The 72,089-nt window shown below is 39.2% G+C and overlaps 1 protein-coding gene across 3 annotated transcripts; it reads right to left on the minus strand.

The window, feature by feature from the left end:
- Positions 1-839: 839 nt before the first annotated feature.
- Positions 840-27,323, minus strand: SNX16 (sorting nexin 16). 3 transcript variants are annotated; one of them, XM_058042242.1, is made up of 8 exons: positions 27,282-27,323; positions 22,304-22,768; positions 18,292-18,378; positions 14,823-14,971; positions 10,180-10,249; positions 5,555-5,691; positions 2,630-2,733; positions 840-2,355 (listed from the first exon to the last, which is right to left on the minus strand). In XM_058042242.1, the coding sequence occupies exons 2-8, from the start codon at positions 22,673-22,675 to the stop codon at positions 2,273-2,275; spliced, it is 1,002 nt and encodes a 333-aa protein (XP_057898225.1). In that variant the 5' UTR covers positions 22,676-22,768; positions 27,282-27,323; the 3' UTR covers positions 840-2,272. The 3 variants fall into 3 exon arrangements, with proteins under 3 accessions (XP_057898225.1, XP_057898217.1, XP_057898230.1); XM_058042234.1 differs by having other exon boundaries at positions 2,617-2,733; XM_058042247.1 differs by lacking the exon at positions 2,630-2,733.
- Positions 27,324-72,089: the final 44,766 nt, after the last annotated feature.

The raw sequence follows: 72,089 nt of genomic DNA on the forward strand, positions 1-72,089 counted from the left end.
ATAGTGCCAGAATGGATGTAAGTAGTGCAGCAGAAATAAATTCACTATGGGATTGACTTGGAATAAACCTTGATCAAGATGTTCAAGGCCACAATGGGCTGTCCACCTCAAATTCTGCATGTCTTTTAGGGATGATAACCTTTCAGTAACCAGTAACAGAGTTGAAGTGATACCACACTGCTGCTGAACAAATTCACTTTTTCCAGCTCAGTTTAGTTACAAGCTCCCCCTAAACCAAAATGTCTGTTCATAGGATACTAAATACTTTGGGTTAGCAAAGTATCTTTTAAATCTTGAGGTTTTCATTCCTTTGCCCTCTCATGACTATACTGTAAATTATATCAATTCTTTCTTTAATGTCTAGATTTTCAGATTTACCTCCTGTATTTAAGAAATCCCAGGCATGTATGATCCAAGTACCTTTTCAATATTTTTAAAACTCTTTATAGTTGCAAACCTAACAATAGTTTAATAGACAAAGTTCAATCTTTTCAAATATATAAGTGACATCGGACACAAGATTTCATATATTTTCAATAATGTGCCAAAAGTTTATTGAGTTCACTCAACATCTGTGAGGATTTATGTAGGATATTAAAAAAAAAAAATCAGTTCCTTTTTTACTTTTACCTTCAACAGAAGTACAGTAAGGTTTCTGGTGTCACAGCATTCTCATTCATTTTCATGCAGACAACTTTTGGTAAAAATAGGATTCAGACCAAGCCTGAGTAAGTGCAGGAAATCTCTGAGGTAAGAAATGTCTCATTCAGTATTTGATCCTTCTACTTGACAAGGGATTAAATGTTTGTTTTTTTCTACAATGCAAAAAAGAAGACAGGTGTTTTGTCCATAGTTTTATTTTACCAGGAAGGTTTATACAGTTCTGCATAAAGGTCATTGTATGCATAGCCTGAAGTACAAAGCTCCCTTTGAAAACTCCAGCACAAAGACACTGCATATTGACAACATTAAACAACAATGTGGGTGGTATAGGGCAAAAAAAAAAAAAATTAAAACAAAACAGCATTATTTCTATTGGAAAAGCATAATAAAACAAGGCACTTTCAGTAAATAAGGGAAGAACAGAAAAATGCTGTATCAAAGATTCCACAGAACTGACCCAGAGCACTGTAACAAAATTCTGCAGTAATGAACAAGTAAAATACAAAAAGGCACTACATAATCCTCTCCCTGCAACTCCCATTTCTCAACCAATTAGCCAACTGAACTTGGCACAATGGAGTCTTAATTATAAAGTGCATCTCCTGTCTTAATACATTTTGAAAAATAGGCTATACAACACAGGTACCAACATCCCCATGTGTACAATATATTGAAACAAAAATACACTGCGACTAGATTCAATCTAGTTATGAACTGTGCAGGAAAAAAATATGGCTTCTTTACAAGTCTTTCAATAGCCTCCATATAATCTGGAATATTTTTAAACAAACATGAATGCATTAGCAAGGTGGTAAGAGGTAGTGTTCTGAGTAAAAGGCAAATTTACAGATTTTGTTGTTACGTGTTACATGTATATAACAAAGGTATCCCAGATTTTCAAAGCAGCATTACTGAACAAAAAATATTACAGCATGCTATCTTGGGATGAAAATACACAGTGTTTTGGGGGTCTCAGATCAGTTCTTTCAGCAAAAATGACCATTTTACAATGTCCAACTATGATTCCAAGGTGTAACTACTTTGCTCTTGGTACTGGAAGTTTTCCTATTGCATTGCATAAAACTTCCAGAGAAACTTTCTTCAACTTTAGAATGTAAAACCAACACATTCTCCATTCCTATACACAAATGAGTCCATCTTTACTTCAGCAAGCATTATTTTATGGCTATAAGAAAACACAAATACCAAACAGATGAACACATCAAATGTGTCACAACAGTGTCAATATATGACATATGAGTTAGATGTGTTCCATGATTTACTGTGAAACTTTTGTCATTCTGCTAGGAAAGTCAGCCAAATTGTGTATATACACTATCTAAACTTTAGCTGATTTTAGCCCTTATTAGACTTCAATATATTAAATATATAAAGGCTAGATAAAAACTGAAATCAAAGCAGCACTGGATATATTTCTTACATTAATAATTTGTAAGGATTTATGTAAACATTCAATATGTGCATTCTTGCTCTTTGCTGTGAATTCTTCACAGCTCCTCTATGATCCTGCCCACAGAGACACCCTTAACATGAACCTTTCCCAGGTAACAGCTGCTGCTGCTCAGCTACTCTTCATCCGTGGTATAGGCTACTTCAGCAACTTCAATTTCTGGCACAGAATTTCCAGCCAAGGAGCCACTCCAGCATGGCTCATGGTTCTCCTTGTCTGAGCTGCAAAGACACATCAATAAATGGAAACTGGTATGATTTTCTAGAGCCATTTTAGGCAGACAATCCACAAAACATTGACAAAGCTTTTTTAACTTCTCTCTTATTCCAGATCTAAAATTATCTATCCTGAGGGCCTTTATGCATCAGAGAGGTGCAGTAAAATGCTGAAATTCTCAGCTGTGCAGATTTAATTCAAGACTAAACATTTGAAAACACAAACTTCAAGAATAACTAAAATACAAGTAAAATAATAGTATTTACCAGCTGTCCTCACCCAGGGTACCCTGGTCTGCTTCTACTGCAGAAGACTCCACCTCACCACTGCACTCACTTTCTTCTCCTGACATTTGACGAGCCATTTTTCCTAAAGATAAATCCCTACAACAGATAAGAACAGAGTACCACCAATCCATACAGCAAACATTTGTCACTGAAGAACTGTTTGTTTCATTTTAGCCCTGGCAGTTTCTGCAAAAAGATTGAAAGTAACCTTTCAATCTCACTCCTGCACGCCCCATTTCTTTAACTAGTAGTATTTAAACAGTTTATTTGCCCCAGCTGCTTATTCCTGAACTAAATTCAGTCCTCTAAATCCCTGAGCCTCCAAGATGATTAGAGGGATGGAGCACCTTTCCTATGAGGAGAGGCTCAGAGAATTGGGATTGTTCAGCCTGGAAAAGAAAAGGCTTTGGGGTGACCTAATTGCAGCCTTCCAGTACCTGAAGGGAACCTAAAAGAAAGATGCAGAGAGACTTTTTACAAGAGCCTGTAGTGACAGGACTGTTCCCCAAGGGAGAATGGCTCCAAACTGAAAGAGGGGAGGTTAAGATTGGATATTAGAGAAAAGAATCTTTATTGTGATGGTGCTGAGGCACTGGAATGGGTTGCCCAGAGAAGCTGTGGATGCTGGATGGAGCTCTGAGCAACCTGGTCTAGTGGAAGGTGTCCTTGTTCATGGCAGGGGGTGGATATTAGATGATCTTTCAGGTCCCTTCCAACCCAGGCCAATTCATCATTCTCTGGTTGCATGACAATTTAGTAACTTCACAAAATTCAAATCCCAGAGAAGTGTGTATGACTTAAAGTGAAAAATTACATTCAGACTAAGCCACACACATTTTGCCTAAATGGCAGAAGGATTATAACCAAAATATAGTCAAAAGGAAGACAGAAGAATGACTAGAAGATTTCTTCAACAGTTCCTCAAGTTTCTCACTGTAACTTTACAAAACCACACACAAAGCAATACATTTTTCCATTAGTGATAAAGACAGTTTTTTTCTTAATGGCAAAACAAGAAAATGGTCTAGCTAGCTTAGCTAAAATGGGAACATGGTCACGTAGATTGACCAAACAAATCCTTTTTTCTAAACCATTTCTCTATGTGGAAAACATACATCAATTTAGCATTGAATTGGAAACAAAAGCTTGTGATCCACTTTGTGTTTAAAATTATACTACTATATTTCTTTCCCTTTTAAAATTGCTCTAACTACTGTTGTTATTTTATTTTAATGCATACATTTTACACAAAGTCTTAAAAGCATTCTGTAACATGACTACCAGCCTATGTCTGAGCCAAATCCAGCAAAACAATAATAATAACAATAATAATAGTCTTGCAAGTCTCAGGACTTGTCCAGCTGTCCCCTTCTGTCTCACATCCATTGTAGTTACCTGGCCTTTAAAGCATGCAGGCATAAGATGCTTAATTCTTGTTAGGCCATCAAATAAAAATTCTACTTCAACAAGGCCAATGACAGACACATTTCTTTTGGGTTCATTTACTATCAGACAAGCTGAAATTCTTGACTGAAAATACTTGTGATCTTGGTTTTTTTACAGCCAGAAGTCACAGAAGTTATTTTTCATCAGGACTTCAGACACTATGTGGCTGACTTTCACTAATTTTATATGTCTGGGAAACTAGCAGTGTGTTTGAGTATTTAAAAAACATAATCTATCTTCAGGGAAAACACTAAAATATCAAGTCCCTTTTTGCTATTCACACCTTTTTATTTTCTGTCACACAGAATTCCCTATCATGATGTTTTAACCAAATGCAAGTTACTTAACTTTTCCTGACTATTTCACTATTTAAGGCAGCAGCTGTTCTTATCAAACAGGGGAAGGATCTTTGAGATGCAATTACTTGCCTTCAGGAGTGAGCAACAACCTGAATTTGGTATTCTGATCAGAATTTTCAGTCAGCCACCATAATTGCATTTAAAGCCTTTTCCAAAGGTAGTTCACTAGAACATTTAAAGGTGTGATTTGTTAGTCAACCTGGATATGCTGGACTCAGCAACCTATTCAGTATTAAAATAAAAGTTATTTTAATTTTTTTAAAAATAAATTTCTTCACTGCCTCTGGTCTGACACACATGCAGAGGGAATGTTTTTCTCATCTGATCTCATGTTAGGAAGAGATTCTTTACTGTGAGAGTGGGAGGCACTGGAACAAGTTGCCCAGACAAGTGACTGCTCTATCCCTGAAAGTGTTCAAGGCCAGACTGGATGGGGCCTTGAACTACCTGGTCTAGCAGAAACTGGATGATCTATAATTCTATGAAGTTCAAATGGGACCACAGGAATTCACTCTTTTGCTAAGGAAACCCTGCAATACTGACTCAGCAGCTCTAATGGGACACTGGATAGCACAACATCAATTCCTCAGCTCCTGTTTCAGAATTTAGCAGACAGGTACTGTTTTCCCTTGGGTTTAAGTGGACTCCCATGCTATTTAAATGGTACCTGCAGCATCTCATTCCAACCAATTCAGAACAAAATTAAACTATTATAGATGTACAACTGCTTGATCACTATGCTCTGTGAAAGCTTTGAGTATACAGAGAATTTTATAACTCAAAGCAATTTTCCCACTCATCTCTAGCAGGGCATTTCACATTTTCAACATTTCAAAAGCAGAACAAAATCTTGCTCTATCTTTACAGGACTTAAAGGATTAGGAAACAATCACAGTTACTTTAGAGGGAAAAGATAGGACAAGCTTCTCAGTCATTTGTACTAAATAGCTTTTAGCCAGCATATGAGAAAGAGCTTACTGAAAATATTGCTTTGTATGTGGTTATGTAGGGAAAATGGTTTCCAAGATACAGCTAAAGCTGGTACTTGTAACTAGACAGAGAAAATGCTTTCATGGAGATAACTTCCTAAAACCCTTAAAATTTCTACATACCTAATTCTTCTTTCAACAGCATCAATATGAAGTTGCTTTTCCGTTAATAATTTCTTCAGTGATTCAACCTCCCTTTGTTTTTCAAGCAGTTCTTTTTGTAGGCGATAATTTGTTTCCTCCAGAGTTTCACAGAAAGCCTAAAAGACAAATTTAAGTGCATCTTCATTTTAACTTCAGTGGACTGCCTTTATTGACTTTTCTCTTAGAAATATCAACCTGTAACAGTATTATAGCTGCTTGTCTTAAGACTGATTACCTTAAAAAGCTACATAAATAAAAAAAATTCCTATCTTAATAATGCTGCTTTTAATGATGAACTTATTATGCTAAACTGCAATGCAAATACTTTAATCATATCATGTGGGAGAATGGATTATAAGAGAATGGAGATGGTGCTGTGGGCAGCCTCTCCCTGATGAATTGCAGCTGTACTAATTACCAAAGGGTAGAAGCAACCTTGCCCTTAACAGGTCACAGCTGTGTCCAATAGGGATGTGTGTTCTAAAAGACTGGTTGGCAGGTCATGGAGAGAGGAAGGAGTTGGTGTTGCTGTCTGTGGGAATTCACAGAGGAAAGGTATGAATTTTACTGTAGGGTAATGAAGTGCTGATGCTTGCCTCCCTTTTTGGTGTCAGTCGTGTGACCACCATCAATATCGTTTGTTTGTCTCACAATGACAGAGACACCAGAAGAGCAGTTCCTGATTTGGAACCTTTTTGCCTATATGGAACATAAACTGAACTCCCTGCTTCCTCTTCTCATCATTAAGTTTTGTTTCCACATGACTTGGAAGTCAGTTTCAATGTATCTATATATTTCCAGGATGCTGCGAAGAATATTTGGATTAAGTACATATTCCTTCCTTACCCAGGACAAAGACAAAGCTGTACAGTTCTGTACCAAACACCTGTGACAAATATGAAATCATGACAATCAGAAGACCAGTAAAAAAAATATTTTGAAAATGTTTAATAGGATGCTGTGAACACTAACTACTCAGCCATGACAAATATGCTGGGCTCCCCTGCTGAGCATGGCATGTCTGTATCACACCCTGATGGATCTGTCACTGAGCAATCACAAAACCCAACGTGAAGAGCCCGTGTCTAATGCAACATCCTCCGAATGCAGGAAGTGACAGAAGAGCTGGCACAGAGCCTTCTCATCTATTACTGGAAAGCACAAGTCTTCCAACAGCAATGTGCAATTCTCATTTAATAATTTACATGTGCTCTATAAATAAGAGCCCCACATGGGAGGCTTTCTTGGCTTGATATTACCAGCAACTAACCACTAACTCAGAGTCTGCTGAATATAAACATTTAATATGAGCTCGGTTAAGAATAATCCTGTTAGGATACTGTTTGTCCTAGAGTTTTAAAACAGGCTACAATCATCAAGAATACACTATCCTTTGCTTTAACTGAAGCAGACTCATGATCTTTAAAATATTAAGTTTTCCTGTAATTATACAATACAAAGAAATGAGGAGTTTTCAATTCAAAAACCCAGGAATTTTGCATGGAATTTTAGTTTATTTTATTGACTCAGATAGCAAATTTATCTTTGCTGACAGGCACTTGAAGACCAGTCATGAGTTAAGCAATAGCTTTATTCATATATACTAAAGCCAAGAGCATGTGTCATGCAACTCACTCTTGACACAGCATTTATAGTGATTGCTTTAGCTATCACTGTGGTTAAGCAGTCATCCCATTTCAGCCAAGCCAATTAAGTAAATTTTTCTGCTCTTGGTAAAAATATTCAAGGTTGCTGATACCCTAACTGAAAATTAGACATTATTTCCTTAAGAATATAATTTAATTTATTATTTCAACCTTTAGATGTATGCACATGGAAATTTTTCTATACACAAAATAGATAAAAATATTGCACAAGTGTTGAAAACTGTTTCATTGTTCTGAGAACTGAGTAAAGCCTTTGGAAAAAACTCATCTCTATCTGCAATCTGGGTATGAGCTGTCCAAGCAAACACAGGCACTGTTTGAAACTGGGTAAGAAAACATCAATATATTCTGACGGATGCTGTAATAGCAGAAAAGTGAACCAAAGCTGAGAAAGGGAACAGTGTGTAATGAGCTGTCTTGTTCTTTAGACAGCTGGACACCTGGAGTCTGGAACAGTTTTAATACCCAGGTTGGACTAATTATTCCTGAATTTCTGAAAGGACAACCAGCTTTGCTTCCTTCTTCAGATCATGAAACAGAGATGGCTGAGAAAAGATCTGTGGAAACAACTACCAAGGATATGACAAAAAAAAAAAAAAAAAGATTTAGTGAATATTTTGCCTACTTTTCTGTGATTGAATTTCTTGGCCTAATCAGCTTCTAATGGAGCAGGTACCTGTCTCTCTCCCCTGGAAAAGATAAATGTGTTTTGGCAAGTCCTTGGGATAACAGATATAAACCAAATAGAAGATATCCATATTTTCCATTATCAGGAAAACAAGAAGATTTTTTTCTGTGATGCTTTGGATGGCAATAGAAAGGCAAAACAGAAGTAAGTTTTGAGATATCTTTAAAAATGAACTGCAGGAATAAGTACATGAACCTCAGTGCTTTTCCTGTATAAGGCAGTTCAGGGAAAGAAAAAAAAAAAACCAACATTAAGGATGGATATAGATGCTTTTAGTATGCAGGAATTTAGGATTTCTCCTAACAATCAGAAGCAAGACAAAAAGCATGGCCACAACCATGGATTTCAGGCTGAGCCAACTTCAAATCTCTTCAGAAAGCTGCTTGGAAGAAAGAATCCATGGGAAAACATCCTGGAGCAAAGAGCAGTCCAGGAGAGCTAGCTGGTATTTAAGGATCACCACCTGCAGGGTCAGTAAGTACAGCTCAACAAGCAAAGGCTACAGGTGGCCTGTGTGGATGAGCAAGGGTCTCCTGAGCTCAGACATAAAAAGCAACTCTGCTAGGGGTGAAAGCATGGAGAGATGACACAGGAGTAATGTAAGGCTGCTGTCTAATCTTACAGGGACAGGATTATGAAAGTGAAGGGCAACCTGGAGCTGAATCTGGCAGGGCATGTGAAAAGAAACAAAAAAAGAATTCTACAAGTGCATCATCAACAAAAGAAAGATGGGAAACTATGGTCTTGTTGTGTTGATTGGAAAAAACAGCCTTGAGTAATTCTTTCCCTGCAGCCAGAAAGGAAGGTCAAGACAAACTCACCTGCAGTGGGAGAAGAGCAGATCAGGGAGCACTTAAACAAAATGGATACACTAATGTCCATGAGACCTGAGAGGCTGCCCCTTTGTGCTGTGCAGGTGGTCAGCCACTGGAGCAGGCTGGACAGAAAGGCTGTGAAGTCTCCTCTGCAGAACATTAAAAACCTGACTGGACATGGACCTGAGCAACCTGCAGTAGCTGAGCTTACTTGAGCCAGGGGGGCTGGAATAGATGATCTCAAGAAGTCCCTTCCAACCCCAGTCACTCCATAAAGGTGTGGTATCTCTTGGAGAATTTTATAACAGCTGTCTCAACAACTTCACAGAAATGGGTAATAGCTAAAACTACAACAGCACAGCTGTTTTAATGGTTTGATTAAATTCCAGTGGAAGAATAACACAGATTTCACCACAGCATGCACGACTGAAATTTCAATGAAGAAGGCACTTAAATTTTTTAAATTATTTGTACAAATAATTATGGTAATTTAAAAAAAATCATCAGTTTAAATATCAGTGATGAAAAGGGATTGTATGGAAATCAAATATGAGCTTGTGACAAAAAACCAAATCTTTCACATGCAATAGCAATGTAACAAGAACCAAGGCAATCCTACAAACATGCAAAACAAAACAAACTGGCAAATATAAATTTAGTTGAATGAGCATCATTTAACATTCACGATTTCTGCAAGACTAACAATGTATATACAATTTGAAAACACAGTTATTCTATAAAGTAAGGAAACTAAGATCATCTGCTCTAGACAACCTTGATATGGCCCTTCATGTCACTAAAATTTATTTCTAAGAGAACAGACTGAAACACACAGTATTATTACTTCAGTGTGCTCATATAAATGTTGAAAGGCTGCTGGTTTACAACACTACTTGACACTGCTTAGTTTTTCTGCAAGAACACTAATTTTGGTCGTGAAAATTAATAATTTAACTGCATTCATTACATGAGAAGGCATCCCTTCCCATGACAGGGGTGTTGGAAGTAAGTATTCTTTAAGGTTCCTTCCAACCCAAACCATTCTATGATTCTGTGATTTTATAGCAAGAAACATTTCCCAGAAAGGCCTGAAGTCTAAGGTATAAGCACTGTAACAATTTGCTGAATATAAACTGATAAAATCTCTCCTTATATTTAGTAGGTGCCTTATATAAGTAGTTGCTTTACAAAGCAAACTTCATCCATGGCCCAAAAAAGGCAAAAAAGAAGATATATTTTGGGACAGGGATGAAGTACAGCAGTCAGACAATCAGTGTGCACCATTTATCAGACTTTGCCCATTCTAGAAACACAACATTTTGTGGTTTTTGTCAAAAAACAGAAATAAAAGTGTTTCATTCTGTATATCATTATACAGATCTTACAATACTCTAAAAACACCTGCTTTTTGCATTCTGTTTCTATCCTACTTACCCTGCTCTCTTCCAGACTGTCAAAAGGACCTGGAGGATCATCCAGACAAAGAAATTCTCTCACTGCAAGGCTTTACCAAATAAAAGAGAATGAATTACTGGAAGTACAAAACAAGCAACAACACTTAAAAATGACCAAAAAATTGAGGTATTTCTTTAAGTGACACAAAAAGTTACATCCTCAAATTTACTCCCAAGTATTCACAACAATTAACAAATAAATGGTTAACAAACTATTTAATCTCAGTTGTTAGTGTTGACCAGGGATAGCAGAATGCAACTTATGAAGATGTTTAAGCAATTTTAGAGCATGTTTTTTATGATTTATTAAAATTTTCAGTGAATTTGTAGCTATATGACAATTGGCAAGTTTATCACTTTGGTATTGAAGAGGTTTGAAAAATTCTCCTGGAGAAAAGTAAGTATTATAAAATTAGTATTATGCAATGGATGTAAAGTATACTGTTAAAATTCATATGCAGATACCTTCAGGTAGTATCAGGGGATTTAACTATGAGCACTGAAACACGTTCACCTGTCTCCCTTTTGCTAAGATCATAATCCACTGACACGTACACATGATATAATTTTTATATATACAGTGTGTATTTTTATATAAATAATAAGTTATAAAATGATAGAAGACAATGTACCATGGATCTACTACATAGCCATCTCTGAATAGACATTTCAAACTAATGCATTCCATTTGGATTTGTGTAACAGTTACCATCCCCCTCTGTGTGTTGTTTTGCAAAGACCAGAAGAAAGAAGTAGGTGTAATCCTGTGGTTTACTACAGAGTATTTTAAGCAACTGTCGCATTCTGTCTTCCAAATTTAGATTACTTTTCACAGAACTCCTAAACATCTCCAAACATGTCCCTTCAGCCACCTTTTTAAGACTTTCCTGCTCGGTTGAATTCATTCTTCTTTAAGGAATCTCAAATTAGAACACTGTATTCACAATTAATTAGCAAGCAGTAACTTAGGAGCAATGCTGTGCTTGCACTCACTACTATAAATCTTTAAATCATCTCCTACTGCAATGGGTGCACAAAAATGAAAAATGGGAATCCAAACTTAATTTTCTGTCTCTTCTTCCCACCTGGGCCCCATGGAAAATGTGAGGGCAAAAGGCAGTAATTTTCTGCTTTCCACCCATTCTCTGCACTTGAGGTTTTCACAAAGCACAAACACAAGAAAGGAAACTTTCATCCAGCTACCATCCTAATCAACCAGCTTCAGGTTGGCAAGCAAAATGAGCAGAAACTTCTTCAAACAACCATCATTCATTATACCATCACTTTTAGTTTTAAGAAGACTCTAAAGAACATTTATCTAAAATACACTGAACATTTACTTTGTTGTTTTCTTTACCTAAAATAGGCCCCTGATGGTATGAACATTTATTCACAGCCTAGCTTTGCTCTGAGAGTCTGCTCTGACCCTGCTCTCCTCTCCATGTGTTACACCTCTTCCTTTCACTTCATGAATGGAAGATTCTGCCTTTGAAGTACCACAGGGATCTTTTCTGTCCTGTGACAGAGCTTGCTGTACACATGTGCAGGCTGCCATCCCTCTCCAGGAAGGAGCAGAGCCAGCACTCAGGAGGGCAGCAAGGGCCAGTGCAGCACATGGCATCCCTGACTCCAAGCTGGCCAAGTTCCTCCCTTCCAAGCTTCTTACACAGGGTGGAGACAGGACAGCTCTGTCATCTATATAAAGCCAGATTCTGTTTAGCAGGTTAAACTTCTTTCACCCACTTCACCAGCTGTATGAAATTTTCCTGACCACTGTTTAACTCTTTGGGTGGACTTCAATTTGATCTTTCACTGAATCTTCAATACAACATAAAACAAGAGGAGAAGTCTATAAAACACAAACAAAAATATAGCCACCTGCATATATTATCCACCATTTTATTTTTAAAATACTTTGTGAATCTAGTTTTATTAAAAACAGGTATACCAAATGAGGTTTCCTATCCCTGAAGGGCAAATTTCCCACTGTGAATACAGTACATAAAGTATGAAGAGAAGTAAACCAGACTTCTCTACAAAGAAAAAAGGCTTTTTTTGTTTAGGTCTGACTCAAGCAGTTTGACTTACTTGCAAAACTGGAGAAGTAAATGGTGAGTTTTAAAGGAAAAAACAGGGTGAAATGCTCACCACTGCTCATGTGAGGTGCAAGTATTCATTCCCATTAATTGTCAATTTATTCTCTGATAAATGGGTAAATATATTAGATGGTCAAATCTCCTTCATTCTAATCACTTCTTGAAGAATTCACACCTTCCACAGATCCAAACCTTAGAACCATATCAATAGATTATAAAATTTATTAAAAAATTTTGTCTTCATGCAGAGCCCTACACAGAAGAGTTCTAGAAACCACATTTCAGTTAACCATCTCTTCATGAGCCAAAAGACAAACTGATTCCACAAACATTTTAATTCCTTTTTGTATCTGATACCCAACACAGTCAACAAGTTAGAGTTTGGAATTTATTGCCTTAAACTATGACAAACACTATTTTGTCCAACATGGTCCATCATCACTAAGATACAAACAAGCCAGCTGAAATGCTGGACTAGCTGCAACAATATGAAGCAGAAAGACTTTAGATCTATTTAAGCAAGTCCATTCCATTCACTAGTGTGTCTGCAGCAGCATAACAAAAGTTACATTTAGGGATGAGATTGATTCTTTTTAGCACACCTATTATTATGTAATTTAATTATTAGGAAGTTTTTAAACTTCTCAGCTGCATACCTCACCCATATAATCATATTTAATAGCTACTTACACAGAAACTCGTAAGTTGAGCCCCATTTCTTTTTTAAACCTATTAAGCTTTGTCTCTGACATCTCACAACAAAGCTTTGCCACTCAGCATGACATACTGCAGGATGACTATGAATCATCAAAATATTAACACTCCTTACTCACCTTCCCTCTCCGCTTTGATGATTTCACACACCCTGTTTGCTCACCTAACACAACAGACTAAAGAGAACACTTCTTGCAGGAAGTTTTTCTGCAGCTTCCTCTGCTCTTCCTTGCTTTTTCTGTACCTCTGACAGACACCTCCTTTGAGATGGAATGCTGTGTTTTGGCACTGAACTATGTGAAAGTACAGTTCAGATTCCCAGAGCAGTAACTTCTTTTCTCCCTCCTAAGTTCCTCTAATAATTTCAATGAATTTTTTTGACTATTGCTGAGTACTGATTCAGAAAACTAGTGGTATCATTACCAATAGTTATTTTCCAAGTTGAAAAATTAGCTGAGTTCATGAATCTGTATGGGTGTACTTACTGTCACTTTCCAGTTCAAGACACAAAAATTGATGTAAGTCACTCAGTATCTCAGGATCCTTCTACAATAGTTTGTGCTTTCATTGTTCATTCCATTCTCCAGATAATTTCAAAATGTCCTGAACATCAGTGTCCACAACTGTGATCAAACATTCCACTAGTACTACCCCTAAATTTCCATCAATCCTTTCCCCCTTGTCTTTTAACTATTTCATATGAGCCCTGTCATAACTACTCGTTTGTCTCTACAGAGGACATGATATCATTTTTATTTACCTGCTTTGGGTTTTTTTTTACTACAAGAAGTACCAAAGTCAGACTAATGTACAAATCCCTGTTTTCCAGACTCAGCAGTTGAATGCCTTATAAAAACATGTCAAATGCAGTAATAATACCCCTTTTACTAAAAACTAAAGTAGCTATGAGCACTACATGGTCTCACAGTCCCACACCAGCACTTGAAAATTTTAAAATTTTGTTCCTTTAAAAGTCTTGAGGGAATTAGTTTTGCTTTAGAACATTTTTTACTCTTTGTTTTGAATGAAGCTTCAGATGATGACCGGTTCTCAGACTCACTCCTAAAAGAATCTCTAGCATAGCAACCTTAAAACCTTTTTTAATTCTAATGCTGGCAAAGGTTTTAAAATGAACTGCTTTGCCTCTAGCAAGTTGCTTACTTAAATTCTCTTCTGGTCCGTAAGAAAATTATTTTACAGTTCATTTGTCAGAATTACATTCTATTCATTTTCCTGCTTTGGAAGAATCTCCCACTTTGTACAAAAAAAGATACTGTTGAAAGAAATCTTTGCACTTTGCTGGCCTAAACACATTATGTTTTTTAAACTATTAAGACTTTTTTGATTTGTGGTTTACATTTACTTATGTACAGGAATCTGTAAATTCCTTTAATGCCATGTCAATAAAAACCTCTAGTTTAATACACATTTTAAGAACTAATTGCATAATAGTGTAGGTACTCTACACTATGAAAGCCTAACACACCTAGTATAAATTAACAATATTATCAATTCTGCATTATACACAAAGAAGTAATACTTTAGGAATAAACATGGGATTATTCTAACATTTTAAGTATTACAGCTTTTAGTTATCCCTGTAAAAATACTGCAGTTCCACTTTTTTTGCTAAGATGGGACTAATTTAAAAGGACACTGAATAATTGACATAATGACCAAATGCACAGCATGAATGTTACTGAAATTCCTCACCACACTGCCCGAAGGTACACTGCTGGAGTCCAGGAGCTTTACAAGAGGAGTATGGACAGGAACGAAGCCACAAATGAACAAGCAAAGGCTAATCACCTACCAGTTAGCAATATCTTTGTGAGCTACTAGGTTCTGGAGGAATGCCTGCAACCCCAGCTGTCGATCTTCCAAGAAGTCAGGATTGTAATTATCCTTGAACCAGCGCTTTGGCGGAAGGGCCAACCGAAAGCCTGGAAACATATCTTTTAGCTGGAATTGAAATTAAAGACAAAAAAAGAAAAAATTTGAGAAAAATACTAATTTTGCCAGAGGCACTGACTTTACTCAGATTTATAAGACATTTCTGACTTCTGGTAAAGTTCAAGCACAAGACAAGTTGCAACCATAAGGAAAATCCAAATTACAACTTAAATTGCAGACACAGTTCTGTCACTTGCTGCCTTATGCAGTAGAGTGCTTTGTATTTTTCCTCAAATTTAACACATAAAAATAGGAATGAAAACCTTTGCTTTGTTATTTAATGTCTGGGTCTGCTATTTAAAACCTTTGAGTCTCTACACATAAGAAAACTGCAAAAAAAAAAAATCAATGAAAAATAATTTCAGTGGTATTTCTTTTAAAGTATTCAGGGATAAAAACTACTACATATACACATATATAGAATAAAACCCCATGACAGATGTACAACTCTGCAACTTGTCTTCCTCGGGGGGCTGGAAGAATAAATTACAACACATGCATGAGATATTTCTTGTAAAAAGTAGTTCTTTGTACACCAGAATAATAAAATTTCAATATGCAAGTATGGCTCAATCCCTAGTAACATGCAAAACTGCATTTCCCAGGTCCTTAAATAGCAACGGGGTATAGCTGACATCAGAAATACCCAGATTTTTTCTCTGAATTCAGAAATAAAACATAAAGCGAATGAAAGCATAAAATTATACAACAATGAACCTTTCCAAGAGTGAATTATTCTTCTAATATGCATGATGATAAAAAAAAATTTAACTTTTTGATAAAAAAACAATTTTTCAAAGTTATGCTTGACAAAGAAAAATCTGGGAGAGGATTTACAACCAACAGGAAAAAGCAAATAGGTTTTATAAAATTTGATATCTCAGCTGCCACAAGAATTGTTTCATCATTTTTTTCTGAATACAGGATCTAGCCAGCTTCTGTCAGAGATGTTCTGTGTACACTGATTATATTAATATGAATGTTGCAGTGATAGAAAATTATAACTGACAGCTCTTTCACCAGATTAACTTTTAGAAAATTTAGAACAGATACTGCACTTCAAATAGAATCTCTCTACACACTTTGAAGGAAGAAGCACATTAATGGATCACCTTTGCTTATGTAACTATTGTTTCACAGCATGAGGTACGTTTTAAACAACACAAATATAGTTTATTCGAACAGCCTATGATAAATTCTGGTTCCTTATTTACAGAATGGTTTTTTGTCAAAGCCTTGCTCTTTATTTCTGAATTTAATTATTTAACTATGTTTTCCTGATACTGAATTTCATCTTGATATTAGACCCTTCTTTATATCTTTAAGGTTATATTTGGTGCTCCAAAGTTCCTTCATCTCTTACCAAGTTATCGTTAATTTCATATATATAGGAATGTATCTGAATAGGACAGAACCCACAGAATGTAACAAAATGAGTTCCTGTTTGTTGTACAGAAGAGTGCAGACAACCATTGCTGGGAAATGGTTCAAACACACAGATTTTGCTGAATGGTAACTTTTAATTGTCTGGTCACATGGATCACAGAATTTAATTCTAAGGAGAGAATACACCTACAGGTTACTCCTTTTGTGGATGAAGAAGGTAAGACCCAGCTGCTGTCAGTGGATAATTTTCAACAGCACAGTCCTGGGGCATTCTTTCTTGAGTGCTCCTCAGACACAGCAGGAAAACCCATGGGTCAGACAACTTATTCTGGCCATGATTGCTTGCTTGGATCCAGCACCTTTCCTACTCCTTCCTACATCACCATGTGACACATTTCACATCACATGAGTCAGTCTTGGGGAGAAATGGTGAACTTCTTGGTTCTTAAGAATGGCCATTTCACAATGTGTTTTCAAGCTATTATTATGTTACCATTTTGTAATTCTCTAATATTTCCTGAATGGTGGTATGTTTAAGCTCTTAGAGCTGATATTTCTATACTATAAAAAGTAAAATGTATTACAGACCAAAGAGTAAATGGTTTAGATGCATACTGAAAGGTGAAAAAGCTTCAGACAGTAACACAAATTTTAAAAAATACAGATTTTTCCCTTTAAACAGAAATACTAATACCTAGAAATAATGGTAAAAGCCAAACATTTGATGGCAAAGACTAAGGGCTTTATGAGTAAAAATTTAAGTATTTATTCTGATAGATATTTCGGCATTTTGATTTTTCAAACCACCGACAACCACATTAAGTCAACGGAGGTGATCAAAATGCAAATTGGTGTATGACTTGACTTCCAAAATCTGAGTTGAAATACCAATATCATTCTCTCAAAAGAAGTTAGGCCTTTGCCAATATCAAGACATTCTTTAATTGAAGATAGACTGTATTTAAGACAGGAATTTCTTCAGAAAGAAATCTCTAAACTAATTCACATTTAGCAAATTAGTCTTAGACATCACTGGTGTTTCAAAGGTAGCCTAGAAGATACTCAAATAGGTCAAACCAAGAACACAGAGAAATTTGTAAGTTCAAAACCATTTTCAAAATCTCAGCCGAATTTAGCTCTTAGTTGATTAGGCACACAAATCCAAGGTGATAACCTGTACCAAAAATCCCTCACAATGGGTAAAGAAATAAGGTTCATGTTGAAACATGAAAGAACATTTTAGCAGAAAGTGTGCTGAACTGGCAACGAAAGATTATTGTTAGGAGTTAACAGTGCACAAAGGAAGTGCAATTATTTCTCTACTTTTGATAGCTAAATACTATTTACCAATCATAAAAACCTGTGCTTTTCAGACAAGCATTTTTTCCTTTTAAGTAATCTAAGAGTATTAAATTGTTGACCCAGAATTCCTATTCATCTGGTGTTTCCTCCATCTTTAAAGATCTGACACAGTATTTCACTATTAACTTTGAAGACACTAAAAACAACTGAAGACTGACCAACATACAACGAACATATTTATGTTCACAAAACTTCAGTTTTATGATGAACAAAATCAGAATTGGTTACACAGAAAAGACCTAAATAACTACTGGATCATTCCTGCAAGAGAATACAAGCCCCTAGTTCTATTTCCATGCAGGGTGATAAATATTCAAGAGTTAATTTCTTTATCATATAAACTGGGAATAAATGTAAAGTTTGAAGCATACTAACAGCTTCAGATGAAGCTGTTACATCTTCTTTACATCAGCTGTTTAATGATCTTTGAAAAAGTGAGGAATCATATTTTTCCAGTTATTAATACAGTATGTGTTTTATGTGTATTAAAATCAGAAAAAAAATAGAAGATGTGACAAAAATATAAGACATGAAAGAAGTGAGGTAAGAGAGCTGAGAATTTACCAGTTTATAATCCCCACCTTGTCATTAAGCCTGGAGAAATCTGTGTACCGTCTGAACACCACCCAGCTTTCCTCTGGACTTCTTTTCACCAGTATTTTGTATACCTGTGTGGAAAGACAGAAATATAAGAAAAATGTGCAAAACTTCACGCTGCATTGGAAGGAGTTCCTGTAATTCCTAAATACATATAACTATTTCTGTCTGTAAGAAAGAATTTATTGCCAACAGAACAAAAGGCTGGGCTATCAAAAAAGTAAGGGAAGTGTTTTTCTGTGATCTACTTGAACCTTTGCAAAATTACAGTTTTACTCATTGATCCTGGAGGCCTCTCTATTTTTAAGGTGATTGTTAATCATCAGGTACTGTGTCTGATATTGCTTCAAAATGTCTCATCTGACTTCTTTCACAAGGAGAAATGATGCAGAATAAAATTACATCCTCCCTTGCATTTGTCTTGAACATTAGGTTTAGTCTTTCCAGGCAAATAAGATTTCACTATTAAACTGCACCAGAATGATGATACCATGACTGTGTAACTGAAGTAATGGATACTTTGAATCAGATTTAGCAAGACAACAGCACAGCAGTACCATACTCCTATTTAAAAACAAATGGATAAGCAACAAAACAATGATGATAATGATAACACTAAATTACTTTCTAGGAGGATTAATATTCCAATGTCTGAACACAATGAATCCAACAATACAACTTCAACTAGAAAACATCAAACAGTGTCTAACGTCATAACCTTACTTTCTCCAACTAGGGAAAGACAGGTACTCTCAATTGTACTGGGTTATTTTTCCCAGTCTGTATGTAAAAAACATAATACAAGAAAGAAAAAGGTATTTTTAGAACCATAATGATAAATGATCCCTCATTTAACCAAATCCTATTTAAAACATTTTCTAATCTGTTACATACTAAAATCTTCTGCAGTATTTCATGCTGTTACAGCAGGTTGTCTCAGCTGATAAGTGTATTTTTCTTATTGCAGTCCCAACATGTGATAACCCCAGTGCTAGCCAACTTCTGTACAGGTCTGAGACTGTTTCTAGCAATTTTGTATTCCATAATATATTAACTTCCAGATAATTACAGAAACTGCAGATAACTATGGTGCAAATCAAAAGCAATTTTTCAGTAAGTACTTCTCTTATCTATGTTTTAAACACAATTTCACTTTAAAGACACATCATCTGTGGAAGTCATGGATTGTGACAGAGGAAAAAGCTATTACCTTTTAAAATTCAAGCTGCAGGACTTGCTTACAAAACCAGCATTAAAATATATTTTTTCTGCTATGCATTTTATATCTAAATGCTTATCCAAATATTTTATTACTTTACTGTCATACTAAAAGTATAAGCAGTTTTATTTTCATAAATAAAATTAATGAATGTAAAATTGCGAAGACTCTTTGCTAGTACACATTAAAACACAGAACAAGAAACTTTGGAATATGCGTGCAAATTTACTTGCTAATCAGTATTCTATTCTTGTATTCTACTCTAAGTTCTGCAAAGCATTGTTTAAACATGTATACAAGAAAAAAAGGAATAACTTCCAAGTGAAGATTGGATAACTTAAAAAAAAAGTTCACCGATTACAATGAACTTAACTGTAACAGGGAGTGCAATCAACTTATGATTAATGGCCTCAAAATTATGGGCAACCTGAAACAAACATGTTTGGTTTTCCTGCCAAAGTTTAAAAAAAGGTGGTTGGGTGTTTTTTGGCTTTTCTTTAAGGTTTGCAATTAGTAAGAACTAGAATACTAAAAAACACCTCTTAGTTCCTTCATACAAGATCTTGGGTAAAAATCACAAATTCATTCAACAAATTCATTTTACTCCACTCAATCATGAATTGCTTTGCTCTATAAATAAAAAAATCATCAATGAAAACACACCCATATGTGGCAACACTCTCTGGCTGATTCAGCATCTCATTATCATTTTTACTTGGCTTTAGAAAAAGAAAGAAGTGCTAATTGAACATTCCAGGACCTCAAATTCATTTAAGACTAAATGTTTACAAGGAGATATTTTTCAGCCTAGGTTTTCTCTCCCATAAGCTTCAGCAACCATGTACTCTAACATGCACTGTCATTTTAACTCCTGAAGCTTGGACATCATTAAGCCAAATCAGATTCTTATTTTTGGAAACTATGAGATGCAACCAACAGTAAACAAAAAATTCAGCAATTGGGTCTCCTCTCTTTACAAGTGATTTAATTTGCTTTCCATAGTCCTCTGCTGTCTTCTAAATCTCACTGATTTCGCACTGCAAAAGCAACTCAAATTCTAAGGACTAATTACTTGCTGGCTTTAATGCACAAGAGCAACCTGCATGCAGAACATGCAACTGAAAACAAACAGTTAATTGTGTGGTTTCAGAAACCAACTCAGCAATAGAAGTGAGATCAGGAAGAGCAAAAATGCATCCAAGCATTTTACAATGGAAGAATGTTTCACCTGTACCATGACCTGGTCTTCCACACACAATAATGGGACAAAGTTCTCACTGTTAATACAGAACACCTTACAGGCACTCTGCATTATGTCTTGGCAACGTCTTCAGGAAAGACAAGAAGGGCAACAAGCTGGTGAAAGGTCCAGAGGCTAAGTCATGTGAGGAGTGGCTGAGGGAGCTGGGGACATTGATCCTGGAGAAAAGGAGGCAACCTACAACCACCTGAAAGGAGGCTGTAGCCAGGTGGGGTCAGTCTCTCTTCCCAGACAACCAGTGACAGGACAAGAGGCCTCAAGCTGTGCCAGGGGAGGCTCAGGTTGAACATCAGGAAGAATTCCTCCATGGAAAAGGTGGTTAAACATTGTAATGAGCTGCCCAGGGAGGTGGTGGAGGCACTGTTCCTGAAGATGCTCAAGAAATGAGTGGATGTGGCACTTTCTGCCATCATCTGGTTGTCAGGGGGGTGACCAAAGGCTGGACTCGATCTTAGAGGTCTTTCCCAACCTAAATGATTCTGTGGTATTTGCAGACTAATCCTTGTACATATAGCAATATCAATTGTTGTTTTGGTTTTGAAGGTTATTATTTAAAACATTTTTTAAATTTACCTGTGAAAAAAATTTTGCTCTTCTCTTATGCTAACATGCATGAAAATGTTAGAAGCTGAAAATCTCAGGAAAAGACAGGCATCATTCTAAAATAATTAAAAAGCATCATTACTTAACTTTTGGCTAAAAGATCTTGATTTCATTACTATTCTAACTGTCATAAAGATTCTGCTCTTCTCTAATCTATAAGAAAACAGGAGAAAAAAAAGCTATTTCCTTCTCCTTATCTAATTAATATTTTTCATCTCAAGAAATATAATTAATAATCAGTAACAAACAGCCATCAATCCCACAAGCATCATTGTATAAACTCAAAGAAATATTTCAACAACACACAGAGAAACAAATGTGGAAGTACACTGATATAATTATGGCAGACAAAAAAAATGAACTGCCAACTACAGTGCACTTTGAGAAAAATCAATACAAAGCAGTTAGGCTGCTGTTCTGGCACAAGATATGGCATAAGCAACTTCCCAGTCTGTTTGCAGAACAGATCTCCCCTTACTAGAAACTGAGCTGGGCAAGAAGGTGAAACCAACATGTTTGCACTTTAACAGGAATGTTCTAAGTTACTTATAACTACAGAGGGCCAACATCAAGGTTTCATTTTACTTTAGAAGTTTAATTACACAGAACTTACACAAGTTCAATTTCATAAGGAATTGTAGCTGCAAGGAATTCCTGACTTTTCCAGCAGAAATTGATACATGAAACAGAATTAATTCTTTCTATTCTACATACACAATTACAGGAAAGACTGCTTTCTAATCCCTATTTTCCCACCTGAATAACAAGAATGGTATTTTCCTGTCAGGAAGTACTTTAAAGCTAAACTGGTAACATCCCTGAACTGCAGGATTAATTCCTGAAAGACAATGCAAAGCACATTGAATTGCTATCTTGTCATTACAGGATCAACTCTACTATGCCCAAAACTTACAGTGAATTTTGCCCTTTCCTCCATCACCTCATAGCCCAGAATAGTAGGTGTGGTTGGTCGATCTTCCCAGGTCCTGGAATCTTCATTCTGCTCTATTTCTTCTACAGGCTGAGTACTGTATTCTATGGATGTATCCAGACCTGTAAATTTAGTCCTAACAAGGGGACTGCTACATGCAGATGATGTGGAACCAATCTGGTCAGGCACACTCATCTTTTTAAAACCATCAACTGTAGAGTCCTCCAGCTGTCCTTTCGAGGAGCTCGAACTCGTTGAAATGCTCCCGAAGGAAGAACTTCTTTGGTTTCTGTTTGTAAAGCTGGATGATGAACTTCCAATAGGAATAGGAACAGGAACATATGGTGTTGCCATCCTTCATGAAAACAAGCCCTCAGTTTTTGGTCCAGGAATTTAAGCTTCATTCACTGTGTAAACCATGTTTGCTCTTGTTTTCAGGAACAGCACCTGCAATTAAGGACAGAAAATACTGCTGTCATTTTGAAATCAAAGCACCACTAAGAGCTTTGGGAAAGAATCTGTATTAGCTCTGAGATGGTACATAGCAGTATTGATGGTAAAACACTTTCACAAAGAATCTGGCTTGTATAAAATGGTGCTTTTAGGTTATATCTCACCCATTTGACAGACAGCTTTACAGGAGTTCTGTCTTCCACAGCTATTGAAATGGCAAAGAGGTAAAGCAAGATTACAAAACAGAAAAATCCTTTTGTCCTTTAAGAATTAAGTGTTACTTGGTTTTATCCAAAGAGTCAGCAATTTTTCTGACATACAAGAAGTAGTTTCAGTGACTGTTTTATCTAAGCAGTACAGAAGGTTTTCACAGAATTGGTTCTGTAAGACATCCACTGCAGACCATGCAAGCCAAACACACAGGCAACAATATACACAGCATGAATCAAAAGACACGACAGTAAACAACTTAGGTGAAAACATATTTGCATATTACACCTTCACTGAAGTACAGTGGATCTGTTTCCAATGCAAAATATTTTTTCAAAACAACTCTATTGTATATAATGTTGCAGACATTTGTCACAATGTAAAATGTGCACATTTTCTGGAGTCTGAATTGCAGCAATTAAGTTTTACAAGCATGCACAACAGAAGCAGGGTTGTTACAGCAGGTAGTTTTCCATTCCAGAAGATTAAAATGGAAAAAAAAAGGTGTACAGAAAAAGAAAAATTAGTATTTTTTTCTTCAACAAAAACATTTCAAATTAGTCTTTTGTGTGCATGTGTATACATTTCTGGAAAAAAAGCAAAGTAAAATTAGGACAGCAGTATGAAACTGCCAAAAAGGCACCATCTCCTCACTTTAACAAAGTACCCAAAGATGAGCTCTTACAAGATGCAAATTAAATGCCACCTCTTTGGATTAACAGGATTTGAGCCATGATCCATTTACCCAGGAATAAACTAATCAACCAGGAGGCTGCAGGAAGCTGTGAAATGGGAAACCGCCAACCTGATTCACACCAGACAATCAATCACCTGCTGCAGTAAAACCAAATGAGATTCCTCACCGTGAGTATGAAGTGATGCTTCCCCTGTCTTGCTCTAAATTAATACTGGAGCACAGGAATAAAGACATAAATTTTAAATGAACCAGCATGAGGAAGACTGAAAAATTCTCTTGAACAAATTCCTTGAGTAAAGGAAAAACAAACTTAGTCAGCTACATCAGGAAGTTGTCACACACTGCCTGTCAGAAAACTCAGTTAACTTGACCAGGAGAACAATTTCAAACTGGCAGTCATTTCTTATGAATATCTCTGCTTCACTGTGGAATGTGGCTGGACACTCAGCAGCATCTGAGGGAGCTGAACTGTCAGTGTCATACACCCCTGCTGACTCACTCAGCTGGTCAGGGAAGGGATTTGAAGCATCCAGAGCTTCTGTTGCAGCACAGCCCTGTGCCTGGCTGTGGGAGGGGAGCCACGTGTCAGACATCTGACCTGCCTCAGCCTCACTCCATGTGAGAGAAGCGAGTCACACCTGTCCTGGGACAAGATGTTCTCCTGGAGCTACACCACATCTAAATCCCTTTTTTCACCCACATCTCAGTAAGAAAATCTATTTTCTGCCTCAAACAATAAGCTCAGCAGTAATTTTTTCTTTATGCAAGGTGTGAAGCATTGTCTGATAAATTTTCTCTACTAATATTCTCTGAACAATATCTAAATGAAACACTAAAAAAGGTAACTACTTTTTCACTTGCCACTTCAGTGACTCTTCCATACTACCAGCACAAGGAATTGAGAGCATGGCTTTAAACAATGTCCCACCCAGCTATTGGGTGGGACATATGTTATTGAGAGGTATAGGATTAAACTCCTGTAAAAGGAAGAACCTAAATGAGTCTAGACTACAAAAAAAATCTATCTATATGTAAAAAGTGATTATCCTCTATTGCATGACTGTGAACCTGGAGTGGAAAATAAACCCACATTTCAGGGGCTACTTGTTGAAGCTAACCTAGGAGTTCATGCAATTTTAAGATGCTAAAAAAACCTTGTGCTGTTCATCACTTCACAAAGAACCAAACCTAAAACCTCACAATGACATTTTCACCAGTTACAATAGTTGTGAACAGTCTTTCCTAGAAGAACTTCTTCATTTCAAGTGAGATGCCAGTCAAGAACTCACTATCTTGAGCTTGTTTACTTACTACACATTACTCTTAACTGCACACGAATTTCTGAGCAGCTGCACCAATTTGGCAAGCAAGAGAGCTCACCACAGCCCACCGTGAGGAAAAAGCCCTTGGTGCTGAGAGGCCAACACCTGCACTGCGTGTGCTTCAGCAGCTTCCACTCCAGACCAGCTCTAATTCGGTACCACGGCCTGGATACTTATTAGCAGCTGTTCTACACTAAGCCTGCTCCCAGGGTACATTTTCTGGTTTAGTGTCTTTTGTTCTCTGCAAGGCCACCCCAAATTGTGATTCAATGAGTATTTAAGGTGATGATGACACTGTTTTCTTCTGAAGGCCATTCTTGACTCTATTTGACACAGGAAACATCCCCACAGAAAAATAAAAGGGGATGATGCTACCTGTGTCACACACAGATTCCTCTAACTTTAAAAAGTAACAGGAAAGTATCCTCTGAGTAATAGAAATGTCAGGTCAAGTGAGCAAATAGCACACAGCTTCACTTAACTTGACTATTGTTTTGTAAAAAAGTTGAAAGAAATATACAAAAATATTACCAGACTCACTAACACATTTCCAAATGCATACATAAATCCAACTGTAGAAGTATCACAATTTCCTAGTATGTAAAATACTTACAACAAGGTGCAAAATCAAATCAACCTGCACTTTATGAAGGCTACTAAATATTAGAAGAAAATACAATGCTCAAACAAGGGTCACAGCCCTAGGAATCCAGCCTTACCTACTAATATAGTTTACTGCCAATTCATGCAATAGAAGGAACTGAGAACAATTTCATTAAAAAAAAAAGAATCCTTTTAGACAAACCAAGTCACTCCCTACTTACCTCAGTGCAGCAAGGAGGGTTTGTGTGCTCAGTTTGCTCTTACCCCAGCTGCACAGAACCAGCAGAATCATTGCAGCACACCAACTTTAACAGCAAACCCCTCATAACACCTATGAGCTAGCCCAGACACTGCACTTTCTTGTCTAGCTGTTTACTTGACTTTCTGCAAGAAATTTGCTTCCTGTTTGGGACATGTATTTTGTTTACTTTGATTCCCAACTGCGAGTTAAGAAGGAAAAGAGAAGGAAGAGAACATTTGCTGGAAGGGCTGAACTGCAGGATCTGAAACAGGACAGGACAGTCCCGGGAACGCGGCCGTCACATGCTGCAAGAGCAGCACGACACCGACTTATCCCGGTGTTTACAGCAGCCGCCTCCCTTTCTGCGGGAGAGGCAAACAGGCTGTAATAAAACCACTTAAAAAGGGTTTGCCTGCAGCTTGCAGCTATCGCAGATCCAAACCATTTTAAACTAATGGCTTGTATACTCAGTGAGAAAGATGTAAGCCACACGATTCCAGGATAAAAGATTAGAAACAAACAATCCGTACTTAACAGTTGTAATTGGATTTATAAGACTTTCAGCTATGCAATACTATGTGTGATCTGGTTACATATATTCTGCCTCTGTTTGGGCAACGCAGACAAGCTGATCTCTGAGGGTTTAAGTGCTACTGAGGAAAGTCGGCTAGAGAACGAGTGGAATATACAAACTTCCAGACTTAGGTTTCATGATTTTGTAAAATAATCATTTTGTGCCGATTTCAGCCAAATTACCTAACAGCATTTTTTACCTGCTTATGAACCTAAAATGGGGGGGGGGGGCTATTTATCACACCTCACACACAGAGCAGTAACTCCTGCCCCGCAGAGTCTGTTACGGAACTGGAAGCAGCCGCGGGTGCCTCGCAGCAAACCCGCACGTCGGGAGCGCCGCTTCTGGCGGTTCTGAACCCGAGCAGACCCAAGCCAGACCGGCCGGCACCGCCGGGGCAGCGCCCGGCCCGGCCCCGCCGCCGAGGGGCCGCGCTCGGGGAGCGCCGCCGCTGCCGCTTTACGTAACTCCAGGGGCGGCCCCGAGCCCGTGACACCGGCAGGCCCGGGGAACCCTCCCGGTGTCTCCGCACGGCTGCGGGAACCGGCCGAGGAAACAGCTGGAGGCGCGGCGAGGCCCCGCCTCGGGGAACGGGGTGCTTCCGTAGCCGCCGTCCCGCCCGAGCGGGACCGGACCCTGCGGTGCCACCGCCCGCCGCCGCCTCCCACAGGTGCGCGGGAGCTGCGACAGCTGCGCGGAGGCGGCGGGGGCCGTTCTCGTCCGGCTCAGGACGGGCAGCGGGGAGGTTCCACTCCCCCAGCCTTCCCGCACGGGCTGCCCGCTGCCTCAGGCCCTCCCTGCCCGCTCCCCTGATTCCCGGTGCCGGCGCTCCCACCCGCCCGCACGGCGGCCCCGCTCACCTGCTCCCGCCGCGCGCGCCCCGCTCCGCCGCGCCACCGCCGGGCCCGCCCCGCGCGGGGGGCGGAGCAGGGGGCGGGGCCTGCCCAGAGCGGCGGGAGGGGCGGGGCCGCGCAGGGACTACAAAGACCAGCGTGCCCCATCAGCTAACGTGACCGTCATTTTCCTGTGTCTGGCGCGGTGCATTATGGGGCTTGTAGTTCTGTATGTGGCGGTGTGGTCCTGCGGGGTGCGGCCGCCCCCTGAGGGTGGCAGCGCTGCCGCGTAGGGAGGGGAGGCGCGCTAGGCCTGGGGGTCTCCCTATTCCCGATTCCTGGGCAAAGGAAAGTCCCCGGCTTCTGCCAAAGGGCACAGGAAAGCCAAAGCCTCTGCGGGCTCTGAATGTGGTTTCACCTGTCCCCGCTGAACCGCGAGCTGTGTGCGCAGGGCAGCGCGGCAGGAGTGGTTGTGGAGCGCCGTGTGAAATTTCACGGATCGAAGAGATCTGGGAATTTCCTGGGTGATGGGGTGGAAAGCACTGTTCGTAAATAGCGGTGGGAATAAATCAGTATCTCACAGTGACTTAGGGTGGGAATAAATCAGTACCTCACAGTGACTTAGGGTACCTTAGCAGCAGTGCGGTGCTGTGAAGAAGTCGAATACAGCACAATTTTTGTTAAAAAGTACTCTTTCTTCATGAGTTTTACATTCTTGATACATAACTTAAGAATGCAATACCCGCTTCCTGAGATCTCTCCTGTGTTCATGGCTCTGGAAAACACTGCACCTCTCGTTTGTGCTGCACAGCTCCTCTGCTTGTTTATCATAAACTCAACACCTTTTGCATGGCACGGGCACGTAAATGAGAGTAGAGCGGCTGTAAGGGGATCCGGGCTGTGCCTGCAAACACGACTGGCCTGGGGCATTGCCCATTGCCCGGGGTTATTACTGCCCTGGGGGCCAATGTTACCACCGCGGTGTGAGTCTTTCCTTGGGATTATATTCTTGGGATGTTAATGAAATTTTTTTCTGTGCTTAGTGGTTTTTTTTTTGGTTTTTTTCCCCTACTCTGTCATGTTATTTCAGCCCCACGTTGGGCTGTCTGGAATTAATTTTGAACTCAGTGGTTTTTCTGGATGTTAGTCTTTTCGGAAATAGACTCAGATTTGGCAGGGTAGCTCGTATTCATCATGAATAGAATTAATACATTCAAAAAGCATTTGTGAATGACTAGTTCAGAAGCCATGCAATGGGGAACTTTTTTGGATCCTATTCTATTTTAAATATGTAGTACTGATAAGAGACAATGCACTAGGTTTTAAAATGCTGTATTAAATCTGAGGAATTTGATTAAATTGCATTTTGAAAATTGCACTACCAAACCAAATATGCTAAGTACATAATAACTTTAAACTTTGTTTCACTCAGGATGAAAATATTCCTTAACATAGAGCAGCAAAAAAAGAAAAAAAAAAAGTTAGAAACAAGAGAATTCTAATTTCCAGTTGTTCAGAACACTTTTGTGTTATAGCAGTGTTTGATCATTATAATAATTTAGTCGCATATACATGTTTGAATTTATTTAACTGTAAAGAGTTATTTATTAAGTTTGATACCTGTATGAAGCTCCTTTTATTAAAAAAATGAAGTTTTTTTCACATCTAGAATCATTTGATAGTTAAAAGTGCATGTTTTTCAGCTGGCTAGTCTGCTTTCTTAACAGTTTGTGACATTGCTTTATTGTAGAGGTTAACACCAATTTTTTTATTGTTTTATTGTAGAGGTTAACAGCAAATTTTTACCAGCCCCGAGGTGATAGTGAGGTCAGTTTCCATAATGGCACTGTCGAGCGAACAGGATTCCTATCCCGTGCCCTTTGAAGAGAACGAGATCTGTTTAGTCACAGTGAGCAGGTATAGGAACAAGGCGTGAGGCTGACTCGTTTTGGCCATTTGGACATTCCAAGGAAGTCAGTGGGAATTTTGGCTGCTGAGGAATGTGGGCTCATTGCCTTCGCGTCACACGGTTCTGTCCCCCGGTAAAATCATCAGGGATGATTGTTGGCTCACTGGCGGGAGAGAAGCTGTGCGGGGCTAAGCTGAATTAAAATTGGGTCTGTGCTTTTCCAGGTTTTCTCTTTGTAGTTGTTTTTCCTGTGTGCTCGGTCTGAGGCAATCCGGCTTGGAGAAGGAGCGGCTTTGCTCCGGCTGCCTGTGTCAGCAGAAAGGGCTGAGGCTCCATCGCAGGCGTGATGAGCCACCCTGTGGCAATACCCTGCAATTGAGGCGAGAGGACGACAAAACTAGTTCCTGAATGTGTAAAACAGTGGAAAGTATTTCCTAGCTATTTCTTTTTGGCATATATTGGTTCCAGCTGTCGTGTGTTCTGCCTCCGTTTGCTAGTTATTTATTTTTCCAAAGGATTGGTGTATATATATATTATAGGCCTGATCAAAATCTGTGCAGCCGTTGTAATCCTGTATGCCAAACCCATGATTTTTGCTCATGCTGGCTGGCCCACTAGTTTACTTTAACCTTGGGCTTGCAGAATCAGGAAAGGTTATTAATGTAAGTCAACTTTATGCAACCTCTGTGAACTTCCCAGCACTTTCTCTGCTGGGAAGGAGAATGCAGGATCTGCTAATTGTGTAACATTGGTAGTTCAGCAATGCCACCTTCTGTTGTAAAAGAATAAAACCCAAGAAAATAATCCTATATGTGAGAAGGGTGAAATAATCTTATTGAATTAAATGCAGCTTCTCTTGTTCTAGTTGAGTCATAATGTGGTATGTTTTCAAAGTCCCACCTGCCTCCATGATCCTGTGAAACACTGAGGGTAGACTTTCAATCAGGTTATGGGATTTAGGTACTCAAATTTAATTGCACTTCAATTGGATGTAGGCACTTAAATTCCATTGTAGTTTAGAATGCATGCATTCAATCCCATTATATTCCAGTGCGATTTGGACCTTTCTCTGTAAGGATACTGTGAAATCTGTGACTTGGAGGATATTTGTTTTATGACAAAACAGCCAATTTTCTTTCTCAGCTGTAGAGCCTTCAGTGTTAGAACTGATGGAGCTTCTTCTAAAGGCAATTCTTTAATTCCTTCCAAATTCGAAAAACTGCACAATTTTAGAAATGTACAGCCGGATGTTTTGAAAGACTTAAGCATTGAAACTGGGAATTTTGTACTAGCAGGAATTTCATGTGGGCATCCAGATCCTAAGTTGTGATCCTTGTAATTACTTTCAGCAGTTGCTCTGTCATTTTAATGTCTCCACTTCAGAGGGGGTGTATCAGTGTGTGTGTATGTTGTATTTTAATACTTCTTGTGCCTGTGCGATATCAGCACATGTTCAGAAGGACCTTGGTTTTTGAAAAGCTAAAAAGCCATGACCTTTTTCACACATCCTTTGAGAGCTTCTGTCCTTGGGAGGTTGTAGTACCCCATTTCAGATATCCAGACTTGGGGAGAGGTAAGAGATAGGATTTGGATTCCATTGTGGGCTGGTTCTTTGCAGGTTTGGTTTGCCTCTGCGATTCACTGCTCTGTGGCTGACTGCGTTCAAATTTCCTTTGAAATCCTTGTGGGGCACCTTGCCTGTGCAGTGTGGGCTCCTGGAAGCCTGCAGTCTTGTTCAGAGTTTAAAGTAGCATGCTGAGGACTGGGCTTTCCCAAAGTCCATTTTTATTAGCTGTAGTTCTTTATGGTTTCTGGCTCAGGTATTGAATTTCAGACTTGACCCCTGACCATGACTTCAGGTGTGGGAGACTTCAGGTGTGGGATTACCTCTATGGCACCCCACTGAATACTCCCAGCCTGGCAACACTTGTATAGTGTCTTCTGATGCTTGTCATTTACCTTACTCTTTATGTCCTGCTACACCTAAATAGGTTCCAATGTGGTATAATGTTAATGGTCCATTTATGGAATAAAGGCAGACTTGGTAGTCTTTTTGTGGAATAATGGGTTCAGCTGCTGTGTATTAGTCTGGGCAATTCACTGAGTTATGAATGGAACTAAACAGTTTTCTGTTCAGGTGTGCCTGCTGTGCTTCTCTCTTAGATGGGAGTCCTCAAGTAAGAAAGCAAAAGCCTCTAGGGAGTTAAAAAATTCTGCCTGCCAGAGGCTAAGTCTACTTTGAATTATAAGGAGTATTTCTCTCAGGGATTGCATCTGGATAGAGAAACTCATGGATGTTATGGCCAGAGTTTTCAGACAAATGAACTATAAATGTGAACTTTAAAATAATTTGAGTTATAACATTTGGTTCTGGCCAGTAGCAGTTACTGAAATTACTAGAAAATTGTGTCCTTCTCTCTTCCTTCTCATCCTTACCATTAGCATTTTTGGCCCCTGTCCTGGCTGGGTATATCTTGCTTCAGCTTTAAAATACACGAGTAGTTCTGATCACCAACAGCTAATAATGTGTCATTAATAAATAGAATCATAGAACCATCAATTTTAGAAGAGACCTTCAAAATTATCTAGTCCTACCATCCACCTAACACTAAACTGGATCATCCATCACCAGATCCAGACACTTCTTGAACACCTCCAGGGAAAGCGACTCCTCCTCCTCCCCTGAGCAGCCTACTCTGGTGCCTGGCTACCTTAACAGTGGAAGAAATTTTTCTAGTATCTAATCTGAATCTCCCATCTCAGCTTAAGGCAGTTCCCTCTGTTCTTCTCACTTCAGGCATGGTAGAAGAGACTGGCCCCCACCTCACCACAACTTCCTTTCAGGGAGTTGTAGAGAGGGATGAGGTGCCCCTCGAGCCTTCTTGAGGCTGAACAACCGCAGCTCCCTCAGCTGCTTCTCATAATACTCATTTCCTAGACCCTTCACGAGCCTTGCTACCCTTTCCTGGACACATTCCAGCACCTCAATGTCTTTTTGGAAGTGAGGGGCCCAGAACTGGCCACAGCACTTGAGGTGCGGCCTCACCAATGCCAAGGACATGCAAGCACTCATCTGCAAATGGAAAGCTGGAATTGTTCAGCCTGGAGAAGAGCAGGTTTGAGGATGCCTTGCCCATGTGCAGAAACACCTGATGGAAGTGTGCAAAGAAGTTGGAGCCAGGCTTTTTCTCAGCGGCTCCCAGTGACAGGAAATGAGTCAGAGTGCACAAGTGGAAATAGAGAAAATTCCATCTGAACATAAGAAAGCACATTTTTATTGTGAGGGTGATCAAACACTGGAATAAATTGTCCAGAGAAGCCGTTGCTTGATGATATTTAAAACCTGACTGGACACAGCCTTGAGCTACTTGCTCTAGCTGACCCTTCTTTTAAGCAGGGGCTGGACTAGAAGATTTTGAGAGATTCCTTTCATCAGAAACCCTTCTGTGATTTTGTGAGCTTAGAGACCCTCCATCCTGCTGTTGCTGAAGAACAAAAAGGTACCAGCACCATTTCTATTTCTGTTTTCTTAAAAGCATCTATTCTTCAAAGAGCATGGGAGAAAAAATTGTTCTCATTTGCTGTTGTGTCATGAAATAAAATTCAACTTGTGGCAACTTGACAAGTAATCTTTAAATGTACTTTCTGATACTTTTTTTTTCTGAATAAAGTACTTTTTTCTTGCCTTCTTTTTTTTCTTCCCTGTAATCATTGTGAAAAGACTATTGTAAGGAAAACCCAGGGAGCATAGAATAAGGAATTGTTGTTAATTTAGTTGATTACATTAGTAGACTAGATTTCTTTTCAATCTAAATAAAAGTATTGTGCCATGGATTACAGGCATTTAGATTGAGTCATCATATTCATATACAATAATGAGTTCTTTATATGTCTGTGAAGCTTCAAGTTTAAAAATGGTTAGTTTGCTCTTAGCTAAAAGTAGTGATTTTAAATGGTCTTGGTTTTACAGCATTGAACCATTTGCTTGCTTTCACTGCAGGGAGGATGTGGTTCTTTCCCAGTAATACCCTTTTGGATGCAATGGGACCCTGGGTTTTAATGTGATGTGACAAAGCTTCTGGTCCTTTGATACAGCTTTTCTTGAAGGTTTTGGTTTTCCTTCCAAATGCTCTACAGCTTACTGTTTTGTACAGTACAGTGTATTTTAGTATTGATTTGTGACAGCCTGAAAAGTATTTCTTTCTCTGTGGGGTAAGGAGAAGAAACTTGGTCTTATTAAAACATGAACGGACACACAAGTGGGACAGACTGTTAATTGTTTCCAGTGTTTCTCTGTGACCTTGGACAAATCACTTAAATTTCACTTTATTGTCGATTCCCAGGTTTTGCTATAGGCTCATTCAGCAGATGAACAAAGTTGCAGTGAATATAATCTTCTAAATCTGAAAGGCACTGCTATTACTTATGCAACACTGTGTTCTGATTTAAAGTGATGCTTGTCTTTCCTGCACAACACAGCTCTGTTACAATGCGTTCCTTTTGCCCAAAATCACTAATACAGCGCTACAAAGGACAGAGTTCTTTAACTGTATCCTGTGCACAAAGGATATAAGTTTCATTGTTTTTTAACAATAACGCAGAAACCTTTCCATTTATTTCCAAAGTTCAAATAGCTGCAGTGGTGTGAAACAGCTTTGTCTAGGAGAAACATGTGTCGCATTGATATGGAAATGAGCACACCCTGTGCTTCAGTGAGTGCCAGGGTGGCAGTGTTCAGTACTGCCACACTTAAGTAAGCTTCTGCATTGTGCTCAAATTCTGTTCAGCCAGCCAAAATTCTAGCAGCTGTACCTTCTGTGCTAGAAGTCGAGTTTGAAATAACACTGCTATACCTGACATCCACACATGTAAAGTTGGATAGAATCATACTCTTATCTTTTTCTTGTGAAGTAGCAATATGGAGTTAGTTTTAGATGAGTATTATACAATAGTGTACTTAATTTATTGTAAAAAGCCCTGCAGATAATTTGGACTTCTGGCTTTGAAGAAGAACAAAATCTCTTATTCAGAAGAACTTTGCTTTCTATTGTTTTCGGTTTATTTAGCCTTTTGGTCTTTTTCTGTTTCTACCTTTCTTTGTGAATTGCAATTAAAGGATATGTTGCACACTGACATGTTAATTAAGCATTAACATTTGCAGGTTATTCTAGGACTGGAGGCTACTGTTTAGTGGTTATTGTTCTTGTTATCTTGCAGAGCACACAGGTGTGCTAAACATTTGCAGAGACATTGAAAAACATGATTAGTTTCTGGACGGATTTGTAACTTTATATTGAACAGGAAGAAACAAGTGATGATAAAAACCATTTCAGACAAGCTGATAAGAGAGAGCAAGGGTTATCACAGGAAGATCATTCACTTATTTACCTGAGGCCTTGACATAGAATTTATTATCAGACAGTGTTTATTTATGATGGATGAATACATGGAGCAGACTTTTCTTAGGAGAGACGAGCTCTAGAGGGAATGCCTTAGCAGATCTCAGCTGTGTCAAGTCTCACCGAGGAGTTATGGTAGGAAGCCTCCAATCACAGAAACTGTGAGGCAAGGCTGCCTCACAATTTTTTCTGCATCACTTGTCTTGATATCATCTGGACATGGTTCCAGGGTCTGGAATGCCAATACCTTCCTTCTGAACTGCCCTCATGCCTAATTTCCAATGAGTGAAAGAGTAAGGGAGGGAGGCAGAAGTTGGGATGCTCCCACCTTGCTGGTAGGATACAGCCATGCCTCACACCAAGACTGGGCAGAGTTTCACCTTGGAACATAGACACAGCTGATTGCTGGCATATTGCAGCATTCCCCAAAACTCAATAATTTTAAATGAAGGGGAAAATTGGACAATTGTATGAGTGAATAATATCCTTTATGTGCCCATGAGGAAGGCAGTCATTAGGATGCCTTTTGGATGAAAACATTGCTGTGGCTGGAAGGGCTGGTGTTGTAAGTGTAGGGTGAGGTGGCAGAAAACAAAGGTGGCTGTAAGAAAGGTAAGCAATGTTAGGTGGAGATTTGCTGTCAGAACTGTAAGTGGGTATTTCAAAGGAGACATGTGATGGAACAAAGCCAATATTAGAACAGTCAGGTTTTAATCAGAAACCAATATTGCCTTTCACCACTACAGGCACTAATACCCACATCCCTGTAAATGCATACTATTGGCATAATTGAAAAAAAACCCCTTATTTTTGATGGTGTTACTTTTGTAAGTGTTCCTAAATGGTCTCATGTTATTCTCACTCACTGTACAATAGTGAAGTTTCAGTGTGAAGACCTTGATTTATTAGCTCCACAACTGACACTACAAATTGTTTTAATCTTTTAATTAAGGTATGAAAAAAAATAGTTGGAAAATTTGAAGTATAACTTAAGTGGGATTTTAAAAGATACATTTTAAAAAAAAATCTGTAAAAATAGGTAATACAATAAAAAGTAAGAAGTTTTCATTTAATTGGCATCCCCTAATTGTTTTCCTTTGTATATAAAAATGTTTTAGAAGGGAGTTCTTCTAGTTAAACTATATTAAAGGTAGAATTGTAGAGTTTATCAAATGTCTTTTTTGGAAAAAGAAAATGTACCTTGAATGGATTAAAGCTATTGTTTTCCCTAAGTTTATGCTCTGATAAAATTTTGCTGGAAACTAAACAAGACAAATAGACATAAAAGGGAGGAAAACAACAAAAGCTGATGTTGCACTTTTTATTGTTGATGCTGATTTTTATCTTTCAGCTTCATGAATTAGAATGACAGGTACATTATGCCATTGCTGCATGCAGCTCAAAACCCAGGCTAACCTGCATCAACCACCTTTCAAGGCATGGGTTGACAATGAAATAAAAGAGATTCTGTCTTGGTTGGCTAAAACAGATTTCCACCAAAAAGAAAAAGTGAAATAGGGAAGAACAAAAACAAACCACAGCAAGAAAAAAAAAAAAAAAAAAAAAAAAGGAAGAAATGTTACATATAGGACCCAAATGCTGTATTCTGGATGGTGTTGCAGGTTAATCTAAAGAGCAGTGAACAATTTGGGACAAAGGCAGCTGGCCTTTTCTTACTCTGTACAATGTAGAATACAAGATTTTACACCACAAGGCTCCTTGCCTGGTATTAAATGGATCTTCTTTGGTGTGAAATGAATTTTGTGCTGTAATTTGAATGCAGCAATCTGACTATTGTGCAAGAGAGATGGTTGAGAGGAAGCATAAATAATAACCTTGCTATTTCTTTCTGACATGTAGATCATGCTGCACATTAGATGATGAAGATCTTTCTGTCCTTTGATATCCTGTACTCTCACAACAAATTATTGTACATCAAAGAAATGAGCTCTGAGTCAAAAATGATAGTAAAAGTGATGAGCTAGAAAATAATGTAAAGAGGTAGTACCTGTGAAATTACTGCAAATGTCTGAAGAAATGGGGTAAAGGAAATTGCTCACAAATTTGTTCAAATAACTTAAGCTGCTGTCTGAAAAATAAATAATCTGGGATATGACTATTAAAAATGGAATGTGATTAGAAGCTAAAATTTTTGGTGCACTGTATCTGATACTGCATTACAAGCCATCTTTCCTTAATCTCCTTCCCTGATGAAAGTTTTAGAAAGATTGTTGTGGGGGCAAGTAGAGGGCAAAAGGATTGCCAATATCATAAAGCATCCTTCTTATCTAAATCATGGGTCCTTTTCCAGCCATATCAATAGTGGTTTGAAGTTGGCTTCTTCAGGAGATGATTCAGTGGTCTATGTGGTATGAATTGATTGTTTTGTTCTCATTCCTGTTAGACATTAAAAAAAAAGATTGCTTGGAGTGATAGCACCCAACTGATACCAAGGAATAAGCAGTGGTTGAGGATTCATTGCACAGAAAATTGTAGTTAACATGGCAGACAGTCCTTTTAGGAAAAATTAAAGTGAGTGATGTAGGAAAAAGTTGAGTGATGTAGAGTGGTGGGAAAATGTGTCCTTTTTGCTGACTGGTTTCTTGTGCCATCTGGTCTACTGTCACATCTTTCCTACCCTCTCAGGAACAAGGCTTCTTACCTTTGTTTAGCCATCTAAACAAAGTTTTGTTCAAAGTGGATATCCCTAGTAGCTTGCACTAAACAAAAGCATTTTCAGAGGACTTCAGTTTTTCTGACATAACCTTTCTTTGAGATTCTTTTTGGATCATTTTGCATAGGTTTCCATGTACATAAATCTTGCTCTCCAGTTGGCTGGGTCTTAGTTTTGATTTTATGGCCAGGGAGGAAATGCACGCAAGAACTCTCAAGGAAAATGACATTTGGGTTAAACTTTTCCATGAGAGCTACAAGATTAAGAGCAGTGATGAACAGAAGATGTATTATGTATTTTTCCTGTTAAAAAAAGAAAAGCAAAAGAGGAGAATGTGACATTTTAGTGAGTGTTAAATATTCATGCTGAAAATGTTAGTGATGAAACTCACTCTGAAGGCAGCAAGCAGTGTTTGCTGTCACTTAAGAGCATGGACTTTGCATGACTTTCTAGAGTGAAAGCTTGTCTGTAATAACTTTTCTTTCAGGGGCCTCAAATTAGTTGTTGAGGTGTCTGTTTCAGTTCTGGAGTCAAGAAAATGGGGAAAACAGTACTTTCTATCTCTCTCAGAAGTAACATTTTCTCTCAGAAAATGTTACTTAAGAATTCAGTGTTGAATTACAGGTCAACAGTGGTAGGTATGTGCTGTATGTGTTCAAAGGCCCAGACTAGCACCAAGATCTCTTGAAGTGGGTGTTATAGACCTAGATACCTAACTATCACATTTCAATCAGCCAAGATAGAAGTTTTTAAGTTTTTCAGTTGCTACTTTTGACCCTTCCCTTGTGCTTTCTGCTTTCTTTTTTGCCTTAATTTTTCTTTTCTCTTTTTCTTTTTATTTTATTTTTTTCATTTTCAGAGGGAAAATATAGAGGAGAAGGGTTACTCTGAGCTGAGCTCTTGGTTATATATTTGGATGTTGTGGGAAATTGAAAAACAAATTATTGTCATGTTTTGTTAAAGATCCATGTGTCTGGACCAGATGTTTGTTCTGGAGCCAGTGCTGCTAATGAGGAAAGAGGTAACTAGCCATAACATGATTGATTTCTGGGTGAAGGTCCATCTTTGCCTCTACCCCTAGCAGCTGTATGTATTTTCTGTATTGCAGAGAATTCACATTTATTCACATTGAAAAGAATATTATATAGCCTGTCCACTACCAGGACTTAGGGAAGAAAATATGCTGGTGAAGACCAACCAACAGATTAGCACTCTTTCTTTAGGACCACATCCATCCTTTTTTATTAAATGTACCCAGACAAGTGAGTTTCTTTGATTATACTTATTTTACTGCTTCTATTGCCTTGAATTCTGAATTGTGATTGCTTAGATAAATGCACTGAAACACTCTCTGTTCCCACTTTGGCTTCCTGAAATAGCTCATTATGTTTTTCAGTGAGATACTGTTTTGCAATTTGCAGCATCAGTCTCAATTGTGTGAATCTCTACACATATCTCAGCAACCTCTTCAGGAGCAATGGGTATGGGTGCCATTTCCCTCTGCTTTCCAACAGTGAAAGAATAATGCTCTCATAAAGCTGTGTGAAATTAGAAGACTATCTTTTTCTGTGCTAACTTCCTATTGTCATGTGTGATTTTAAGTCAATGTGGTTAAAGAAAAGGATGAGGCATCCCAGCTTTCTGGGTGGTCTGAAAAAATCTGTTATCTCCCCTCAGGTTTTTCTACAAACATACTTGAGCTTTCCTTTAAGCCTCATATCTGAATTTGAGAATCCCCATAAAGGAAAAGAAGATTCAAGAAGTCCCTGAATGCAAATTTTAAAAGCTGGAAATAGGACTAATGGAATCTCAGTGCGTGTCCCTAAAAGATAATGTAGTGGTAGGTGCTGAATAGAGCATGCTGTATGATTTGCTGATGAATGCTGGGATATTTACTTAGACCCCACTGAGAGCAGATCAATAATTCAGGCACTTCTCCTGAGTGACAAAACTGCTGTCTTCCTGTAGCTGAGTCAGTGCTGAAAGGTGTAACAAGCTACCTTGTATGTTTTCAACAGGATTTTTAAAATAAAAGGCAATACATTTATTATCTATTTTATGATGTCATAAAAGAAGAACAATGTGTAATGAATTGTCCATCATTCATTTTCAAAAAGGGTTTCTAATGGAAAATTAGCACTAATCATCACTGAATTTAATCACACTGGGGAAAAAGCTCACAATTTTCCAAAACTTTTAGATCTTGTTCATAGTTATTTTACACTTTAGCTTTCTATATCACCTATAGTGTCTCCACCTTTTTTTAAAATTACTTCCATTATGAACTATAGGTGTTTATAGGCAAAATTTTGAATCTTGACTAACTAGTTCCACTTACAGAACAAATTTCTCCTTTTTGCTACAAAAAATACGGCATCACATTAACTGTTAGGAATGTATATTGCTCTCTTTAATCTCTTTCTCCATGTTGGCCTGTCTTAGAATTTTCTTGTTCAGCAGAAAAAGTTTTGAGATTTTAGAGAGTTTGGGGTGTTTTTTTTTTGTTGCTAGTCTCATTCTAAATTTATCCCCATTTAATTGCTGTCTGCTTGCTTAGTTTAAAACTCTTCTGTTCTTGATTGCATTTGCTATGATCTTTGGCTATGTTTTCAGTTAAGTATAGTCTGACAAATTTGTTGTTTCTATTTTTGCCTGCTTTCTTTTCTAACCCTTAAAACTAAAGCAAAGCAAAATTCACCTGATCTTTAGTTAGGTTAGCATCCCAAAAAGGAAAAAGACATTGTTAAATAAATGGGTTCATATTGGTTCTGAGAGAACGGTCTTCTATTTCTACTTAATTTGCTTCAATATGTTTGAGTCCATTAAATTATTTCCACTGGGAAAAAACCCCAAAACTTTATTTATTGCAGATTAATAAATTGTGTGTCATTGGACTGACACATATAAGTTTGCATTTGATACAATTAAATACTCTTTACTTTTTATCCTGCATGTAGAAGATGCTTCCAACGATCATGACAGTAAAAACTTGGCACAAGTCAAGTACATGAAATTGACTGGTTTACTTTTAAGAAGTCCTTAAAGATTTCTCTAGACACTTCTGTACATGTTTCTGCAGGCTGAAAAGACTTCTATTCTCAGAAACTCTCTGTAATGGACTGAGACATCAGGGCTTTTTAGTACTGATAAAATAACACCCTGTCAAATACTTGATGATGGAGGGAAGGTAAGTTGATCACTCAGCTGACTGACAAAATCACAGTCTTAAGATTTCAGGGTAGGGGGAAAATGTTGCTTTTGTTAATGCTTTCTCTCACCTTTAGGTGCCAAGAAGTCAGGTGATGTGAAACAAGTCTTTTTAGGAGATAGGTTTTTGCCCAAAGCCACTTTTACATTTCTGCCTTTTACTTAGTTCATGCTTAACTCTTTTAACCTAATCTTAGAACATGAGCTAATTTCCTTCGGAGGGAATTTCTCAGGTGGTGCTTACTTTTTTTTGATGACGGCTTTCTCATGCTGAGTTTTGAGCCATGCTTCTTTGGGCCCCAGTCATGTCTCAATGCTTATGATAGATTTTTATAAAGTTTGTAATAGAAAGCATTAGGAATGCTTCTGTGGTCTCAGTGACTCCCACTGGTGGTCTAAGAGTTGCAGTTGCTGCTGTTGTAGGGCATTTTTGTTCCCCTCTTTCTCGGCAAGGATCTACATCTGGGCATTTGAACCTCTGATAAAGGGGTGGAGGACTGACTGTTGGGTTCCTTTTATTCCTGTTATTCAGCCATTCAGTCATGCACACCCATTCAGTCATGCACACCCATCAGTCGCTTGTGGTCTGTCTGCTGTGCACAGGAACAACACCTGTGCCCATCTTTCACACTCTGTGCCTTGCTAATGACTCTGCAGTATGCATGGACAGTGCTGGTTTTGATCTGACATTTGCATTTGCACTCGTTTCAAGGCCCTTTTGTACTGCCAGAGCAGTGGAACAGGCAGTGGTGGTGTGTATTCTACAGGTTAAGCCCCCTCTAAATAGGAAGGATTTGGTTCTGTCACCTGACTCATTTCAGGTAAAAGTGCTTGTAGGGTCAGTGTATTTGTTTACGTAACAAAGTGCTGTTTATGTGAGAGGGGGTGACAAAATTGGGTTGCTTGTGCTTGAGCCCAGTGTTAGGATATTAACTCAGTCTGCTATGAAAGAAGAGCTGTCATAAAAGAAAAGTTTGATTCTAGGAGAGAAAGAAGAAGTCAGTAGGATAACACACCTTGAGGAACACAAGCAGTAATTATACTTCATTATTTGTCAATATTTCCCTTCTGTAATATAGAGCTGTGTTGGCAAAATTGGTTGCAGAGCTTGGGATTAGCTCTAGTGGGTTGCTGGCATCCAGATAAACTGGATGGCTTAACTAATGTGAACTGAGTGTGATTGGTAGCAGGAAAACAGAAGGCAATTTGATCAAAATGCCTTCTATTGTATTTTCAAGGATGTTTCCCATAGAAGAAAACATTGCTTTGAAATGCATTTGTTGAGAAGAAGTTGCATCCACAGGGCTCATATTACCTATGAAAACTTGAGACTAAAAGTTTGAGAGGAATCTCTGTGCATAAGAGACTCTACGCTTCTGAGCTACATTTTCCCAGCATGCATAATTCTAAATTTTGAGTGATGGAAATGACTAAGGGCATTTGAAGAGTGAGACATTGAGGAGTGTTGTCATATTATATTAGTTATGGGTAATAGCTGCTGACTTTGGAACAGTGATATGAAAATTAGACCACTTCAGAAGCTCAATTTGGAAGCTTGGAGAGTCATGCAAGGTGACAGATCTGTACCAATGTAGGAAATGTCTTGGAGGCAGATAACTGCTGTTTCATGCATAAGTAGTCAGAGTCCCAATATTTTTTCTATGCAAATCAATGTCAAAATTCAGGTTAACCTGATTGGGATCATCTCCTTGCAGGAAAGGATTTTCTGTTGCTACATCACAGATAAGAGTTATAATTGCATTTTAGATGGAGAAAAGTTATGGATTCCATAATTTACATAATATGTTGAATCTAGCGGCCCCAGGAAAGTTCTTAATATCAGTTATTGTCTGTATAGAACAATTCTTGTACAGAGGAACAAATGAGGAAGGTGCTCTTCTGTGAATTTAGGAAGGCAATTTGAATTGGTATGCATGGTGTGCATTTGTGCTGATCCTGCATTATGCATTTCTCATGGATGTATCACTAGCTCTCCTTACATTTGGTGAGAGTACTTTGAACATTCCAGCAAACTGCTTGCTCATCTTTGGTAGTTTGCCTAAAACAGTGTGATCTCCATAGCTAATGATGCTTAAGGTTTTTGGTTGCAGCTCATCCCTCATCTACATGGGGTCACCTTTGCCATTTTTGAAGAAAGACTCCCACAAAAGAAGGGTGTTCAGGAGACATCGGCAGAGACCTGCAATATATCTTGGGGAGGAGGGAAGATTCTCTCTAATCTGTGCTATAAGTAATAAAATGTGGCCAGGCAAATAATTTTTCTTCTCTGGAAAAGTTCAAATAAACCGTAAGGGAGATATCTTGTACTCATCCAGCATATAAAAACCCTCATGTTCTCGTTCATTCGCAAGTTGATAATAAAGAATTTATTTTGTGTCTTGCATATTTATAATTTTTGGGTGTCAGAAGTATTGCTTTCTGTTATCATTTTAAAAGATTTTCTGGTAACCCCCCCATGTCTTCCAAGGAAGATATGTATTATACCAGGAAAAGAATTCTTTTGGTATCAAAATATAATCTGTATCTTAGAATGGAATTAACTGTATTCACAAAAAACTCTTTTTAACATCTGGTTATCTTGATTAGGAGTGTTGCCAATGTAAACATAATTTTCAAATGGGAAAATTTTATAGATATGGAATTACCATGGACTATGTAGTGGCTTCCTGAACACAATAAAGTATATCAGTGCTAAGATTTGCATAAGCTGTGTCTAGTTTGGAAGAAGTATGTGTTGCAGTGAGGCTGCTTTAGTAGGTTGTTTTGCTCAATACAGAACACTCAATGGTCTTGGCAAATACATAATTTCAAAGTTACTTCCCCTGATTTTTCTCAGTCTTTTACCTCATTCACCTTTCCAAACAGTGAGACTCCTCTTACAAGAATGGATGTAGTGTTATTACCAAAATTAGTCATTAGCTGATAAATCCAAACATTAATGCAATTTATTGAGCAATGAAAGTTATAGAAATGCTTTGCTGGATGTGCTCTTTCAAAGTAATTTCTTTGCTGCTTTGTTCCAGTGCCACTTTTTGCTTTTGTAAAACCTGATTTTCTTTAAGTGGTCTGACAGAAAAAATACATGGGCTGCTCCTTAGATTATTGCTCACATTATTTTAGGATTAAAATGAGAATGTTGTGTTTTACTGTGCTATCAAGTATTTACAGGGATATGCATCCATGACTATTAGCCTTTTTTAAGAATGTAAAAGGAAGCAAAACCAGAAAAATGAACAAACTTTGAATACATGAGTTCCTATTGTTATGTCTTGTATATAGCTCCATTCTGTAAGTAGTAAGGGTCAAGCTGATTTTAAGTACACAAGAAGTGTGCAATTTTTAGTACTTAAAATTTTGATTTTGTGTCTTTAGACAGTTCTAGTCCCTATTTATTTATATTTCAAGCAAAGTATAGTACACCTAAAACTCAAAAATAAAAATGGAGCATAATATGCACTGAAGCTGTATCCATTATGTGATGGTAGGTGTTGGTTATGACAAGATTGATTGTATTATTACCTGGCCTACTTTTGGTGTAATTTCTGTCTTAATTTTCATAATCGTTCCCTTTCTGAATATTAGTCTAAAAGGGGCTTTAGAGATGAAATAGTGGGGAGAGTTTTTTCTTTTCAAAGCAAGCACTTGGCTTCTCCCCTAGTAAGTGCTACTGGTCTGTTTACATTTCTCTTTTGATAACTCTGGGGTAGATGGGTTAAACTGCAGCAAATCTTTAGTGTATACTGTTTTGCATATTTAATTATGTCTGTTCTCTGATAGACAATAAGAACCTTAACATTACCAGTTCTGCAGTCCAAAGTTATTTATTGCATTTTTTTTTTCACAAATGAATGCAATGATAGTACAATGAAGCTTCTTTTATGGAATCAGGTTGTTGATTTTTGCCACTGTTTGAAAAACTTGAAAACAATAGGAAACTCTTGAATTTGATGCATTTGCATGTACTTGGAGAAAGTACTTTTAAATAGGACAGTGCTGTATCATTTTAAAGCACTGAAGAGGAAGTAATACAAAATCAACCAGGAGGATAATCTCTGACATTTACAAATATTTATAATGGCATTAGTTCCAAATAAGTTGGCTGAGGCGATTTGAACCTGTAGACCTGAACAAATAAATAAACATGGCTTGCCATAAGCTTTTTCAGAAATGTACCAATATTGCTGTGGAGCTTTGTGCATCCAAATAAGTAAGGAGGTCTAGCAGATTTCTCTTCAGAAGGGGCTCCCTTCAGTCAAGACACTGTCTGCTTTATTAGGAAGCATTTCACAGGTAAAAATATTATTTCAAAGAATTTCTGGGCTTTCTGGAATTTGTGCTGCAGTGTTTTAGAGCTGGTCTAAACCTAAGGGGTTTACTAAAGACTTGGGAGCTTAGAAATTAGTTTTAATGAAGTGTCCCACACTGGCAGGTCTGGCAATAGTTTTCCTTGCTTGCCCATGAAATGACTTTGTTCCTTATGCAACTCAGTGCAATGGTTACAATGTGCTGCCAGTGTGGGCCAGACCTTGCACTTGATCCCAAACTGACTTTGCCAAATTCACTGAGCCCAAGCCAATGCTGAAGCAGTTTCCCACAAGCTCTGAGGAGTGCAGGAGAATACTAACTGAGCTGTGTAAATTTTTAGCCTGAGCTGAGTGTTCACTTAGGAAGGACAGCTAAGCATGGGTGTGCCTGCTTGTGCTTAGCATCTGTCCCCTGCCAGAAGGTGTTGCAGTGTGTTGTAATAGCCTGTTTTAAACTTCCGGGTCCCTTCCCAGGTGTGCCTATACCTCTCTCCCTTCCCCCTCGCCCCCTTGCTGAGCGAGTCCTGTCAATCAGGCTTAACATTCCAGGAAGGTCGTCGTGTGGTTGGTCAAGTTCAAAAGATGCCACTCAGGCCCAGGGGTCATTGGCCTGTCTGGGTGTCATCCTCCCCTGAGACCCTGCCCCTCTCACCTGGTTGGTGGCTCACCTGTCCCCTTCCCTCCCCCTCCCCCAGGAGCTTAAAAAGGTAATGAGACCATGTGCTTGGGATTCCGTTGGAGCTGTAACCAAGATTCAGACCTCTGTGACCATGGAATAAAGCTCTGGATATTTACCCTCCGGCAGAATCCGTCTCCTTCTTCCTCACCATTCGCCTGAAGCCTTCTTCCTGAGGTAAACGGAGTTCCTAGCAAGCCTGGACTTGTTTCAATGCCCAGCTGCAACCACCAGCAAGCTAAAGGTATCTCTGGGGTGATACACCACAGTTGCTGCCTTTGGCCCAGCAGCGAGGGTCAGACTGGCCCAGGCACATTCTACCTGGTAATATTGGGATTCTTATTCCAATAAGAAGGCCAATGGCATCCTGGCCTGTATCAGGAATAGTGGCCAGCAGGACCAGAGGAGTGATTCTTACACTATACTCAGCACTGGTGAGGCCACACCTTGAGCCATGCGTCCAGATGTGGGCTCCCAAATTTAGGGAGAATGTTGATGTTTTGTATTGTGTCTAGAGAAGGATGATGGAGCTGGTGAAGGATCTGGAGCACAAGTCCTGTGAGAAATGGCTGAGGGAGCTGGGGGTCTTCAGCCTGGAGGAAAGGAGGCTCAGGGGAGACCTTGTCACTCTTTACAACTGTCTGGAGGGAGGATGTAACACAAGGGGGGTCAGTTTCTCCTCCCTGGCAACTACCAATAGGACAAGAGGACGTAGGCTTAAGCTGCACCAGGGGAAGTTTAGGTTGGACATTAGGAAAAAGTTTTTCACAGAAGGAGTGATTGGGCATTGGAATGGGCTGCTCAGGGAGCTGGTGGAGTCATCATCTCTGGAGGTGTTTAAGAACAGACTGGATGTGGCTCTTGGTGCCATTGTTTAGTTGACATGGGGGTGTTACATCACTTAGGCTGGACTAGATGTTTTTCCAGCCTAGTTGATCCTGTATTCTGTGTGTGTCAGGAGTCTGAAGGCCAAAAGATTTTGAGGACTAACCAGCAGACATTGCAACAAGTCATGCTCAGAGACTCAAGTGTGCTGAGTGGGGCTGACCACTATCAGAGACCCTTCATTGGACAATATGCATCTGGGTCCCAAGTCCCTGCATTAGATGTGTTCCTATAACTTCTAGCCCTCCAAACTCAGCTCCAAAACCTAAATATTTGCCCTGAGAACCATCTAAGATTTAAGTTAACCTGATGTGGTGTTCAAAACTAGAAGCTTGCTTTAAAGGTAGGGAATTTACAGAAGCACAGCTGAGAGTTAAATTTGTCTTGTGAAGCCTTTATTTCTGGTAGTAATGTTTAAGATGGAAAACACCCAGCTTGACTTCCTGTTCCCCAGAGTGAATTTGTGGGCTTGAGATTTAGAAGAAAAAGTAACTGTGCTGGTATATTGAGATATTTAACCTGCAAATCTATAAGAAGACAAAAATGCAATTCTCACAATGCTTTGGTTGCATTTATTTAGAGGAAAACCACATTTAGAAACCACAAACAGTGCTAAATGCCAATTGTAAGATGCATGCATTAGTGCTGATTTCCTGCTACCATCTGTTCTGTAACAAAAAGGCAGTCTCAGTTTCTGGGTCAGAAACAAGGCTCTGGTGGTAACTCTGTACTTGGAGGATGTCATGTGCTTTAAACCAATTCACTCCTGTGGTGCTGTGCAGTAGGAGGTTGTCTGAGAACTTTAAGATAACCCAGGACAATTTAAATCACACAGTTTTAGCAAGAGTTTGTTAGTTTTAAGCACTAGCACAATGTGGCTGAGGACTATTTGTAGATTGATTCTTCAAAGGTTAGTGCACATCTCAGTAGGACCTGGAGGCTTCTTGGAAATGGTTTTATGTTTATTCTTTTTCAAGACTTCTTTATAAAACTTTCCAACTGGGTGATACTTTCTGGTTTATACCAAACTTTTGTAATGGTGAAATTTAGAGTACAGGATGATCATCCATCCTATCTGTAACTGCAACTACAGCCTCTTGGAATATAAATCAGTTGTCCCATTTTCTGTATTATTGTTTAATGAATAACAGCTTCTTGTAAAAGATGGCACACAAGTAATCCTCTGAGTTAACAGCATACTATATATTCAATATTTTTACAATTGAGTTTTTATAGGTACCTGAAGGGCAAATTATTCCATTGCCACAGTATGTGCTTTAATGGTTTTGTGTCTATGGGGTTTGTGGGAGCTGAAATACTCGCTTCTTGTTACCAATTTTCTGAAATTACCCTTCTGGCCTATTTTTTGTCCTGTCTTTTGTTCTTTTTCCAAATGAACTTCATATATTCTTCATGAAATAAAAAAGATACTATCACCTAAGCATTTTCGTTTGCTGGAGTGCTGCTGTATCAGGTTTAGTTTGGGTTGTTTAGAAGAAACCCAGGAGATCAATATTTAAAAATATTACCACTTTGGAAGTGAATTTTGAATATTCTAAGTAAGGGTGGAAATGTCTTGAAATTGGCATAAGGAAAGTCACCAGCATTGAATGAGGATATAGTCTTCCTGATGTGAAGTCTTCCTTCCTCTCTACTGGCAGCCTAGGGAATGGAGCATCCCCAGCGTGGACTGGAATTCACTCGCACTGGGACGTTTCATCTGAGAAAGGAAACCCAGGACACACAGGGTGGTCCTAATTTCCAGTCTGGTGTTGGAATTGTCACCCATCTTCCATAAGAGTCAGGGAACACTGAAAGTCAACATCTTCTACACAAGAATCAAGGGAAACTGAGATTCCAGGCCCTGTTTCTGGGGAGTGGCACGTGCTTTGCTTGGCTGGATCACCAGATAAGCACAGGTGTGCTTCCCAGGGAATGGGCTGCACTGACCCATTTCCCTTCTTCTGTGGAATGAGTGGGCTTCTTGGAAGCCCCTCTGCCTGTCACTGCCTGTCACTGTTCCCAGGTGATGCCCTGTGGGCTGAGCCACTATCCTGATGCAGGGTAGTGGGCCTGTATTCTTCCCTCCATGCCAATGTCAGCAAATCACTTGTAACTTTTTCAGGGACTGGAGTAATTAAGCTTGTCTTCCTTGTCTTGTCTTGCTCTGGATCTTTCAGGTTCAGTGGTCGCCTCCCATATTTAGCAACCTGTAATGTTGACAGGTAGATTTAGTCATCTAATCATATGTTATGATAGAAAGTAACTGCTTGGATTGCAGTCTTTGACATTCAGTGCATTTTCTGGAACTTTCTGAGTAATTTTCTGTCTTCTTTTTTTCTCCTATTAACCTTTGAATGCTAGTAATTGAATCCTGTCTTTATTCAGAGAAACATGGTCAGTGGCTCAGCAAGGCTGCACATATCTCAAACACTTGTGAGTTTACCTTGCTGTAATGGAAGCTGAGGACAGAATCCAAATGGAGTGATTAGAGCTAATCCTTGGAAATAAAATTAAGTTCACAAATTGTTTATTTCACAATTTGGTTTATTTGTCTAGCTGCTGCCATCCTATGTAGTCCACCTGTTCCATCTTGATAAAGTGATCATTAATCGTTCAGAAACATGCCTCAATTTTTTCTGTGCTGGTGCACACAACTAATGCATGCCATTAATGCCATCCAGAGGGAGCAGTTTGGAAGATGAGAGGATAATTTACTCACCATGTGCATTTAGTCCTTGGCCTCCTTGCTGAGATACCCCTGCTGGTTTGGAGTCTGTTTTTGTATACAAACCTGCCCTGCCTGTGATAACTAGAAATGTAATGAGCCTACTAGTTTAATTCAAGGATAGGATGGTACAAATTCTGGTTTCAATCTTTGGAACTCAGAAAGCTCTGTTCTGTTTTAATCTGCAGACAGATGCCTAGTTCTGGCATTGCTACCTCAGTAGAAGTTGAGAGAAATATTAGGAAAGACTGTGAGATAATGACAATCAATAAAATATGAATAGGCTTTAATTTATATTAGAGAAAATGAGCACTTTGTACAACAAGTAGATAATAGTAATACAAATGCTCAGTAAACATTATCTAATAATATAAGTGGAAAAAACCTTAAAAATCAGTTGACGTATAGTGCTTGAATCATATTAGTGTACTCTGGTCTGTGCTAACACCATCATAAGCAGCAGCAGTCCATAGGGAATTTAGGTGTGTTTCAGTGAAACATTTAGGATGAGGAGAAATGTCCTCCTCCTCCATCATCACTGGAGACACTGTCCACCGGGTGAGGCTCATCTGGGACCTCATGGCTGCCCTTACTAACTGGCTGTCAGGGAGTTTTTTCTCTCCCTTTCTGCATTTTCCTCTCTCCTGTTCTTTTCTCTGCCCTTCTCTGCTTTTGTTTTTGTTTTTTTCCCTCAAGATTACTTTGTCTATTAGAGTTGATGTGTGTCATCAGCAGTGCATCCTGCTAATAAATCTTAGTGCACATTATCCTGCCTCAGCATCCTTTGTGCAGCAGGGAAATTGATGATCAAGGCTGAAAGAAAAAGCTGTAAGAGAAAGTGAAAGGTGGTAATTCAGACAGGTGAAAGCTGAAGACGAAAGAGAGGTCAAGATGCAGGACCTCAGGCCAGACACTGCTGGTATGGATGTGCTGGTGGGGTTGTGCTGATCTCTGCTATCAAAGTGCTCTTGCTGAGGGTATGGTTTGTAACGGGAAAATTATGGGATGCTTTCAGTATCCTCTTCAAGATTGCAGTTTTTTCTGGAATAAACACATCTGGGCAAGGACACCAGGGCATTGGTACATCAGGCACAAGGACTCTCAGTGCCAGCAGATGTTTGCAGGGGACCAGAGTGTGTCTGTGCGTGTTAAAGAAAGTGGGGTGCATGCACAGGCACAGACTTGCATCCTCACCACGAGCCAGCATCTGACAAAATGGGATGCAAAATGTGTCAAAGTTCTTCTTCAGCCCCAGAATCACTCTGGCCTTTCTAGTTTGTTTAAGTGTCTGTTAAAGTGTTTTTCTTCCTTCTTGCTACAAAAGGGTATGGATACTGTTTATCATAGAATTGTTAAGGTTGGGAAAGACCTCCAAGAGCATCAAATCCACCATTAACACATACAGTGAGATGAGCACCCCTGTCAGTGAGCACTCCTGAGGCTGTGTTAGCCCAAAGGCTGGCTCATTGCAGGTGCCACAGGGCTGGGATCTCCATTGTGGGGTGGGCTGGGCATTGCAGCACACCAATCCCTGCCCTCCCTATAACTCCCAGCAGAGCTCCCAGCACCCATCAGAAGCCTCTCTGCAGACCTGTAGGGCCAGGAGCTTCTGTAAATTGACCAATTTCTACATTTGCTTCTCTTTTTGCTTAGAAAAGCAGACTTAGCTTGGTCCTTATTTTTAGTTTTGTTTTTCTTGTGTGTATGCTTAATTGTGTATTACATGGAAAAGTATGTGACATTCACAAAGATGTACAATATCAAATATAGTGTTATTTTTTCCCCTATTCATACATATTTGATAGAAAACAGCAGGTGTTATATTTTATCTTGGAGCAGACAACATTCAAGGAAGAAGAAAAGAAGACCTGTCCTTTTCCAATGGGTGTGGGACTGATAAATTATTCCAATGATAGATAAGGGTAGAACTCACCCAGGTAACAAAGCTTTGGGAAAGAAAATCACATAACAGTAATATTGATAGTAATAATAGCAACAATAAGACATGAGTGTATGCTTTCACTGCTAAAGCCTTGTTTGGATGCAGAGCTCCAAAGCCTTGCATGTTATTCATTCTAAAATAAAACTTTTTATTGCCCTTAAATTAAAAGAAGCAACAAAACCAATCTACTGTACAAATGGAGTGGATTTGAGGCTTTGACTGACAGTAGATGTTCCACAGTCTTTCATTATTACTTGCTTTTCTGCAGTCATGTGTGGCACAAAATTGAAATCCCAGTATATAAGAGGAATTTGTAACTCCAGCTGTCTTTGCATCTATAAAATAAGGAGAATAAATATCCAAATGCTTCTAAGACCCAAGAAAATTCTCATGGGAGGAAGATGAAATAAGAGAAAAGGAGCCACTCCCTATTGTTTTCATTGGCTTGCTCTGGATCATGAGGAGTATTCCTTCAGCATGTTTTTCCTACTGCTCTTGAGCTGCTCTTATTATCTAAGAGATATGTCATATACCAAATGAATTGTCAAGATTCACTCAGGGTTCCTGGTCTATTCCACAACATCCCTAAGCACGTTCTCAGAGTGCCTGGCTTGAGAACAGCATCAGGGTTTCCACCTGTGCTGGTTTTTCATTGGAGTTGTCCCATTTTTTGGTCCCTCTGAGCCCTCCCTTTTTCTTTGCTGCTCCTCAGTCCATTATTGGTGACTTGCTGGCTGCTCTTGCCAGGGTCTGCTCTGCCTGAAGCTGTGTGCCAGGTCTGGATCTGCTGTGCAATCTGCTCTCCTGTGCCTGGGATCTGCTGTGATGCTGGAGCTGCTATCATGGGCTGGAGGATGGTGAGAAAATCCATGTGGGGAGTTTCACCAGTGAAATCCACACCTAGACCCTAGCCAAGACAAAATTTGCCAGATGGTCTGGGTGCTGGCTGGAGCCTGCCATTGAAATAATTCTGTCAAGAACAGTAAAAAAATAAATCACTGATTTTTATGGACTACATCATGGGCTCTGTGCACAGACTTATACTATTTAAAAATTTTTGTCTTGTTCACTCCAACCAATTAATCAATATGAGAAAAAGAAATGATTGAAAGTTGTTCATAATGAAATACAAGAGAATTAACTCACAAATTGGGTCTAAGTTCTTATATATTCATGCAGTATCTTGCTGATTATAGATTTTTTTGATATCCATCTGAATTGGTGATGAATTTCTTCTGTGTGCTCTTCACTCCTTACCTACCTCAGGTATATTTAGATAACTAGCTGGCTGCAGTGCTGTGCAATTAATTTAAAGTTAATGCTGGATAGTAGAATAGCTGCTTGTGGGACAAAATAATAAATGGAAGCAGCTCTGAGGTCTGCTCTAGAGTATTTTAGAGATCACTGTTTAGTCAGACCTGGAGGAATTGGGCACAAATCTGTTCAAGTCAATGGAATTGCTTATGCAGAGCTGAGTGTGGTATAGTGAGCTATGAGCTGGGTTTGCAAAGCTTCTGAGTGCACAGAACACCATCTGAAATAAACCTTGCTTGTTAGCCTTGGTTGAACATAAGGAACACTTGAGATACTTTGAAATTTGCTAGACAATAATGAATACAAAGGTGAAAGCCTGCTATAATTGAACAGGATCTATTCAGGGGTTTAGAACACTAAAAGTACATAATGGTAAATAAAAGTCTCTGCTTTCCTTGGCCTGAAATAAAGACTTAAACATAGTTGTCTCTTTTCTGAGATCAACACAATACAATTTGCCATTTGGCACTTCTGCTAGGTCATTCTTCATCAGTTCTCTAACACTGCAAACAAATCTAAGACATGCTTCCAACACAAACGTACAAATCCTTCATTCTGGAAATCTTTGCATGTAATGAAGTTTCATTAGAAATTAGGTTTAGCTTAACATTTTTTTTTTCACCTAGCTTGCTAGTACATCCCCTTAAGTGAGTAAGGCCTCTGCCCTGTGTCTTCAAAAGAGATGAATTTTGCATCTGCTGACTCTTTGGAGGTAAAAACAAGTGATAATTTGTGATTTTAAAAGTTGGAAGTTTTAATATGGATGTAAACATTGATGTTTAGACTTGATGATATATTATGTAGAAGCTCATTGCAGCTTCACCAGTTATTTAAAAAAACTCTGTTGTATTTTTCCTGGGAAAATGACACTTCTCTCTAATGTGTGTATATTAAAGACAAAGATGGGCTTATTTTGAGTTTAGCTTATTAGCAAAACACTCGAGATTTACTCTCTTTCTTGTACTGATGGTTTGTAAATGGGCCCAGAACTGAATCAGGGATTTTGTCTTGTGTTGCCATCCATTAAGTAGACTGAAGTAAAAAGAAAGGGCTGAAGGTCTGACTTGCTTGGCAGGCAGCAGGGGAGAAATCCTGAGCTTGCAACTCTGCCAATTTAGTTTAAAAATGTTGAATGCATCTGGCAAAATGGAACATTATTCCTGCCTAGTTTAATTCTTTCTAAAACTTTTGTAGTCTGACTTTCCCCTGCAAAATGTGAAGGTTTGTCCTCTTCTTTGGGCATGTCCTGGAAGATACCTATTGTTCCCAGCTGCCTTTGAACTAACTAAGCTGCAGCTCAGTTAACAACTCTTGCCACTTGTATAATTTGAATTGATCAAGCAGGTGAGAAGAGAAATTAAAGTAACTGAGCCAGAATTACATTTTTGTGGCAAAATTTGACATAAGGAAAATGTCCTTTTATGAGTTCTAGCTGAAGGGGAAGATATATTTTACAAATGCAAAGGAATTTTTGTTGAACCTTTTTTGTCCATTTTTCTTGAAGTGAAAGGAGGGAGAAGAAATTTATTTTAAAATCAAAAACCTGACTAACAGGTTACAAGGAATAAAAAATAATAAAAGTATGTCTGGACTAATTGGTGTGCTTGGAAGGTTTTGCCATTTCCTTGGATGTGGTCCTCTGTTTACCTGAGACACAGATAAGAATGTTTCACTTTCTTGACACACACACAACAGTACAGATGTTTGACATCATAATTCAGAATTTTAAAAATAGTAATATTTTAGTAATATTTTGCAGATCATAATGATAATTTTGAATTCTTACAGTCTTGGTCTGTTGAAAGATTTTTTTCTATCTGATTAGTAGGCCACACATTTTAAAAATGGGTATATTATGGTAAAACATTTATATTGGCTTTCACATTTTTTTAATGACGGAGGCATGGTTTCTTATTGTTGTAGTATTGCATTCCACCTTATTGCCTACTCTTCTATCCAGTTGCATGCTAAAGTTACTCTTCTAATTCATAAAATGTTTTGATGTTAAAATTATTAAACTTACCGACAGTAAGACTAGTACCAAGAGCTCTTCTAAAGACATTTTGACTGGTCCTGAGCCTCCTTCCGTGTCTGGTAAAAGAAAGGAGGAGTGTTGATAGTTCACTCTTTCTCCCATTCTTCTTCTAGAAAAAGCTTATTTTTCAGAGTGTTTACACATAACTTAAATGCCAATAAATCCTTTCCTGGACCAGGATGGTGGACTGAAGGTTATTTAAGGTAAGAAGCACCCTGAGAGTGTGCCTGTGCTTGTACACTACATAGGGGCACCTGCAAGGAGAGAGAGTTCAGAAGGTTTGAGTGGTACAAATGGTTGTGAAGGGTGTTTGGTACAAGGCCACTTGGGATAATCACCACACAGTGAGAAAATTTAGTTTTATCCTGGGTTCTCTTTGGAGAAGGGATTTCTCTTCATGTCTGCACAAACGCTTTCACACCTCTGAACAGTGGATGATGGACCTACATCAGTTCTGCTACCACAGTGTGCCTGGAGCTTGGGCTGAGATTCCTATTATCACACTGAAGGATTCATTTATGGTCTCTTTCTTTGATTTCATCATGATTCTACTAGGGTTGCATGTGAAACTACTCTGCAATCCTGTTAAATTGGGAATTTGTCCCCTTGTCTGCAAAGGAGGAGTCAGCAGCTACTGTCAGAAACTGAGAAATTGAGACAGCTAGTTCTTCCCTGTTTCTGTCTTGCTAAACCAGTGGTAAGGCAAACAGCCCAGCTGGGAGTCAGGTCTGGTCTGGTGTCTTCACCAGTCGCTGCTGACTGTGAACATGGCATAAACAACAACCCAAGATACAGCCCTGGCAAACATTGGCTTTACTGGCATTCAGTGTGAAAGCACTGTACTTGTTTCTTTGCAGAACTGGGCTGCTTATGATTGGAGTTGGTGGAACGGAGGTTAGACTGTAATTTTACTTACTTAATCCCATGCTTGAACATTAATTTAGATAGAACTTCTTTTTTCTTCCCTGAGCAGAGGATTATCTGTTTGGCTTAACGTTCAGTGGTGTTTACACTATGTCTGGATGGTTCACATAATTTCATTTTAAAATCTGAAACTAATTTTTCATTTTGAATCTCCTTTCTCCCCCCACCACTCAGAAGGGAGCTGGAGATTGTTTTAGCTGTTTCATCACCTATGGGCAATTGCATTATGTTTAGTTTTAACCAAGTTGTGTTTAAACAAAATGCTTGCTCTTAGGCATTTCTCCTGAACATTGAGGAGCTAGGATTCATATTATTGTGTAGGAAATATGAATTGATAAATATATGTTTTTCCTCAATAAATGATTAGTAGGAGGCATGTGAGGGTAGTTAGAATTAGAACTATCCAAACAGCAAATTAATTAAAAATAAAAATCTGCTAATATTTTAGTTGTACAGGGAAGAGACTGTACAAACTGTATATCCCTTCTCAAAAAAAATCTTATCTGTATTTTAGAAAATTTGAGTTATATTTGGTGCAGGTGACTGTTTCCTTCAAGGAATATGTGTGTTGAATCTGATTTGCACTAACTCTCTTTGTGGGGCAAGGCATCCTTCTTGAAGACAGTAAACACATCTTCATTTATCTTTCTCAGGGGGAATCAGGCCCCTCCCTCCAAGGTTGGGGGGGGTAGAAAGGTACTGATGATTCCTTTTACTTCTTTTTAGTTACATCATTTTTAACCCAAGTGCCTTGGTGTTTATTTTCCAGTACAAACTATGTGTGATTGATACTGTGGGGTGACTAAAAATTAAAGCATGATGTAAGTAACTCTAATTGCACTTTCATTTGTAGCTCAAGCTGTTGTCTCCTTATGTCCCATGAGATCAAGATTTGTCATCAACTCTGAAGCCAATTTACATCAGACATTTTAAACTAGACAGAGAGAGTAATGTGTGAAAATCTGTAAATTAAAAACAAAACAAGAAAAAGAGTTCCTCTCAGAGTTGGAATTAGTTTCTTATTTTTTTCCCCAGTCTCATGTACCATGGTGAAAGTGTTTCATTCTAGATTGGTGAGTATGGGAAAGGGTATGTTGTTCCTTTAGACGACTTGGTTCAGTTTTGAGTGTAGATGAAAGCATGCCTGACATTTATTTCCAAGACTGTATTAGCAGACTGGGCTACTCTATTCAGTGACTGAGTTTGTGCTGAGAGTCAGAGCATGCTGATATACCTCAGAACCCTTTCTTACAGGTCCCGAATAAACTGCACTTGGATTTCATTGACACAGTGTATCAGGCTTCAGCAAAGTAAACTTTGTTGAAGACTTATACATATTCAGTAGTGGATGTCAGTGAGTGGTCTGGTATATTTATTGTGATGGTGAAAATGGAAACTTTCAGAATGTGGAATTACTGTGCTCAGAAACCCATGGAAGAATACTGGTTCCCTTTCATATCCTACCAAATCATCTTTAGAACACAGAATTCAAAGCTAGGTAGTTTTATTGCACAGATATAACTTCAGTGAACCATCAAAAGCCCACATCTATCTCTAGCAAATTTTGTTATTGTTCCTAATGGACAAAGGATCAAATCTTTCTGGAATGGATTCTCTTCTGCTGTGTGGAAAAAGAAAAAAGGAGGATTGCTCAGCTGCCATTATTGGTGGTGGGGCAATATGAAGCTTGAAGCTGAGTGTTTTATGAGTTTGCAATATCTTCTATACTAGCTGGAGACTGCCAGGAGATATTGTGCTCCTCTCAGTCCCCATCACTGTTTTTAGAGCCTTTTGTAAAGGTGATGCTGAGGGCCTGTTTCTTCTGAGAGCTCCCTTTACCTGGGGGGTTATGAGAAGGAGGAATGTACAACTCATTTCTTCACACTATGAACATGTCTGTGGAAGTGGAGCATTTGGCCTTACATATTGTAGATGTATTAAACTGCTCCTTGCCCTCAGAAACTGAGAAAAATATACATATCAAAGTTAAGTTCTATGTCATTTGGATGTCTGCTCATGAATACTCTGAAAATGTCATGGTTTAACCCCAGCCAGCAATAAATCCCCACACAGGCTCTTGCTTACTCACCCCTGGTGGGGTGGGGGAGGCAATCAAAAGGGTACAAGTGAGAAAACCTGTGGGTTGAGATAAAGACAGCGTGACAGGCAAAGCAAAAGCTGTGCACAGAAGAAAAGCAAACCAAGGAATTAATTCACCACTTCCCATAGGCAGTCATGTCCAGGAAAGCAGGGCTCCGTGGCACATAGAGGTGACTTGGGAAGACAAACAGCTCAGCTCTGAATATCTGCCCAATTCCTCCTTCTTCTCCCCAGCTTTTTATGCTAAGAATGATGTCACATGGTATCAGATATCACTTGGTCAGTTGGAGTCAGCTGTCCTGGCTATTTCCCCTCCCAACTCCTCATGCATGCCCAGCCTGCTCACTGCTGGGGCAGTGGGAGAGGTATAGAAAGCTTTGGCATTGATCAGCAATAACAAAAACCTCCCTGAATTATCAGCACTGTTAACATAGCCCCATACTGTGGAGAAATTTAACTCTACCCCAGACAAAACCAGCAAAAAAAGTCATTTCACTGTTGACTCGGTGTATTGTGAGCCAGAAGCCTACTTTCCCAAAAACCATACAGGCTAAATCCAACAGAAGAAAGAGATGATGTGTGGGAAGGACTTACAGCATATATACCATCACTGTGCACTGAATTCACTGACTGTCCTAGGTAATTGTACTGTTTATGCCAGTTTTTGGAAGAAATCAAGCTGTGCAGGATGGACACTGCACAGAACTCTGGTTCTGGTGATTCTGAGCCCATGCCTCAGCCATCTAGACCTAAGTGTGGAGTGGCGGCTCTGTCATTGCTGGAGATTGGAAAGGTCCCTCTCAAAACCTCTTAATTGAAACATAGATCAAAAAGGAAACAAATTTACATAATACATAATCATGTTGTAACACATGATTGAAATTTTTAGCATTCAAAATTTTTGAAGGAATAGATAGAGACACTTGTTTTCCACCTCTACTTTATAAGCTTATCTGAGCCTATAAGAACTGGGAATAGGTTGACCTTGGAGTTGTGGAGGTTCCTGAATGTGGAAATATCTTTTTCTTGTGTTTTTGAAGACTGTCTCTAGCCCTGTAGTTCAGGGCTTGTCCTTGTACTGGTCTCCTCCCTTATCTTCCCTGAGCCTGAAGTATGCTCCAGAAAATAAATTTTCATGTGGGGAAAATGTGTTTCCAATCCTTTAGTTGCAGAGGCACCTTTAAAAGTACAAGTAAGTTAAATCTGTGTGAGCTCCCAGGCATTCTGGCTAAATCCAAAATGAAGATATAACCAAGCTGTCTTTGAACTGCGTAGAGCCTGTATAACAAGGATAGTGTGCTGAATTAAAGTAGCTAATTAGCTGTGATGAAAAGCTGATACACAGGGCTGGGTCAAGGCAGCTGCCTTGCTTCTGGACTGGCTCGTTCCAGGGAGCCTCGGGGCTCTCTCTGCAGCACTGCACCACGCTGAGCAGGCACACCTCCAGCAGGGAAAGGTTGTACAGCTGTAAGCTGCCATTGCTAATCTCGTTGAGGGGCTGTCAGAGCCTGCATCCTGCCTCCTGCTCAGGCTGTGACCCTGGAGTGCATGAGGCTGCTTCCTCCTTTCATCTCGCTGCTCTGATTTCTGCAGAAAGGAAAACCAAGCAAAGTCCTGGAAGATCCCAGATCAACAATGAAAATCCTGGAGTAAGCCCTGTTTTTTTCTGGGTAATTAGGTACAGCCTCAGGCAGCCAGGGTGGGAGTCATCTCATTTAACTGAAGGTGTTGGAGGGTTAGCTATCTATTCTGGACTGGCTGGTCACCTCAGGAGAGAGGCAGGTACTTCCAGAGAGTGCTTTCTCTCTCCTGGAACAGAGGAGGTGAATCACGCTCTGGAGGTGTCTGTCTTTCTCCACTGACTGCAGAGAAGCCTCAATGGTAACACTGAACTTGATGCTGGTCTTTGTGACAGCTGGAGTTCGGTGAGGGGCATCTCTTGGTATTTGAAGTGTTACCTCAGCCATGTGCTGGAACCTTTGATGTTCAGGGTATTGTAAAAAAAGAGGCATATTCCTAGTCTGAAGAACTGTACTATCTTAGTATAAATGTACTACCTAGTATAAATAACAGCTTGTTTATTGAGCGACGAGAAGGTGATATATTGGAATAAACCATCTGAGACCATTTAAGAAAAAAACAAACTCGAAAATAAAGCCCACAAAGCCCAGGAGTTCAGACAAATCTGTGTATGAATCTAGCTGAAGCAATAGCACAATAGCTAAAACTATTTTCTTATTAGATCAAGTCAGCAAGGCACATATTATGGGTAGTATTGTAGAGAGTATGCTGCTTTATTTTCCTTGGTTTGACTTATTCTAGTCATATATAAACCAAATGCCTTTCTATTTAATTTCCAGTAGATAGCAGCAGTTCACAGAGAGTATTTTTTCTTTTTTTTTTCTTTTTTCCCTTCTTTTCCAATGAAGGTGCATGTGATTCAATGAGGATCTTAAAATGTTTCCTTTGCAATCAGAAAGTTCAGCAGCATTTTAATACATGCAATATGTGCTGGTTTTGTCACCATAGCTAATTTCTGAGGAGTATTGTTGAAGTATTAAATTTATCTTGAGACTGAGTCAGTTAGAAACACTTTTATTCACAAAATTATGGAATTAAAAAAAAAAAAAAGAGGAAAGCAGGGTTTTTCTTAGTCAATTCTTTTAAGTTAGTATTCCATTAAGTTCATTAGTTGAAAGTGAGTGTATTTTCCTCAGAAACTTGACTAAACTCAAAATTTGTTTTAGGAGCAAAAATCGTGAAATATTTGAAATGTCCTGAAAAATCATGTCTGACTTATCTGACTTGTTAAACGAAATTCTTCAGAGTTTCTAAATTTGATGCACCCTGGCTGTGGCAGAGGGATATTTTTAGGATACTAAGTTGGAGTGTCCATGTCATCGTGCAGCTGGAGGTATCTCATGAAGTGATTGTACGGACCAGGTGGGAGCACAAAGGTGTGCTGTCACAGGAGCTGGTTCTGTTTGGTTTTGGCCACAAACAGACCCTTTTGGAACTTTTTTTTTGGAGTAGATCTAGAGCTAATTTTGTGTAAATTATGAGAAAAATGCTGATTTTTGGGAAATGATAAGAAAAATAATGTTACTAGACTAGATCTGTAATCAGATCCCAAGAAGGTAGGAAAAATAGCTTGTGAAACAGGAAAGTGAGTCATTATCATTCTTGTGTCACACTGTGCATTTATTCCACCTAAACTTCTAATTGTACTTAACACACTTTGATTTGAATAATTTCTTCAGTCTTGCCATTTGTATAGGTAATTTTATCTACTCTAAGTTTTCAATATGTTCAGAATTAAAAGCACTACTCACTTGTAATTGTCTGAAATTCCTGCATAGAATTTTTTCTCTGTAAAATTGGGTTCAGCTGGGTTTGGCAGAGGCAGCATGCTGTGTACAAGCACTTCACTTCCAGTAACCAAAGGCAGTTGCATAGAAGTCAGTTTTCTTTCATGTCTGCAGAACAATTTTGGGAATCTTAATCCGAGTCTGTGTTCTGAAAGTATGCACGATCTTAATTCAGCAGAATAGTACCAGATGAAAAGCCTTTAAATCAGTAATAGTACATTTATCTATTGCCATTGTTGGTATGTATTTATTGGAGAGGTGAGTTGAAAACTGAGATGTAATAATAATGGCTTAAGTGTTAATTATTTTTTTTGTCTTCAGACCGTACATGAGTTGTGAGGAGAAGGATGCTGCATGTGGTAGGGTACTTCACTGGGCAAGCAGTTTCTCTGACATAAAAGATGACAAAATCTGACTGAGTGGAAATAAGATTGAGTTATTTTTGAATTGTTGAAGTTCAATTGATGAAGTTCAATACAGAAGACTGATAAATGACTGAAATTTGCATTTCTGGTACATGGCCTAAAAATGCCTGAAGGCCAAAGCAAACAATTTAATTTACAGCATGCTTAGGACTGAGCCTGGACTGAGATTTGCTTTATGATGATCTGACCTACCTCTCTGGCCTATCTTTATTCCAGTTACCAAGCAAATGGATTAATTATTTGGGCTTACTTTTTCTGATGCTTTTGAAAACACTGAGCATGTGACTTAGCTTATTGGCATTAATCAGCTATATTAAAATTTTAGGAAAATAAGAAGTACTTCTTTCTTGTACAGTAATCAAACTGATTTCATCATTGCTTGAAGCTTGGTTGGAGAGCTACCACTGAGCTCTGCCTCAACCTCTTCCTGGGCAGGGACCCCACCATCTTTGGACTGGTGTGTAAAGCTCTAGTTTTAAGGGAGCAGAAAAAAGCCACTTAAACATCTAAAATAATTGTCAAAAAATGTGAAGGACAATTGAAAAAGCTTTGAATTGATGTGTGTCTTTCTTGGCTAGGTTTATCAGAGCTTATTGCACATGATTAATAAAAATTTTTGCTGAAAAATAAAATGGTAATCCACAGCACATCCAATAAGTGAAAATCCTAAATGGGTCAAATTTGGTCCAGTAACTAGGTCTTATTCCATTATTTTCAATGGAGTGACTAAACCTGCCTCATTGTTCCTGTTTCTGCAAACCATGAAGCAGTTAACTCCACGTATAAACAGTGAATAAAATACATGAAAAAGCTTATATATAGTAGCTAGGAGGATTCTTCCATACAGTTCTAGAACACCTCTCTGTTTTTTTTTTTTTATCCTCAATAAAAATATTTTTGACATAAATTTATTTATTCTCAAGCTCCACAGATACATGAATAAGCAGATCTTTGTGTGGCACAGTACAGCATACATTTAGGTGACAGCAGCAGTACATTTTAAGTGATTTCTATTTTTTTAAGTCAATTTTATTACAGAAACACATTAATACATAGGTAGCATCAAGTTAGATTGGAAGATATAGACTGCCTAATGGTTGCATTTTTTTTGCTATTGTGAAGTAAATTGATTAAAAAGAGAAAATTAAAAATAACATGAAGCTAGAGAGAAAGTGAAATTAAATATTTCATTAAAATAGGAAATTTGATGTTTGGAAGGGCTCCTGGCTATCAATTCAAAATACAATCCATATGGAACAGGGGACTCTTAGAATTTAGAAGATTATAAATCTTCACTAGTGATTTCATGTCAAATTTTCATCAACCCTGTCCCTGAAGATTGCTAAATTCTTCTTATGAAAGGAAGAGACTTAATCCACAAGTATTCACAGAGCATTTATACTAGCATGTAGTATTGACTAGTGAGTTTTAGAATTTGTGTACACCCCTCTCAGAATGGAATAAAAATCTCTGTTATTAGCAGAGGCAGCTTTCATGTATTTAAATGCCTGGAGTTCCTCACAGATAAACTTTTAATGATTATTTGGCAAGCAGCAGCCACCACATTTAGTGAGATGGCTCAGTGATATGGGTAATTCAGCACTTATTCAATGAAAGGGGGAAAATAAAACTCCTCAGCCTAATGGGTAATGAATGTGTCTGACTTCAGTGGCTACAAGGGGTGGATGGTGAATCATCTTCCTGCAAGACTGAATGTAGCTTTTTCCCCCAAGACTTTCTGACATCTTTCATACAAGAGAATACATAAATCTGTCTTCTTTTTTTCATGGAGCTTGGCTTTAACAGCATCAAGCAAGTTATGCTGAACACATCAGTCTTACTTGATGGCTGTTGTTGGAGTTTATTATTCTTTCAGTTCATCATGCAAGCTATTAATTGTTGCAATTCTAAGAGCACAGCTTTGTCTATATTCCCTTAAGCAGTTATTTTGCATTGCTTTAAGGATGTGATTGATTACAAAACACATAACACATTAGGCCCTTGATCCTACCTTGGAAGATAGAGTGTTTTCCTATCTTATTTCAGATTGGAGGTACATCTAAGAGCTTCAGAATTCCTTCAATATACACAAAGCTAATTCCTTCTGTTGCTGACTGCTGGTTTTGCTTTCTGAGTCCAGATGAGTTGATCTATCCCACAGCAGAATACAGTCTGTTCACCTACACCAAGCAATTTTGTATCAAAACCATACCTTTGAGTTCTGACAATTTTTTTAGGATTTGTCATGCAGTTCCATGTTCATTCCATCAATTCTATCCATTCTATCTTGCTCCATGCTCTCTCCCAATCTTCCCCTCTCACTGTGTTGCGAAGATTCCTTTTTCAATCTCTTTCTCTGTACTTCCAGCACTCTCCAACACAGCTCTTAGTGGTGTGTGTCTGTGATTGACTTTGCTGTTGGGCACTGTGACTGGCACTGTGATGCTAGTCTCTGGACAGGACTGCAGTGTGGACTGTGTCACACATCCAGTGACAGCATTTATAAAGTATTTTCTTCTACAATAATGTGGAACTCAGTGTAATTTTTTCAGTCTCACTGCTTGGCCCACATAGTTGCATAACTGGCATTATTACTTATTAATCTTATTTATCTGGGATGGTCTTTTTATTCTAATGAATTGTAGCCCCCGATGAGGTCCCACAGGACAGCATAGGGTTTTAAAAGCAAAGGGAATCAGGCCTTATTTTTCCCTCCCACGGCACTTCTGTTTTTCAGTGCCAAATACTGTCAACCTGCCAAAAATAAGCATATATATATATTACATTTATTCATCTGCTCATCTTGATTATCTCTAAAGACATGTCAGTCTCGAGCTCGGAGCTGGAATCTTACCTGCTGACAAGCTGATGTGGAAGTCATCTGAGTTAAGAAGAGAGCAGATAAGGTCTTGATGTATCACCCCAGTAAAGGCCTGGGGTAGGAGCTCATGGGAGCCATCTAAGCTGCAGGATCTAACTGGCCATATAAGTTAGATGGCCTTTATTACCAATTTAAATCCCTTCAATGCCAGTCCTAGATGCAATCTATAGGTGAGACATCACTTGACTTTGAAAGTGCTCCTGAAGGACACAGTTCTCACTAAAATGCAGTCTAATAGCTCTGCTTTGGGACTCTAAGAAAAAGGGGTTGTCAACTTGGTGAGAAATTGCTTATAGACAGAGAATTTTTCTTAAAGAAAATTGATATTTATTGATCATTCCTTTTACAGGAAGAAAAATGCTCTCTGTAGAGTCTTCACAAAAGGCCCTTTAACACAGGACCAGGTGAAGTAGCTTTGTTCCTCTCTGAACAGCTGAATTTATCTTTTTTCTTGTTTATCTAAAACCAGTTTTTCTCCATGTGGTTTCATTTTCAGGGTCAGGACTTAACAGGAATCTGTGGCTGCGATTTACTGTGCTTCTAGGTTCCACTTCAGAAATAAATTATATTATTGTGATTGCACAATGAATTGGTCAGTTAATAAGCTCTTTAGCAGTTACTAAAAATATTAAGATGAAAACCTTGCAGAACTTAATAAAAGACATTAAAAGATCTGAATTAAAGGAAAGATTGTTTTCTTTATCATTAAAATTTCAAAACCCAGCTTGATTTTTCATGGCAGATCTGAGTGTTTAGGGAATGACAAAAATTGTTTATACCAGTGTTTGTCTTTTTAGCTAAGGAAAAACTAAATATCATGGAGGGTAATATAAATTAGAACTAGCCCAGAAATGACATCAGGGTTTTGTTAATTTGGGACTGAGTATGAAACAAATAGCAACAGAGTATTCAGTCCTTGTTCTCCTTCACAAATCTGCATTCAGCATCACTCATGAACAAAAGCTTCTCAACCAAAAGCTTATTAAAACCAACTGTATAGACTAAAACCCTTGACCAAATGGAATTTTAGATCCAGAAGGCTGGAGTTATGTGGAGATTCAATCTTACATTAGGAAGATCTTGGCTGATAAACTCCTAAACATCTCAAAGTCCTAGCTGAGATTGTAATAAGGCATTGTATGTGTTGTGAGGTGCTGAGTCAGCCCCACTCTGTGGAGATTACAAACCTATAATCACCTGCAGAAAGTTAATCCAGCAGTGCTCAAGGCTATAGGAGTCTAGCTTCTTTCTCATCCCTGTAAAACACTGATCTGGAAAGCTCTGTTTTGGTCTTAATCCTTGGCAATGCAGCTGTGCATTTTAGCTACCTCCTTGAAAATGCACACCAAAGCATTCTATACACTAATATTAGCTGTGATGAGATCATTGCACATATTACTGGTGCTTTTACAACTTTTGCATAATCTATTCTGCTGATTTATATTATGAGAAATGATTTTTCGGAGTGTTGGAATTTGGAGACTGAAGCTTTTTTATTTTCTGTCCTCCTCCTGCTACCCAGGACATGATTGGTTTCTCTTTGATTCTTTCTTGGCACTCACACTCATATTACTCCTCTTGCCTTAATGTTGATACATGCTTTTTGTTTCTTTTTGACCTTCAGAAAAACTCTTTTAAGATGACTGAGCTTAAGGCAAACCAAGTGTGAGGATGTGTCTTGAATGAATGCTGCCCAAGGGAGTGGGGAGGGTGGAGGGACAAGGCAGCCCAGTGGAAACATTCAGTGTATTTCTTGATTAACTTTTCACAAATTGTTTTCAAAATTGTGCTAAAGAAGAACAAATACTTTGGGCAGAGAGCAATACTTCATTAATTTTCCTCTTTTTTTTTTTTTTTTTTTTTTTTTTAAATTTTCCCTTGAATGACCTCCATGGGCTATTTCTTCAATTGTGTTTATGCAACATTTTCTCCTCGAAATCTTGGAGATAATTTCTTTACGTAAAGAACAGAATGAATTCACAGTGTATTTTTAGACAATTTGGTCATATAGCCAGACATGCCTGCAGCAAGATAACATTGGTGCTGGCAAAAAACAGGTAGTTAAACAGGTATGTGGTAAATATCTACAGTCATTGCTTGAAAGCTATCAATTATTTTTGTTCTCAAGCTTAACCATTAAATTGAATATTTACCCTGCAAACTGAGAAATGGCAGCCAATCTAAGCAAGTCATTTGCTTTTCAGTATTAATTTTGCTTCTTGTGCCAGGCTCTGTAAATGTTTCCTCATGTATCATTGTGATGGTGCCATACGTTTGAAATGTCAAATTATGCAGTGTCTGGTGTCATAAGAATAAAATCAGCAGCAGGGAGAGACAAAAAATACCATGCAGAGAATAAATACTTGTTTTCAGTACCTGCTTTCCCTGGTGTTGCAATGCTAGGGACAGAGTAATCTAAGGGTTGTTTGGATGTATACAAAATATGTCCTTTGAGTATTTTAGCCACCCCTTGAGGAACCTTTTTCTTGTACTGAAAACAAATGATTTGTGCAGTTCAGCTGCAGTATTTCAATCTTTCCCTATGCTCTTGCATGCGGAGTCAGCATACCAGAAAGGGCAGAAAAATGCTATTCTTTTTAGTGCTTATTTTCCAATTATTTTTAATTCACTAGCCTTTTGTGAGAGAATATGGTGCTAAAGCAGAGTAAGAGGCAAACTTTCAGATGACTGCATTTTACATGCAGCACTTTATTCTGCTCTCCTGCCACCCCATTTACCATCAGATTTATACCACACTAGCACAGCAACTGAAGATTAAACAGGGATTAACCTTTTTGGTTATCCACAATTTCTCACACTATTTGTAGAATTAATATAATTTACCAGTGTGTTATTATTGTGCTGGTGGAGTAATACTTCTAATACTTCTATGGAGGTTAGAGAAGTCAGGGCTCTGTAACAATCTATTTATAATAATAAGAAAAAAGTGATCACATTATTATTCTCAAGAGGCTTCACAGGACGAGGGCCATGTTATGTTGTGTTTTGCCATTCAGACTGTGTATTTCTACCCAAATTAAGAGATTCTGTGCTGTCTGTTCTTGGAGCCAAGAAATGCCAACTTGCTTCCACCACCCCTGACCCCTTTTCATGCCTCTTCCCACTCCATCAGAAGATTTAAGGAGGTACAGAACTATTTCTTTTGGCATTTTCTCTTATGGTTTGAACATTTGAGGCTGGTGGATATGCTGAAAGGGCTGAAATCCAAATTAATTGTCCTTGGGCTTGATTGATTTGCTCATGCTTGAACATCCAGTGGTGTCTGAGCTATCGAGAATATCCAGCAGCCTCTAGAAGGAAATGGGTCTCACAGTGTTGGGAAATACATACCAGCTTTTCAGGGATTTGTCAGACACTCTGGTGTCTCTCAAGGCATTCAAGTATGCATCACCACACCAGACCCTAAATAATCAATTTACAAATTGGAAATGTATCTTCCATTCTCTGAATATCCAGTTCTGTATATTCAGAAGAAGAGGCTGTGATGCTCCTGAAGGGAAAGCAATTGCCTGGCAAGATGTCTGAATGCCCCATACTATTGGTCAGGTCCAGGAAACAAACACACAGGAAATTTTAGGCATCTCAACCAACTGCTTGTGTGAGTGCAGGAATGAAGTGGATCTGTCATTGTGGTGCTTCTATAACCTTATACATCTTATCCATCCTTGTAGGTAAGCTCAGGCAGTGTGGGCTGCATGAGTGGAGGTGATGTGAATTGAGAACTGCTGAATGGCACAGCTCAGGGGATGGTGGTCAGTGCTCTAGAGTCCATTGGGACCTGTAGCTAGTGGTGTTCTCCAGGGATCAGGACTGGATCCAGTCATGTTCAGCCTGGAGGAAGGGACAGAGTGTACCTCAGAAAGTTCACTGGTGCTACAAAACTGGGAGAGTGGCTGATAGCCAGAGTGCTGTGCTGCCATTTTGTGAGACATGGACAGGCTGGAGAGTTGGGTGGAGTGCAACATAGTGGAGTTCAACAAAGGAAAATGAGGGATCCTGTACCTGGGGAAGAATAACCCCGTGCGCCAGTACAGGCTGGGGGCTGACAGGCAGGAAAGCAGCTCTGTGGGGAAGAGCTGGGGGTCCTGGTGGACAACAAGCTGTCCATGAGCCAGCAGCGTGTCATTGTGGCCAAGAAGGCCAGTGGTATCCTGCTGGGGTACATTAGGAAGAGCATTTCCAGCAGGCTGAGGGAGGTGATCCTGCCCCTCTGCTCAGCCCTGGTGAGGCCTCACCTGGAGTGCTGAGTCCAATTCTAGGCTCCCCAGCTCAAGAGGAAAAAGGAACTAGTGGAGTAGGGCTGGTGGAAGACAACAAAAATAATGGTGACTGGAGTGTGTCTCTTATGTGGAAAGGCCAAAGTCGGTTCAGCTTCAAGAAGAGACAACCCAGAGGAGTTCTCACTGATGCATACAAATATCTTCAGGGCAGGTGTCAAGGTGATGGGCCAAGAGCCTTCTCAGTGGTGCCCAGTGACGAGACAAGGGACAACAGGCACAAACTGAAACACAGGATGTTTCATCTGAATATGAGGGAAAACTTTTCTTTGATGATGGCAGAGCACTGGAACAGATTGCCCAGGAGCCTGTGGAATCTCCTTGACTGGAGACATTCACACCCCACTTTGATGTGTGATCCTGTGCAACCTGCTCCACATGAACCTGCTTTAGCAGGAGGGTTGGTTGGACTTCTCCAGGTCCCTTCCAATCCCAAATGTTCTGTGATTCTCTTCATATCCAGATAATTTCTAGTATCTTTTCAATATGCTGAAGCCCAATGTCTGAGATTTCCAAATAGCACAAAGCTCTGGATTTCATTATTTAAACATGTGGCACATCTGTTTTCTGTAGTGATATGAAACTTCAGGCCTGTAATGCAGAAGACATCTGTGAGCTGCTGTACACAATTCAGAATGAATACTGATGTGAACTTAGGTTCCTATTTTTGGTGCCTTCACTGGCTCCTAGTGTTTCATTATGTGATAAATCTTTTATGTTCTATAAAGTAGTCTATTTCAAGCAATATGATTGTATTACATTGTATATGTCTCGTTCTCTGGATGTTTTTGAGAATTTATAAAAGCACATTATTGTGTTACTCAGGTTTGAAACATACAGATGTAAAAATACTACACTTACTGAACAGTAAATATGTAATTGTTTCATGTATGCCTATCTATTAAAAAAAAAGACAATTGAGCATTTAGTGTTGTTTTTCTTTAATATTTGTTTTGATTCCAGGTTGGTTGTTCTGTCAGTGTTAAAAATTAACTGGAAGTCAAACTGGAAGTTGTGGAAATATCTTTGGCTTCATGAAATGTGAAAAAGAAATAATGTGCATGTGTTATCCTTCTGTATTCATATTCATACATTTGTATGTGTCATATTATAGTTGCAATATGGTCATGGCTTTTTAATCTGTCCATGACTAAAGAGATATTGATGAGAGAGAATCAAGAGAAATCCGGAATATCACTGCATCTCCTGAATTGACACTGTAAGAAGTCCAAGTGGAAGGAGTCCAAATACTGCTGCATTTTTTCTTTAAAATCTCTGAACACAAGGATTTCTTAACTTTCTCAGCTGCTTCAGCACTTAACTCTCCTTATAAACAGATTTTTCCTATGCCTTACAGAAATCTTCTTTGCCAACATTGCTGCTTTCTTGTATAGGTGATACACAGAAAACAATTAATCACTGATGTGTTTATGACAGTATTTTCCATAATCTCATTATCCCTCTCCTCTGTTTGAAACTAAGTCAATCCTATTGCTCTATATTCTCTCCTCATATACACTCTTCATCAGTCTTGTTGATTTCTGCTGAACCTAATTTCCTGAATTGTCACCTCTATGTCTGATGGACCACATCCACATGTCCCAGATTTGCGTTTGCCTTTTTGTGTCAGCACTGTACAAGTGCTCCAGTGCAGTTCATAGCATCTCAGTCCACTTCTGCTAGAGGGTTTGGGTTTTTTCAAATTGATGATGATGGTGAATGTGAGGTACTTCAAGAAGGGTCAAGAACAGGACCCAGCCCTGTGAGGTGTTCTGTAAACAGAGCACATCAGACAGCTCTGCCTCCAGGCAGAACCTCTTGCCTTCTTGCACACTCCAGTGCTGTTCTTCCTAGGAAAGTGGGGCATTTCTGTGCTGAACACTGCTTGTTGTAGCTCAGCTGACACTCTGTCTCTTATCTACTACTTGAAGTTTGTTTGAACAGATTGATTGCATAAAAATTCCTTCTGTTTCCAGTAGTTAGTAACAGTTAGCTGAAAGGACCAGTTCTCTGGAGAATGTGTGCAGATGGTTTTTCTTAGTAGCACAGACACTGCTGCTGTTTTTATTCCAGCATGAAAGAAGCACCTTTCAAACTATGTCTGGCATCAAACTGTTGGAATTTCTTTCTGCGGCATTCATTTGTGCCCTTGACACTTATAAAGCCTCAACTAGGAAAAATCTCACACAGTCATTATATCCAAACTGTGGATATAGCAGGATAGTGATATGGACTGGTGAAAGCTTTACCTTGGTGATCAGGATGGCCAAGAATCCACATGGCATAGCATATAGTATGCATTTTTGCATTTCTTGATTCTCCTTCCCCTGTCTTAAAGAAGCACTTTAAAGATATCTGGTGTCTTCATCTGGCATGCAGCTGGTCGGCAGAGTTAGTTAAATCACCCTGGGGAATTAGACTCTTTGAAAGCCAACTAATACAGTATTTCCTCTAAATCCTGCATTTCCTGTATCCATCTTTAATTAAAAATATCTCTTCTTCCTCTCTCCCCTGTCACAGACATTAAACGAAAGGGAGAATGTTAATTTCTAAAGTGGTTTATGTGCCTAGCACTGCCAACATCACAGACAGGGAGATTGATTGAATGTGAACATTTACCTTGTGTGGCTTGTTCTGCTGGGAGGTAACAGTCCTGCCTCTGCTCAGCAGTGCAGGTACAGTTTCATCACAGAATCATGAGGATTGGAAGGGACTTTGAAGATTTTCTAGTCCCAACCCGCCCTACCAAGGGTAGGGACACTTGGCACTAGATCAGGTTGCTCAAGGCCCCAGCCAACCTGGCTTTAAACACTTCCAGAGCCGGGGCATCCACAACTTCCCTGGGGAGCTTGTTTCCAGTATCTCACCACCCTCACAGCAAAGAAATTCTTCCCAATATCTAGCCTAGATTTTTTTCTATTTCAGTTTGTACCCATTACTCCTTGTTTTATCACTACAGTTCCTGACAAAAATTCCCTCTCCAGCTTCTCTGTAGGCCCTTTTCAGATACTGGAAATTTGCTACGTGGTCTCCACAACCTACGTGATCTCCACACAACCTTCCCCTCTCCAGGCTGAACAGGCTGAACTTTCTCAGCCTTTTTTCATAGGTGAGGTGCTCCGGCCCTCTCACCAACTTCGTGGCCCACCTCGGGACTTGCTTCTGCAGTTTTACGTCCTTCTTACGTTGGAGGCATAAGAGCTGCACCAGCACTGCGCACAGCACTCCAGCTGGGATCCAGAAGGGCAGGGCAGAGGATCAGAGTCCCCTCTCTGGACCTGCTGGCCACTGTGGGTGTGTGGGTGCAGCCCAGGACCCCGTCGGCTTTGTGGGCTGTGAGCCCGTCTGGCTGCGGGTGCTTCTCCCCAAGCATGGCGCCCGGTCCCTCTCCGCACGGCTGGGCCGCAGGCAGCTCCGTGCCCGGGGCTCCCCGGCTGGCAGGGCCGGCTCAGAGAAGCCGCGGGCGCGCTCCGGAGGAGGCGGCGGTGCCGGGGCTGTCCCGCAGGGGGCGGTGCGCGCCCGCCTCAGCCGCGCCGTCCCTCGGTCCGTCCGTCCGTCCGTCCGTCCGTCCGTCCGTCCGTCCGCCGCGCCGGCACCGCCGCTGCCCGGTAGTGCCGGTGCCGCCCGTGCTGCCGCTCGGCTGGGTCGGCAAGGGGCGTTCGTGGGGGCGCCTGCTTTCCTGCCTTGTGCCATTCGTCATCTTTTCTGCTTTTGTTTGTCCTACGCACAGAATCGCCTGTATAAA

The sequence above is a fragment of the Melospiza georgiana genome, chromosome 1, assembly GCF_028018845.1.
Source record: "Melospiza georgiana isolate bMelGeo1 chromosome 1, bMelGeo1.pri, whole genome shotgun sequence".
Classification (NCBI taxonomy): Eukaryota; Metazoa; Chordata; class Aves; order Passeriformes; family Passerellidae; genus Melospiza; species Melospiza georgiana.

What these genes read in the sequence shown, in the direction of transcription:
- SNX16 (XM_058042234.1), bottom strand. Translation starts at nt 22,675, where the DNA reads ATGGCAACACCATATGTTCCTGTTCCTATTCCTATTGGAAGTTCATCA. An exon ending in ACAGTCTGGAAGAGAGCAGG is followed by an intron (nt 5,692 to 10,179) that starts GTAAGTAGGATA and finishes TTTGTCTTTTAG; the next exon opens with GCTTTCTGTGAAACTCTGGA. An exon ending in GCTGTTGAAAGAAGAATTAG is followed by an intron (nt 2,734 to 5,554) that starts GTATGTAGAAAT and finishes TATCTGTTGTAG; the next exon opens with GGATTTATCTTTAGGAAAAA.